This window comes from Octopus bimaculoides, chromosome 4, assembly GCF_046866305.1.
Source record: "Octopus bimaculoides isolate indiv1 chromosome 4, ASM4686630v1, whole genome shotgun sequence".
Taxonomy (NCBI): domain Eukaryota; kingdom Metazoa; phylum Mollusca; class Cephalopoda; order Octopoda; family Octopodidae; genus Octopus; species Octopus bimaculoides.
Window position 1 is genome coordinate 86,532,628 of NC_142931.1, and position 62,877 is coordinate 86,595,504.

The window sequence follows — 62,877 nt, forward strand, 5'->3', positions numbered from 1 at the left end:
TGCGTACACCCCCCCCCCCCACACACACACACGCGTGCTATGTATATCTCCCCATACTCACACTCATGTGTGTGTGTATGTATATACACATGCACGCGCGCAAGCACACATCTCTTAATTCAACTTTATACTCACGCTGAGGGGGTAAAGTTCTCAATGTAATGGCAATAGAATTAAATTGGTAGACTTTTAAGAAGACTACAAGCCGATAACCATAATAGTAATAATAAGGATAAATACATTCCCATATATACTCCCCTATACACATTATGTCCCCTCACATACACCCATACCTATTCATACATACATATATACACACACACACATATACATATATACACACACACACACACTCATACATATACATGTATACACATACACACATATATATATATACATATATATATATATATATATATATACATATATATATATATATATATATATATATATATATATATATATATACACATATATATAGATATACACACCCACATATGCACATACACGTACATACACCCACGTATGCACTCACAAGCAAATAGATATGCAGGTGAATACACACAGGAGGAGTATCTATAGTAATAAAAGACCAACAACAACAAGAACAATACCAACGACAGCACATGTATATACATCTACATGTGCATATACATACACACATAGCTATACGCACAAGGGCCCGGGAACAGGGGGTGCAAGATCAAAATTTGCACCCCCTACATAATCTTACCAGTTGCAGAAAAAAAGTGTCTAAAATCTATCGGTATAAAATGCTTAAGTTCGATCTCGTTTCAAAACAAAGAAAAAAAATAGATATATAAATAAATAAAAGTGATGAAGCTAGCATAAAATTCCCTAGGGAGTTTAGGACCACTAACGTCTGAAGGCAAGTAGCGTCAAAATACAAAAAAGTAAGTGACAATAACAACAGTAGCAGCAACAATAACAACAAAACCAGCATGTATGATTAATTTTGAATATATAGCATTACTTGAATTATTGAAGACAGCTCCCACCCAGTTTCTGTCTGTCAATACTTCTCTCCATCTTTTAGTACCACTCCCAAATTCTTTGTAATTGGTGTTGCTAAAGACTTAAAACATGGTTGAATGGATTCGACCGTTTGACCCCAGTCTAAAAATAAAACCCCTTCAAAATTCTTTCAATACAAAACGACCATTCAATATTCCATACCATTATTTGCTTGACCACTGCCTGGGTAAGTGCCTTTTTTTTTTCAACTCCAACTTTAGTCTTGATTCACCTTTTCATTCAATCTTTACTTTCCTTTTTGTCTTTATTCCTCTCTATCTGCTCTTTTTATCCTTCTCTTGAGTTCCTTAGGAAATAGTTTCCTTTTAGCGTTACTACTAACAAATCGTATCTTAAAGACGTAGTTTAGGCAGAATGCCTTATATATTGACAATTTTCATTTTTTTTTTTATCTTGCCTTACTTCTGTTATATTATTAATCAAAAGTCTTCCTGCCTATATATAAAATAGTATCTGCGTCATATCTGTTTCCGATACTGTCCTGCTTTTTCGTTTTATATAGAAAACGTTGATTTAATTAGTTTGATAAGTGCCTCTGCACGAAACTCTCGAACCTTCAGTCACTATGTAACTTTCTCCGATGAATAAATCTATACTTATTGAGACTGACTCAACATAAGTTCTATTTTTCATGTTTGAACCACTACGCCTTTGATGAGAACCCAATAATGTTCGGAAATCGATTAAAGTTGTTCATCTTTTTTTTTCAATCTACGGAGAAATGGCTAAATTTGCCCTCTTTATAAATATACGATATATATATAAATATAAATAGACCTCGATAATCGGCTCGGGATTCTCCCCAATGACTTTACAAAGGTCACTTATGGCCCCAATTCGCCGTGAAACCATTTGGTAGCTGATATCGTTACGAGGTCTATTTATATTTACCCACTTCTCTACTTGTAGAGTAAGCTCTCCTCCGGTTATATGGTTTTACCTTATATTATCACATATGTATATATATATATGTGTGTGTGTGTGTGTGTGTGTGCGTGTGTGTGTGTGTGTGTGTGTGTGTGTGTGTGTGTGTGTGTGTGTGTGTGTGTGTGTGTGTGTATAGAGAGAGAGAGGTAGGTAGGTAGGTACATATGTAAGCACACAAACACGCACGCATATACATACGAATGTATGTATTTGTGTGTCTGTATGACATCCCACCATCGCCTGATAACTAATGTTGATGCGATTATGCCCCTGTAACTTGGCGGTTCGAAAAAAGAGGCGATAGAATTAATACGAGGCTTCCAAAGAATAATTCCTGGCGTTGATTTCTTCAAATAAAAGACGGTGCTCTAGTATGGCCTATCGTCTTTTGAAGCATATTGGATGGGAGGTCATGTTGCTGGTTTTGCCAATAAAAACACAAGCACTATTTATTTGATGTTCACTATTTGTTTTTCAGGTTTTTGTTCGACCTGAGTTCTTTCGTTACAATTCAGTGGCCTTATACGTGGTTTTTACTTATTTTTTCTTTCTTGTGTCTGCCCTTTTTTAATCATCTGCCATGTTGTATTCAACAGAAATTCAAAATCTTATGGGAAACTTTGTAAATCTTGTAAGGGAACTTGCTGAAGAATGCAGCACAGAAGTAAGCCAGTGGTTTAAGCGTCGGAACAATTTCCTCTCTGATACAATTCAAAATGAAATTTTAGAGGCATATGCTCATAACATTTTAAAAGTAGAAAATTCCAGATTTATTGGCATTATATGTGATGGTACCACTAATTGCTCTGGCATGGAACAAGTATCAATCACTGTCCGGTACGTTTCTGAAGACCTGAATGTCAATGAGGATTTTCTAGGTTTTTATAATCCCCCTGACTGCTCTTCAAAGACACTGACTAAGATTTTTCTAGATGTTTTTTGTCACCTAAACATTTCACTTGGCTCAAAGTTATGCTGTTTTTCATTTGATGGTGCAAGTACCATGAGTGGAAACATTTCAGGTATACAAATGCGATTGAAAAATTTGTTCCTAGGTACATATTTTGTACGCTGTGGAAACCACTCTCTAGACCTTGTCCTCCAAGAAGTTAGTTCTAAGGTTACCTTTGTAGCTGTTGCACTGAACTTTATTCATCAATGCGCCATTCTTGTAAAAGAGTCACCAAAAAGAAAATCACAATGGATAAATCTTTGTGGTAAGAATGTCATCATGTTGCAAGCAGTGTGTCCAACTCGGTGGTGCATTAGAGCAACAGCACTGAAACGAGCAGAAAACAATTATAAGAATATTCAAAATTTTTTGCTTGACCTTCTTAATGACTCGTTGTTAAGAGCAACAACAAAGGCTACTGTTAAAGGGCTGCTAAAACAATCTGGCAAAGCTTCTATTTTGTTCGGCATTAAAATCGCTGGGGATATATTTGGGGTATGTGAGCCAGTGGCACGTAGCTTACAGCGTCCAGGCACGACAGCCGGTGATTGCTTGAAATTGATTGAAAAGTTGAAAAACTCTCTTTCAAAAATGAGAAGTGAGAAGGTTTTTGAAAAATATTTTGATGAAGTATCCTCTTCTGACTTGGTGAAAATGCCCATCATTTCGCGATCTAAAAATACACCACTGCACTTTAGGCACACAACAACTACTGAAGAAGTTGCTCTTTCTGTCACCGATGACTGGCGTCGGCAATTCTTCTCTATAGTGGCTGTCATCAAAAATGAATTGACTCGCCGGTTTCAGCAACAGGGAATACGTGTATGCTCTGAGCAAGAGGAGTTGCTGTTGTCAGCAGTCAATTGTGGAGTATTTAACTTTGAAAATGTACATCTACCTGCTTCTTTTGATTTGCTCTTACTGTCATCTCAATTCAAACTTCTTGCTGGCCTTCGGACGGAAAGGGAAAATTTGCCTAAATCATTTAATCACATAGTTGAAAAATGGAGAGTGTCTGATGCTATTTTTCATTCTAGTGTGTCACAGGTGTTGGCGTTAATGCAGCTTGTCTTGTCTTCACCTGTATCTGTTGCATCAAGCGAAAGAACGTTCAGTGCACTTCGCCATTTGAAGACCTGGCTCCGTACCACAATGACACAGCACCGTCTTACACATTGTGCCATAATGCATGTACATAAAAAAATATACGATGAAAACACGTTGCACATCCTCATGAAACGTTTCATTAACAAAACGTGTGAGCGTAGGAAAACTTTTGGAATATATTGATACAGTTTTTTTTTTATATACGTGTGAATTATGGAGTGATGCAAAAACTCGGCTTACTTCCATTTTAACACTTCTTATAGCTTCATTATTTCTTTCTTGGTAAACTGACATTTAAATGTTCAGAGAAAACTTCAAAAGTAACTATTAGTGACTTCTCTTCAAGATGAACAAAATTTGGCATCGTGCTGTTATCAAGTACCTGTAGAAAAAGGATTTAGTCCTCAAGAACATGTTGATATATCGGAGGATGATGCTCCAGTTTTATCAACAGTGCAAAACTGATTAACTAATTTGAGAAGACTAATGATCTGAACAGTCTGCAACTGCCTCCACTGGACAAAAAAAAAATAAATTGCCAGTGTTATTAGCGTATCACGTGTGAAAGCTGAGAATGTTCTACACAATAAATTTGGCATGATGAAAGTTTCTGCTTGGTGGGTGTTGCTTCTTCTGACACCTGATTAAAAGGGCACCAGGCTGATCACATTTCGATAATATCTGACATTGCTTGAGGCAAATCCAGTTTCCTTAAATGTGTTGGGTTTATCATTTTGAATTAGAGAATAAGAGATAATCTAACAGTGAGACACTCCTCAACACTTACTCTAAAGAAGGTCATCAAGATTGTTTAATCTGCAGGGAAGGTGATGGCCTCAGTATTTTGGATTGCAAAAAGCATCGTGTTTATTGACTACTTTCAAAGGCTCTCACCATCAATGGAGAGTGCTGTACTGTGCCACCTTTCTAAGGCAGTTGCGAAAGGCTATCAAGGCCAAACGCAAGGAAAACTGTCGAGTATGTTTTTCTTTCATCGAAATAAATACTCCAGTGCACAAGTAATTGGTTTCGATGGCTGCTGTGTGTGATTGGCTTTGGACTGCTAAGCCACCCTCCCCACTTTAGTGATTTGACCTCATTTTATTATCTACTAGCAGAAATACCCGGCTTTGCCCGGGTTAAAGAGAATAATGAAATCTAAAAACGCCGTCTAGACTACGCAACCCTCAACTGTTAGTAGCTACGATACCATATTTCTACATTAATAACTCTCCAATCCATGCCAGTATGGAACATAGACATTAAGTGGAATGCCAGTCTCTCATCTAGGAGGGCCTTGAAATCAATGTTACCAACTGGGGACTATGTGTGTCGCAGTGATAATAAAAAGACCCAAAGGAGGTCTGCAACGAAATAATTTTACTCAACACTTTGCAAGTGAATCAGTGGAGGCAAAGATGCGTCTCATTTACTTGACAATTTATGCACCACATTGCAGAAAATTGTACCGTTGAATTACAAATGCTCATCTGTTATGTTCGGGTTAAAATTTCATCAACATCAAAAATATATGAATTTTGATGGGAGTTATGGCCGTTATACATAGAATATAATTTCCAAATTTCATAAAGATTCGTTCAGTACTTTTGACGTAGTTTTGGATAAGAAAACAAATGACTAATGTGTGTGTTTGTGTGCATGTGTTTGTGTGTGATGGGTGTATATATGTATAGATACCTGTATGCATGTATATATATATGTGTACATATTACATGTACATCTATATATATATATACATCTACACATATGTATACATATACATGTATGCATATAGATCTATATCTATAGATATATATTCTATGCATATACGTGTACATATACATGTATATGTATACATATACATCTCTTTCTCTCTCTTTCTCTCTCTCTGAAAGTATCTGTCATTACAGTATCGAAATCTGATTGTTTCAGTTAGTGGAATAACGTGTACATATACATCTATATGTATACATATACATCTCTCTCTCTCTCTCTTTCTCTCTTTCTCTCTCTCTCTCTCTTTCTCTCTTTCTCTCTCTCTCTATCTCTCTCTTTATCTCTTTCTCTCTCTCTCTCTTTCTCTCTTTCTCTCTTTCTCTGAAAGTATTTGTCATTACAGTATCGAAATGTGATTGTTTCAGTTAGTGGAATAGTTTCATTTTTAAAGTGAAAGTATTTGACATGAGTGTTTTTGTTTCACTTTTGACACGTAATACTTAAATAGTGGAGGAGATATTATGTTGCCGTGGGCTCGAACTCTGCAAGAAGTTAAAAAAACTTTTTGACTAAAACACAACTGGAACCCTAAGTAAGGCATGTGTAAAATTTGAATGAAATTGGTTGCGTAGTTCTCGGGTTTTAGGGATTCACACAGACAGACAGACAGACAGACACACATTCTCATTTTTATATATATAGATATCCCCTACATATATTAAAAAAAAATCCTCGGTTTGGAACCAATATCATAGTGATGATGTCTTATCAGCTGTTGAAAACTTGTTTAACTAACAGGATAGCTTCTTTTCTAAGGCAATCGAAGCAATGAATCGCTGAAAGAAGTATGCAGATATCTTTTCTGTTTGATTTTCAATTTTCAATTGTGTCAATTTTATTCCAATTTAAAAATTGTGTATTGTTCACATGAACTAAACCAACAGTATGTTTATCCAACATTTCACGAAACTTTATTAAAACTTCCATCGTTGAATGTTTTAACATTGTAATGTTGTCACCTTGTACAAAATGCCAGCTTCCACATCCTGTTCTCTGATGGAGGGGAAAATGATCAAACTTTAAACCTCTGTTACAGTTTTCTAAAGTTTTTCTGGAATAAGTGAATAGCATCAGATTTAACGGGAAAAATTACACCAATATATCAAATTTGAAAATTTTCGCTCAATTTTAAAATTTCAGAAGGTGAAATCAAGCAGAAAAGATCATAATATTTAAAAATGAACTTCATTTGGTCACATTCTATGACAATATATTGGTCAGCCTGTTAACTTTCCAGTCGATCCTCATAATAATAAAAGTTATTATTATTGAATATTTGTTTGTTTTGATACCCAAATTAGAAAACTTCACCTTGTTTGTAAAAATTTTGGGTACTACAGGAGAAGTGTGGACCTGAGTTCTGAGAATGCGCATGTCACAAATTTGCGCGTGCACGCGCATTAGTTGTAAGTAGTTGATTTTAGCTCACAAGGCAAATGACGAGACGTGCGGATTCGCGCTACTAGTTGATTTTAACACAGAGGTAAACAACGAGACGCACGGACGCGCGCTACTTGCTGTAAAAGGAGCGGGGTTATCCATGTAAAACAAAAAGAAAATTGCAGATAAGTTGAATATAAAAGTGAAAAATAATCATTGAATACTGAAAAAACATTCACCTCCCCTAACTTTAAACTCTAACCCTAAACCCTAACCCTTAATAAAATATGGGAAAAGCTGGAGATGAATGTTTTGAAAACATTCTGAACTATCTTTCAGAATGGTTTACTTTTCAATGAAATATCATTTTGTTATTTTTCATGTTTTTATTCAATTTATCTGCAATTTTCTTCTTGTATCAGATGGATAACCCACCCTCCATTTACAGCAAGTAGCGAGCGTCTCGTTTTTTACCTGAGTGCTAAATTCGACTACTTACGACTAACGCGGGCGCATGCGCAAATTTGTGACATGCACACTCCCAGAACTCGGATCCACACTTCTCCAGTAGTGCCAAATTTTGAAACTGAGTTTGCACCCCCTAAGCAAATTTTGTTCCTGGGCCACTGTATACGCATAGCCACTTATATTAGTTTTGATAAAGGGGCCGTGTCTATAGTGCTACTCATTTTCTAATGTATGTCTTCCTGCCTCTATGTGAATATCAAGCTAGGTTTACCTGCTAATTTCTATACCTATATATACACACACACACACATACATACACACACATATACACACACACACATACACAAATATACATACATATATATATATATATATATATATATATATATATATATATATACATATGCATATTTATGTACCCACATATATGTCCACTTAAATATCAAGTGTTAGCCAGCACAATGCCAGCAAGGTATAATTAGTTATCGCTAGCGAAAAGCGGTGCCCTAGTACTAGGTTTTCTCTTATATTAGTTATATGTATGTAGATAACAGAATTTCATATGCCATAATATAGCATAGGAATAGTGGTTAACTTAAATATATACTATTTAAAACATGTGCGGTATCTTGACCCGAGTTCTACTTAAATTTAGAGAAAGTACATCCAATTCTGTGAAGGCATGAAACGTTTCTTTCCTTCAAACTATTAATAATCGGGATTTTGGTCCTAATTAGGAAAAAGATTTTATTTATGCATAATAAGCATTTCCTACTTTTGTTATTATATGCAGGTGCGGATGCTAATATTTTCCAGTGTAGGTTAAAGTTGATACCCTTATCCTTTAGTTCCCATATGTAGCTACTTAATCCGGTAGAATTCCTTCTGTTCCTGTCCTTAAACGTATAATTGTGATAATTAAACCTTTGTTTCATACTATTTTTAGTCGTACCCACGTATGCCCTGTTTTCATGTTTTGTGTTTACCACACATTGGTATACCACTTCCCTTCTCATGCAGCTATTTCCGAACACGCAGTTTTCCCTTACTCTACAATAGCAAGTTCTACCTAGGTGCCCATAGTTAATGTGATTAGTGTTAGGATTTGTTATGCTACTGCCATTTATTCTGTTTCCGTTTACCCCCAGGGCTCTGTTATTCACATTACTATTGTTGTTAGCAGTGTTAGGATTCCTACCTCCGCTATTTCTAATACTTCTATTGTTACTTGTGATATTCATATCATTATCATTACTGCTCCTATTATCTATGTTGATGTTAATGTTTCCAGTGTGAGTATTAGTATCCACATTGTTATTGTTCTGATTATCCGTCCTATAGCTAACACTATTGTCATATAAGATTGTGTTGCCTATGCCATTTTTCCTACTTGTATAGAAGCTATCTAACTTCTTATTATTAATTGAGGAGATTATTGCAGCCAGGTTGTGCGTTAAGCTATATCCTATTCTTACTGTCCTTTTATTGATTGATTCCCAATATTTATTCTTTCCCCTTACAAAGTGTTTATTGATTATATTAAAGATACTTTTTACTATGTCGTTTTTAATCTGCATGGCGAAAGGAATTATTAGCCATAGGGTGTCCGCCCCAACTTTGTCCTTATAAGGGTTGCCCATGTTATATGTGGATCTACCAATATTATACCTGCTAACATTGAAATTAGTATTACTCTTTCCATTACCGTTTCTGCCGCTGTTATTCCTATTACAATTATTGTTTTTGAAGTTATTATTTCGTCCACTATTATTTACATCCGTGCCATCTTTATTATCTCTATCACTAGCAGTTCTATCAGTAATGATTTTATTCCAACCGTCTCCGTTACCACCATTCCGCACCGGTTGTCTCGGCCCATACATGATATTTTTCTTATTGCCGCTTCTAACCTCACCATTACCCCTACTATTGGGCGTAACAAGTATTTCTATTATTACGACAATCATTATTATTACCTATAATTTTGTCTCTATCCCTGCTATTGGCCGTGCTACATTTTGCAAAGCACCCTCTCTCCGGTGTGGTTGTTTCATCCATATCATTCTGGTTACTATTGCCATTGGGGATGTATTTTATCCTATCCTTATACCCTGCATTTTTTAGTGCTACATTGTATCTTTCCTTATGTTTATTGAATATCTCTTCATTGGAGGAGAGGTTAGAAATTCTTTTGCTTATATTCAGAAGAAGTGCTTTCTTCATTTGTGGGGGGTGGTTACTAGATATATATATATATATATATATATATCTGTAAAAATACGTGAAACCTTTGAAGAAAAAGCCTGAGGTGTGTTGTTCTTGGTATTGTGGCACATGTGTGCACCATATTCTTGCTATCACTTCCAAAATGTATGGCTGGTTCTACACAAGCCTTCATCACTCATATCAAATCACCTGTGTGGGTTTTCTGACAACTTACATTTATTCATTCAATACGGCATTGCTTCAACTTGAAAAAATCCAAAAGTCTTCAGGCAAGAGAGTGAAAGTGGCAGGGACAGGTAAAGGATATTACTGGAAGTCTCTTGCAGGATCTCTACACAGTCGGCAACCATTGGGTGATGGCCGTTCCGGCACAGAATTTTTAACTGTGCTGTCCGTATCCTCCAGTGGTGACAAAGCAAGTCTATTTAGACACAGCACTGCTTTCCCCAACTGGGGGAGGGGCGAGAAAAGGAGCTCAAACATTGCTTACACACCTTAAACTTGTCAGCCTGCTGCAGCTCTTTGGTTATTCAGTAACGTAGTCGAAACACGAAGAAATCTAAGAATATGTAAGGACCGTGTAATGCGAGGTGGCGAGAATGGCTCTTTAGTACATCACACAGTCCTTACAATAAGTGTAAATTGGATAGTGCATGTAAGGGCCGGAGAGAAAAAGAGAGACACAACCGCGTAGGATGTTTAAGAGAAGATTTATTGGTATGTAAACATGCGGATCTGTGTATGCGTCATATATACAGTAATAATAGACAGGCCGCCATGAGAACAAAATGTATGTGTGTGTGTAAGCATAGATGTATGCGCGCGTGAAGAACATATAAGATTAGCAATAAAGCAGACAGTGAAAGAGTCAATAGCTATCGAGGTGAGAAGTTTATAGACACAAGAATGAGAATACAAGTTCGTCGTCAATTGTACACGATAGTTGAAACACTGTACCAAGTTGGTGATAAATTGTATATGAGGACACACAATAATGGAAAGCAGAACTGGGAAGAGGGCGAAATTACCAAATGCGTAGGTAAAATGATGTATTGGGTAAAAATACGAATGTCACAGGGACCAACTGAAAAGAGATTTGTGGAAAGCGAACCAAAGAAGCTGGAGGAACCCATGGAATGGTTGTACGATACGTTCCAAGTACCAACGTCACTGCAGGTGATTGAACCCTGGCGTACAAGTGAAAGAAAAAGAAAACATACAGAGTTCCTGAAAATAGATAAACTTAGATAAACTTACATATGTTTCGACCAAAGATTGGTCCAGGTCATGTCTAACTTAATTGCACCACCTGATAGGATTATTTAAATCTTTTTTAAGTCAAGTTTTGTGGTATCATGGTCCATTCAAGTAGTGAGTTCTTGTTGAGTGAGTTGTATCCAGGTATAGATGGCTTATCTGGTATTCCTTGAAGAAATTTGTCCAGGCTCTGTTTAAAGGTGATGGGATCCTTTTCCTCTTTGATCAGTTTTGGGACAATGTTAAACAGGGCAGGGCCTGTTGAGGAAAAGAAATTGTGTCGCAGTGTACTTATATGTTGTGATCCTGAATTGGGCAGGGGACGTATGGCCCGTGGTCCCAGCCTTGGATGAACCTTGAAGCTAATGTTCAGGTCGTTTGAGCAATGTTGGCGGTATATTCTCCACATCGTGCAAATGTTGTACCGCTCGCGGCGGCGCTGGAGAGAGTAGAGTTTCAAGGTTTTAAGGCGGTCCCAGTAATCTAGATCAGTCATGCCCTTAATTCGTTTAGTGAATGCCCTCTGGGGTGATTCAATTTTCGAGATGTTTTGTTTTGTATGGGGAGACCACAAAGGGCAGCAGCATTCAAGGTGTGGCCGTACAGAGGAGGAGAAAAGTGGAATGATAACACCTTGTTCTCTGGACCGAAAGGTTCTTAAGATCAAGGAGCCCATCCTACGAACTATATCGACCTTACTGTTGATGTGGGCACTCCAACTGAGATTGTTATCAACAATTACTCCTAGGTCTCTGATATTAATAGTTTCTTCCAAAATGCATCAGCTCAAATCTTCCCTCGTTTAGTTGCATTTTGTTTTAATCTGCCCATTGACTCACCGCATATAGATCAGATTGGAGTTGAGTTCGGTCTTCTTCATTGATGAAGCTTAGTGTCATCAGCAAATATTTTCACTTTGCAGTGTTTTACGACGGTGGAAAGGTCGTTTATGTAGATTATAAAGAGGAGCGGGCCCAAGACAGTCCCCTGAGGGACACCACTGGTGACTTTTGCTGGGCTTGAGTGGACTCCATCGACCACAACATGTTGTGTTCTATTCGCCAGGAAATATTCAATCCAGTGTAGAAGTTTTCCACGGATTCGAATATTTGCTAATTTTGAGAGTAAGATATTATGATCAACCCTGTCGAACGCTTTACTGAAGTCAAGACATATGACATCAAAGTTCGAACCTGTTCTCAAGGCTTTAAGTATATCCTCAATGTGGTGTAAGAGCTGTGTTAGACAGTCCCTGTCACAGCGAAATCCATGCTGATTTGCATTTAGGAGTTTGTGGATCTCCAGGAAGCCAGCTATCCTTGATCTTACCACTCTTTCAAACACTTTAATGATGTGGGAGGTGAGTGAGATTGGGCGATAGTTGACTGCGAGGGATCTGTTTCCCTGTTTGAAAACCGGGATGACAAACTGGGATAGGAGCTGTTTGGGTATATAACTTGAGTCTAAAGAATTTCTCCAGAGGTTGGTCAGAGGGACTGCAAGTTGGTGTCTACGTTCCTTCAGGAGACTAGCAGGGTATCTATCAGAGCCTACAGCAGAATAGTATTTGACATCATTTATTGCTGCTATGATGTCTGAGGCAGTGAAGGTTATGTCCGAGATTTTATGTTGGGAATCAACTTCGTTTACTTCACTTACGTCAATATCAGTGCGATCACTAAAGGCAGAACAGTATTGTTTCTGCAGTATTTTTGCCATTTCTTTAGCATCGTGTTGGGGAATGCCGTTATCATCGATCAATAGCCCAATGGGCGAGACAGCAGTTCTATGCTTATTTGCATAAGATTAAAACACTTTGGGGTTCTGTTTGATTTTTTTTTATTACCCCCTGTTCCTCTGCAGTTCTTTGATTTTCAATGGAGGTTTTCATGTCAGTCTGCAGATGAAGTTTTTCCAACTCCAGCCTTTTCATTGTTGTTGAATGTGGATCTTGTATGTGGGAGTATTTTAATTGGTTGATTTTTTTTAGTCTTTTGATGCGCCTGATGAGTATTTTTTTTCTTTTTAGGGTTTTCTTTTTAGGATTTCTGTTTGTGTTAGTGAATTTCGTAGGAACGTGTTTTGAGCATGTATAAGTGACAATGTTCTCAAAGTGCTGCTATGCAGTCTCAATGTGAGTGGAACTGAGAGTGAAGGACCAGTCGATGAAGGACAGATCCTTCCTGGTTGCTCCCCAGTCCGTTTTGAGGAAGTTTATGTTGTCAAATAAGTGCAGTGGAGTGGGATTGGCTGGTTTGGTTTTGATATGCCAGGAATTAAAATTGCAGAGTATCATGTCGTGGTCTGAGAGAAGATTTTTTTCAACTGAAATACTATGAACGGAGGTAGAGTGGTTGGTTAATATTAGATCCAAGATCGTTTTATTCTGCCTTGTTGGTTCGAGCACTAACTAAGTCAGGAAGAATTTATCCATTAGATTAAAGAGTAATTCTGCTGCTGCTTTGTGTGATGTAGAGCATTTGCCTTACTTCAGAGTATTTGTGGGCCAGTTTATATGAGGGAGGTTAAAATCACCCATCACTAGTATGTTTCCGGAGTTGTATTTTTGAAGGAAGGACTTGATTTTGTTGAGGCACTCTTCAAAGCACTTTAGAGGTGCTTGGGGAGGCCTGTAAAGACCAACAATGATGCTAAGAAAAAAAAAAATTAAATTGTTCGAGAAAAAAAAAACTCAAAAAAGGGAGGTGGGATGAATAAAAATATTATTACAAAATAAAATGAATCCTGACACCCGCTAAGAAAAAATTTAAAGGGGAGATGTAGAGAATTAGTAATAATTGTACATCCCTCCCACATGAATAGAATGATGGAGCCACTATAAGTGAAGTGTCGGCCAGTATCAAGAGACTAAGTGTAGACTGTGTTGATAGTTGTGTCTGTGCTGATATAGTAATTCTACTATTGCTTATTTGTACGTTATAACGATCCAACCTTTTGAGGATAATAACACTGTACGACTGGAGGAGTGGTCATACGGTGCCAGATAGAAACATTTGCATCTCATTATGCAAACAAACAGTTGTATAATCAAATACCTGTATTCTTGCGTCGAAACAATTGTAGCGAATAATAAATAAATGTCCACTCGTACTCCTTCTCCTTGATTCCAATTTCTTCAATCTTGCATTCACACACGACGAATGCCCAAACTTAAACTTGGAAGTATATAATAATACTACCGATAATACTGGGTAATTCTGAAGGTGGACGAGCTTTATACTGTACTCTACCACGTTACATACATACGCACACACACATATATAGCGAGAGAGAGAAAGAGGGAGAGAGAGAAAGAGAGAGAGAGAGAGAGAGAGAGAGAGAGAGAGAGAGATCATATATTCGTATCTGTATGAATATACGTGTGTGTGTGTGTGTGTGTGTGTGTGTGTACTGAGAACACTGGAGAAAGTTGAGATTTTTGATAAACAAAATTTTCTTTTCGTCCACACACAAAATAAAATGTCGTGAGAGAATTTTGAATATTATTGTTCTTGGTGTAGTTGTAGCAGCAGATAAAATTTGGTTAGTTGCTCGCCGTGCTACTGACTTCTAATTCTTTCGTCAGCTGATTGTTCATTGCCTTTGCGTTGTCAGCTGTTTTCTGCCATCTTTGTCGGTCATTTCTTATGGCGCTTGTCAATGCTCTGTCTGCTGCATCCCAAAGCTCTCTGTCAAGTAGTGACGGTATGTTGAATTTATACTGATGAATAGGTTCAGAAGGAGGCGCGTCAAAAGAAGAAATCGACACTTGAGCCTATTCCACTCGAAGTCGTGATTGGTCAGATTTTATTGATCACATGGGTAATGTTCTAACGAATCATGACATCGAGGGATTGATGAATATTCCCACTACACACACACACACACACTCTCTCTCTCTCTCTCTCTCTCTCTCTCTCTCTCTCTCTCTCTCTCTCTCTCTCTCTCTCTCTCTCTCTCTCTCTCTCTCTCACTCTCATACACACACACACATTTCTATGTTTATATAACAAGTTTCCACGATTTTCAACCAATTTTCAATTATAAAAACCATTGATAACCTGAGACTATATTAAAAAGGCATTTGCCGAAGATACCACGCAGTGGAATCATACCTAGAAGCTGCTGGTTGTGGAGTACACTTCAGAACCTCACACCCAGCAATCCTCATGCCCATAGCAGCAAGATATGCTGTTGCTACAAAACTTCTGATTCCTCTGAAGGAAGAAAGGATGTGCCCTTTTCTTGTGACTTCTAGTTGTGCCACAAGCCTTAAACCTCATGCTAAACATTTTGACCAATCCTTCGTTCCCATATCTGCAACTTCTGGTACTACCTCCTTTCCCATATCCCCTTTCTGTCCATGTCCCGCCCCTGTCCATGTCTCTTTCTTCCATCAGTTATCAACCTGTAGAACTATTCTTCATTATTCTGGCCTACAAAGACCATAAGCAATCATTTACTTCTCAAGTGACCTCCACACGGTCGCTTCACCCATTAAACTTAACTACTGAAACTTACACAGATCTTGCCCGACCATCTTTAAAAAAGAAAACATTGTATAACGTAGTTCTGAAAATATAATGTCTGAATAAAAGACAGGATGTTCATGGTTTAAATACTTTTAACGAAAGGTCTTCGGGGTGAAGGATGACGTGAAGCTAAACAAGAGAAATTTGTAAACTCGTACAATAATTTATGAATGGTTTCTCACTGCACTGCAAATACTTTTCTATGCCATAGTCTCTGTTATAAATAACTCGCGTCTCTTAGTTGTTGGATCGCTTATGTATCTGTGTCAGGTCATTGTTTCTTAAACATTTTTTTCAGATTGCAACTGGTTAAATCAAGTTGCCCTTAGATCTTTAGATATCAAAGCCCATAATAGATCAGTGACTAATACAGTTTTATTTAAACATCGTAAATGCTTAGCTATGACAAATTGTTCTGCCTATTCTACATATCAATACAAACATTAGATTTGTAACCAACACTATGTACGTGTATAAATACATACATACATACATACATACATACATACACACACGTGTGTGTGTGTGTGTGTGTGTGTGTGTGTGTTGTATGTAGTGATTGACGATTTAATGTCTATTTCTCAGCATATTGGCATAGAATATTTTTCGTTTGCCCTTATTTCTAATTGTTTATAATTTTCACCTTAAAAGGTATTTTAAAATGCTGGCCACTTGATGAAATTTTTTGAAAAAATTTTATCCTATATTAGAAGTATATATATATATATATATACACTAGCAGAGATACCCGGCGTTGCCCGTGTTACATGCAATTGAAGGATGAGACTCTCTTATATTTTCTGTAAGGAACTAGAATACATATGATTCGAATTTCATCAAAATTGCACATGAGGGTTCTTTCCCTCTTTACACACCCTAAAAAAATTTTAATCATGAGACATGTATCCCATACTATTGATCTTTATGCGCATATTCCAAACTTTCAGTCTTCTGGAACCTGTAAAAAGGATTTTGCTCCTGAAAAATGGAGCTCATGGAGCTCTAAAATGTGGGAATGAAGGCCCCTATTGGGGGTGGGGGTGTTAATGTCCACCAGAGAAGTTGAATTGTTGGGAATGTTTTTAACTTGGGTCTTATAGTATGCCTGTATATATGTGAGAGTATAGTTTCACTTTAATAGTTTCAGTATGAAATTGAAAGTATTAAAGTGAAAGTATTTGAAATTACAGTAGCGACATGTTATTGTTTCACTTTTGACATGTAATACTGAAATAGTGGAATAGTTTCAGTGTTAAAGTGAAAGTATCTGACATTACAGTAGAGTGATGTTATTGTTTCACTTTTGACACGTAACACTGAAATAGTAGAGGAGATATGATATTGCTGTGGGCTCGAACTATGCAAGAAGTTAAAAATTGTTTTGGCCTAAGACACTACATGGACCCTAAGTAAGGCATGTGTTAATTTGGTATGAAATTGGTTGTGTAGTTCTCGAGTTTTAGAGATTCACACAGACAAACACATTTTCATCTTTATATATCTGATATTTATGCGCTTGGAGCTGAAAAATGTGGGAGTTAAGGCTCCAATTGGGGGGGGGGTTAATGTCAACCAGAGAAGTTGAATTGTTGGGAATGTTTTTAACTTGGGTCTAATATGTATTGTTTGAATTTCTTTGAAATAGGAAATATATGTATGTTCACTGGGTTTGTAAAAGAGAGTAAAGCTACAGGAAACCAAAAAACGAATGATCACGATAATCAGTCGGCTACCCTAGCGTATTCGTTACTACTCCCCAATGTAGGATTCCTCACCATACAGGTGACAGGCACAGCTGTAAGATGCATTACGGGTCTATAGCAATTGGAAGGGCATGACCCAATTGAAATAACAACGTGTGACGTTTGGAGTGAAGGGAAATGAAAGTGTCGCCTCTGGAGTTTGCAAATGACCACTATACCGATAGGTAACTGGGCAGAAAAAATTAACAATCAATAAATGTCTTAGAACAACCAGTCACTCATCTGGGAAGGCCTTGAAATCAATGTTACCAACTGGGACTATGTGTGACTCAGTGATAATAAAAAGACTAAACGGAGGTCTGCAAGGAAATAATTTTACTCAACACTTTGCAAGTGAATTAGTGGAGGAAAAGATGCGTCTCATTTACTTGACAATTTATGCACCACATTGCAGAAATCACAATGTAAGTATATCTGAAAGGATAGTCTTACACTGTTGTACCGTTGAATTACAAATAATGCTCATCTGTTATGTTCGAGTGACCCTATAGCTACCAATGGTACAACTGTATTCGTCTTTGCTTAGGAAAAATGACTAAATTGTGGGTGTGAAGTCCCCATGAAGGGGTCTTTGTAACTTGTAAGAAGAAATTTTAGAAATATTACTTTATTTGTGTGTAATATGTATGGTTAAAATTTCATCAAGATGAAAAATATATGAATTTTCATGGGGGTTATGGCCGCTATGCATAGAATATAATTTCCAAATTTCATAAAGATTCATTCAGTACTTTTGACGTAGTTATGGATGAAAAAACAAATGACTAATGTGTGTGCTTGTGTGCATGTGTATGTGTGTATGTGTGGGTGCATATATGTATAGATATCTGTATGCATGTATATATATGTATATATGTGTAAATATTACATGTACATCTATATATATATACATCTACACATATGTATACATATACATGTATGCATATAGATCTATATCTATATATATATATCTATACATATACGTGTGCATATACATCTATATGTATACATATACATCTCTCTCTCTCTCTCTCTCTCTCTCTATATATATATATATATATATATATATATATATATATATATATATATATATATATATATAAACATATGTATATATATATATATACATGTATATGGATACATATGTGCAGATATATATATGCATGTATGCCTGTATATATGTGAGAGTACAGTTTCACTATAGTAGATTCAGTATGAAAATGAAACCATTAAAGTGAAAGTATTTGACGTGAGTGATTTTGTTTCACTTTTGACACGTAATACTTAAATAGTGGAGGAGATATTATGTTGCTGTGGGCTCGAACTATGCAAGAAGTTAAAAAAATTTTGACTAAAACACAACCGGGACCCTAAGTAAGGTATGTGTAAAATTTGAATGAAATTGGTTGTGTAGTTCTGGAGTTTTAGGGATTCACACACACACACACACACACACACACACACACACACATACATTCTCAATTTTATATATATATAGATGAATGTATGTATATATGTGTATGTATGCATTAAAGAGAAACTGCGGTAAGACCTCTTCACTTTCTGTACGCAAACACCATAATGTACATTTTATAAACAAAAAACATGAACAAAATAAATATTCCTCCGATGAGATCATAAGACGTAGAAACAACAGATTATTTTGAAAGACTCAACAGGAAGAAATGTTCAACATTCCAGAGAGAGGTATTTGAGGGGGACAGGGGAGTAAAGAATGTCCAACATTCCAGAGAGTGGATGGGGAGGAACGGGAGGAAGGAATGTTCAACATTCCAGAGAGGGGGATTTGGGGCGGAAATGGGAGGAAGGTGTGGAAGGAATGTTCAACATTCCAGAGAGGGGTTTTGAGGGGGAAAGGGAAGGAAAGGGAGGAAGAAATGTTCTACATTCCAGAGAGGGGGATTTGTGGGCGGGAGTGGGAGGAAGGAATGTTCAACATTCCAGAGAGGGGGATTTGAGGGGGGGAAAGGGAGGAAGGAATGTTCCACATTGCAGAGAGGGGGATTTGGGGGCGGGAAGGGGATGAAGGTGTGGAAGGAATGAATGTTCCACATTCCAGAGAGGGCGATTTGGGGGGAAGAGAAGGAAGGGTGGAAGGAATGTTTGACATTCCAGAGAGGGGAATGTGAGGGGGGAAGAGAGGATAGAATGTTCAACATTCCAGAGAGGGGTATTTGTGGGAAGAAGGGGAGGTAGGGGCGGATGGAATATTCAACATTCCACAAAGGGCATTTGAGTGAGGAAGGGGAGGAAGGAATGTTCAACATTCAAGAGAGCGAGATTTGGGGGGAAGGGGAGGAGGGAATGTTCAACATTCCAGAGAGGGGGATTTGACTTTATTGTTGTTGGCACTCCGTCGCTTACGACGTCGAGGGTTCCAGTTGATCCGATCAACGGAACAGCCTGCTCGTGAAATTAACGTGCAAGTGGCTGAGCACTCCACAGACACGTGTACCCTTAACGTAGTTCTCGGGGATATTCAGCGTGACACAGTGTGACAAGGCTGGCCCTTTGAATTACAGGCACAACAGAAACAGGAAGAAAGAGTGAGAGAAAGTTGTGGTGGAAGAGTACAGCAGGGTTCGCCACCATCCCCTGCCGGAGCCTCGGTCTGGGAATCGAAACCGCGATCCTATGACCGCGAGTCCACTGCCCTAACCACTGGGCCATTGCGCCTCCACAATTAACTTTATAGAATTTCAATATTCAACATTTATGTGGGCATTGAATGTCTTAGACAAAAGAGGACAGTAAGGCACTATCCATTAATTACCAATTGTAAGCTGACCAATTTTTGTTTCAAAACCTCCATCATGTAGTGCCCTTCTTCTGTATGATGGATATCCATCATTACCAATTTGCGTTTCTTTAATGAAAATTTTAAGATAACGTTTCGTACACTTCTTGTCTTTCATGCAAGTTGCAGCTGGGTTGGGGTCGCCACATGGGCCGTGAACCATGTTCGATTTTATAATTTCATAAAGTTCTTTATCTTTTGTGGAATTTGGAATTTCTGCTGAGAGTATGGAATCAATCTCATCAATCTGGATTTTCTGCAAAAGCTCGATTAAAATATGTGTGCGAAGTAGGCCTCTTTTCTGCCATTCAGTGGTATACATGTAGCAATGTACTGGTCGAAATATGTAAGACTTAGTTATGAAGTCCATTTATTTTAAAACCTTGAAATGAAAAACTCTTGCAATTAGGTCGTGTCTGTTGATGTATAATTGTTCTGGAAAAAGTTCAGCTTGGATTTCGTTCCATTTACGATTGCTAGTAAAAGTGATGAAAAGATCAGAGCGTCCATAATTACGCACGTAAGTCAATTTCCCTTCCTGATCGGTGATGCTATGGTTGTTTCGTATAGGCTCTTCTTTGGCTTAAACTGTATCATTTATGCTGTTTGGCTGTTCTACTTCTTGATATCTCCTTTCTTTTTTTTTTTTTCTTTTTTTTAGTTCTCTTTTGATCTCTTCTACTTCCAATTCTGCCATCCACTTTTTTCTCCCAATAGTATTAGCCCGCTCCACTAGTCTCTGCTCTATTACTTCAAACATCCCCTTTTTCATCCATAGTGCTGACATACGTTTTCTGTAAGCTCTTATTTGGGTTCACTGTCCAAGTAGCACTGCATCACTACCATGTTCTCTTGGCTTGTCTATTTCCTTCTTGAACCACTACCGAGCGAGCGGCCTTCTCTTAAAAGTCCTGCTTCATTTACTCTGTTATTACTAGAGTTCCTGTGTAAACTTAAGTCTCTTATAAATTGAGATAAGGCAATATTCATGTGTGGTTTTATTTTGATAGCTTCGCTATGCACCCGATTTTGTTTTTTCTTTTCTTATCATTATTGCTAGTATTATTATTATTATTATTATTATTATTATTATTATTATTATTATTATTATTATTATTATTATTATTATTTTATGTTTGACTTTTGTTTTGCATTTGTACAAGTTGGATCCAAGTCTCACCCAGAGACCTCAAGAGACAACAAGTTAGAAGTTCATGTAGGTGTTATGCCTAGGGTACCATATATTTGGATTTGTACAGTTTTTTTCTAGTGAATGTTTAAGAAACCATAAGAAAATTATGTGTTTGCTTTAAAATTTGAGATCACATAGACAGTATTTTACGTAGGATATGGGCAGTTCCCATGAGCATTATCTTTTGAACTTCAGCCATTTTGGGGTTTCCTGGTATCTGAGCTAGGTAGTAATCAGCCCGTTTCGCTGTCATTCCCAGGGCACCTATGACAATAGGTATTGTTTTCGTCTTCAGATTCCACATTTTGCTAATTTCTATTTCAAGATCTTTATATTTGCTCAGTTTTTGGTAGGTCTTGACAGATACGTTTATATCGATTGGGACAGTCATATCAATGAGGAGGCATGATTTTTGTCTGAAGTCTTTCAGTATGATGTCTGGCCTATTTGCGTCTATCTTTCTGTCAGTTTGAATGGTGAAGTTCCAGAGGAGTGCAATGTGATCATTTTCAAGTACTGGGGGTGGTTTGTGTTCCCACCAGTTTTTATCATGGGGCAAGTCCAGGTTTTTGCATATTACCCAGTGAATATATTGTGCAGCTCTATCATGCCTGTTGAGATACTCTGTAGGCGCAAGCAGACTGCACATGAAGACAACATGATCGATGGTCTCATTTTGTTGTTGGCATATACGACATAATGGGGAGCTGCCGTTCTTTAATATGTTGGCCTGGTAGTTCTTTGTAGGTAGGCATTGATCTTGGGCTGCTATGATAAACCCCTCTGTTTCTGATTTCAAGCCAGAGGCCATTAACCATTGGTGGGTAAGGGCTTTGTCAACATCTGCATTATTCGCTCTCTTTGGGTATTTGCCATTGAGAGGTTTTCCATGCCATTTTTCAGTCATAATATCTAAGGCAGCAATTTTTATTATTATTATTATTATTATTATTATTATTATTATTATTATTATTACTACTACTACTACTACTACTACTACTACTACTACTACTACTACTACTACTACTATTATCATCACCGTTACTACCACAAGCGCTCACAGCCCTCAGCCAGTCGGACGCTGCAATAGGGGAAACGTCCACTTTAGCTTTCTATAGAAGATTAGTAGAGAGAAAGTGCGACGACGTTCTTTGAGAGACTTTGGGAGTGAAAGAAGATCAGCTAGCCGCTCTTTTCCGGAGAACTTTCGGCCCGGGACCAATGGATAATTTCCAAAAATTTCTGGCCTGGCAGTGCTACAAAGGAGCTTTGCTTCTTCAAGATAAACTGTACAGGCGCGGAAGTGCTGTCAGTCAAGCATGTCCAAGATGCACGCAGGACGACGAGACGGATCTGCATGCATTCGTCCAGTACCCGAACATTGCTGACCTGTGGGTTTATGTCGAACATCTGCTGTCGCGTTTGGGACGGATCCTGCTGACAACTAAATCCATCGTGAAGATCGCCCCGCCACCTTCCTTCAACCAGGAAGGACAGACTGTCAATCCTTTGATAATTACTTTCTTTTAGTACTTTTAGTAATTGCTATATACCTAATTAACAAGCAGCTTTCTACATTATAGTATAGATTTTGGTACCTAGAATGTCATCAAGCGCTCACAACCCTCTACTAGTAGGGCAATGGGATCGCTGGATGTTCCACTTTAGAAATTTATGGGGGATTAGTTGCGGGGAAGTGCGACGACGTTCTTGGGTAGACTCTGGGTGCCGATGAGAACGAACTGGCTAGTCTGTTCCGGAGGACTTTTCGGTCGGGAACTATCATGACCCTCCAGTTCCTACTTGGTCTTGCACTGCCAGTATAGTGCACTCGGTCTCTTTTTTTAGTATTTTTTTTAGCCAATCTCACCTAATTTTTCCAGCAACTTCTCTTGTGGCTGCATGGAACTGATTGTGTAGTCATTATTATTATTATTATTATTATTATTATTATTATTATTATTATTATTATCATCATCATCATCATCATCATCATCATCATCATCATCATCATCATCATCATCATTATTATTATTATTATTATTATTATTATTGAGTGAGAGAGCAGTGCATGCCATCAAAGTGACACTGGGGTAAAATATACGAAGCCCAGTATACCCACCATGACTACCCGTCTGATAAGGGTACACCAGGCACATGCATCACAACCATATGTGCGCAACATGGTGATCTCATATCAAGATAAACAGCGCATAACTTCGCAGGTGGGGGCCCAGTTAGAATTTTCTTCAGATCGAGTAGCCCATCCCGCTCAAAAGGTCCCTGAATAAGGTTCGTTTAAGGATGTTGAGCAAAACACCCATGTTTCCAAAGGTGAATTATTCAAACCCTAAAGAATTCCTCTCAACACATGGCTTTGATGCTCCCACACTACTGTCCGTGATGGGAGGTGCACATATCGTCAACCACCAAGGGACATGCTCAACTGGTTACGGTCAAATACCTGACAAGCAAATCTGTGGTATTGAGCAGAATATTTGCTGTAGCCCATCTTTTTATACCAAGACAAAACAAGGTATATAACACTTCCAATCAATTAAGATCAGAAGCCATGGGAGCCACTGCCTGGTACTGCATCCGGGCATTTATTATTATTATTATTATTATTATTATTATTATTATTATTATTATTATTATTATTATTTCTCTTTATCAAAGGTTTTGTTGGAACTCCTGGAATCTTGCATGCGTAGCGGGCTTGCTACCTGCAGCCTACGGTACCATTATTATTATTATTGAGTGAGCAGTGCATGTCATCAAAGTGACACTGGACTACAAATATACGAAGTCCACTATAACCATCATGACTACCCGTCTGATAAAGGTACACCAGGCACAGCCATCACAACCACATATGCGCGACCTGATGATTTCCTATCAAGATAAACAGCGCATGACTTTGCAGGTGGGGGCCCAGTTAGAAATAGAATTTTCTTCGAGTCGAGTAGCCCATCACACTCAGAAGGTCCCTAAATATGGATGTTGAACGAAATACCCGTGTTTCCAGAGATGGTTTAAACATCAAAGAATTCCTCTCAACACATGGATATGGTATTCCCCCATTACTTCTGCTCATAATCAAAGATGCACATATCGTCATCCACCAAGGGACATGATCAACTGGTTAAGGTCAAACAACTGACAAGAAAATCTGTGGTACAGAGCAGAATATTTGTTGTAGCCTATCTTTTATACCAAAACAAAACATATATGTGATAACACTTCCAATCAGCTAAGATCAGAAGCCATGAGAGCCAATGCTTGGTATTGCATCAGGGCATATTATTATCAGTGATATTTCCTCATTTATACTTTTGTGGCTAATAAGAAAAATCATCATCATCATCATCATCATCATCGGGAAGTTTCATCAAAGCGCAGATTAGCTACATCTTGGAAATCATTCCGAAAAATGAACAAGATAAATAAATGCCGTGTAGGAATGTCCAAACAATATTTCTTAGATCCCTGTACTTCTATTTATGAAACTTGGCTATCCTTGTTGGCAAACTTCAGACAAATGGTTGTGTATCACTCCGGCCGCATCAGTTACAAGAAGTATGATAGATACATACCTTAAGTGCCATAGTTTTTCTAACTCAGCAGTCAGGTCAGTATAATTTCTTAGCATTTCAGATCTTTTCTGTGCAACAAAATAATCATTTGATATTAAGTGTTGAGAATTAGTTCACTATTACTATTTTTGCTACGTGATATGACGTTAGGATAAAGCTCCATAGTATTTTTCCACGTGCGTGTGTGTGTGTGTGTGTGCATATATATATTTATATTTATACATTTATATCTATAAAAATTAACAGAATGAGATTAAAAAGTCCAAGGCTGTGAGAGTTTTCAGAACATTTATAAAGAGAAGGTCTTACAGCTGTTTCCGGGATATTTTATATATCCCTTCATCAGAGACGGTGCGAGAGAATGTTTAAGTAATAGTTATTATAGAGAAGATATGAAATACAGAATGAAGTGGAGGAAAGAAAACAGGCGCGAGATACGTAAGGATATTGTATCTGCAGTTCCATTATTTAAGCAGAATGGTGTATATATAAATTTCCTGTACCATGTGTGTGAGTTCCGATGGTGTTTATAATTGGTCATTCCAAGCATAGTCTTGTAAACGGTGTTATTCGATCGAGAGTTTATATCTGCATAAATGCAGGCACACGCACAAACAAACACACACACACACACACAAGTTTATTACTCGGCGTGTGTGTGTGTGTTTTCCGCTTAGGTTGTATAGCGCACGTACACTCGCTCGTACAAACATCCAAGAAGGTATAAGCATACGCACACATGTGGCTTGGCGCACATACGCTCATACAGCGAACTAAATAAAGGTTTGGGGTATCAGAGTTCTTTTAATATAATCTTAGTTTCTCTTCGTGTGCTGGCGATGTTACAAAGCTACACACACACATCTTTGATGTCAAAATAATTTAGAATCTGTAAGAGAGCGTGAAGTATTTCTGGTTTGGAATGGTGATTCTTGAAGCAGATAAAGCTATAAATATTAGATTAAAAATCCTTTGAATAGAAAAACTCAAAGGATGTCCGTGGAACTTGAATCCATATCTCCTGTAAACATGACAGACATTCTGTCATTGGACTAAAACAATCCTTCGAATATTTCTTTCCATTTTAGAAACTTTACTCTTATCAGTGTTATTGACATCATAAGAATTTAGAAACGTCAAAAGTGAAATAATTGGTTTAGAATTAAGTTTCTAAAATGAATAGAGAAAATTCGAAGGATTGCTTTGGTAGAATGTTTATCATGTATACAATATATATGGGTTGGAGTCCGACGGGGGCCTTCGACATTTTATACACAAAGGAGTTTTTTAACCCAATATTTATTTACACGTTCCTTTTTATAGCTTTATAGACTTCAAAATTCACGAATCGAAAAGATAGTTATATATATGCGCTGAATCTGTGCTGTTTCTGGTCTCCACAGCTGATGAGAGGACTTCCGTGATTATTTATCGTTTTCCGTTGAGTGTTTTCGTGTTCTATTTCAATTTTCAGTTTTAGATCAGTAGCACACAGTATCCTAAACTTATTTTCCATCTGCTGATGTCCGCCCATCTCGCTATGACCATTCCATTTTTTGTTTTCCTTAATCTCCCCTTTCTCTTCCTCCTTGTCTTTCTCTTTTGTTCTTACTGCCATTTTCTATTCTTTTCTTCTTCTTACTGCCACTTATAATTTTTCCGTCTCTCGAACTTTCTTTCTGTCCAAATTACGTTTATTACCAACTGTTTCACACTTGCACTTCTAATTTTTCCTCTTTTTAAGTTCCTCTACCCACTACAGCGAGCCAATCTCCAAATTCTCCAATCCCATTCAACCATTTCTATTGAATATTTCGTTGCAGTCAGACGCACTTTACTTTTTCTTGCTCCTGTTCGAGACGAAATTTTCTTTCTTCGCACTATTACTTGATGGGTGTTGTTTTTCGTACCTTGTCGAAAGGCTACCACATGTATGTATGTATGTATGTATGTATGTATGTATGTATGTATGTATGTATGTTCTATCTATCTATCTATCTTGCATGAAGCATTTTCTGATATATATATACAAATGTGTTAATTGTTTTATAAAACCAAAATAGTTCAAGATATAAGAAGTAATTCAAGTCGATGGTTTGTACTTTTACCTTGTATTTCAATATTTCGGTGTTAGGACTCACTTCTTCAGAAAATTTTCGGAGAATTCATGTCGTGCGCTCACTGCACCAGGTAAAAGTACTAACCATTGATTTAAATTATTCCTATTAGCTTGCATTGTTTGGCTTTATAAAAAAGATTTAAACACATACACACACAATGTTACTGTAATACTTATGACTGTCAGCAGTTTTCCGTTTCATTTATATGTTGTCCATCACATTTAGTCCTTGTATGCTTCTCACCTCAGTGATATTCAGACGAGTAGTACCGAATCTATGCTGATTCTGGTCTCCATGACTGACGAAAAGATTTTCATATATATTTGTCGTTTTCTATTAGTCGTTTCCATGTTCCACTTCGATATCCACCTTTCTTTCTCTCTGTTTCTCTCTCTCTCTCTCTCTCTCTCTCTCTCTCTCTCTCTCTCTCTCTCTTTCTCTCTCTCTCTCTCTCTCTCTCTCTCTTTCTCTCTCTCTCTCATATATATACATGTACACACACACACTAGCTGAGTATCCCGACCTTGCCGTGCGATTTTCACAACAGAATGCCTTTATTTCAATCTTTTAATTCCATGCAGACCATGTCCTTTGCAATGGACAAGCCTCTTGATCAGCACAGATTTCTGCATTATTTGGGGTCATTTATAATTTGTCGATAAACGAAGTTTTTCTTTTCATGCTTTGACCTAAAGAGTTTTCTTAGCTCGCTGCTAACGCTTTGTAAGGGTCTTTCGATTCTGTTGCCCTAATGAAATTCTCTACACACATGCATTCATACTCACACTGACACACACACACACACACACTGACAACATACACACACACACACACGCTGACACACACACACACACACTGACACACTGGCACACACACTGACACACATACACACTGACACACATGCATACTGACACACACACACACACACACTGACGCGCGCGCGCGAATTACCGAACGAATGGCTCTGTACAAGGCAGCTATCCAACCGCGGAAGACGGGACCGAAACCAGCCGCTATGAGGACAGCCTCCAAGTATCGATGGTCTACCCTATCGAAAGTTTTAGATTGATCCAAATTGATCAGGGCCCCACCCATGCCAGGTTCCTTAACTACCCTGTCTATGATGTAGCGCATCAGATGGAGGTTGTCATGGATGCTCCGGCCCGGCACGGCGCACGTTTGCACCTTGTCGACCAGTTTCTCGATGACAAGTGCCAACCCCTTGGCTAATACCTTGGCCAAAATTTTCGAGTCTGCATTGAGTAGAGTGATGGGCCTAAAGTTATCTATTACGTCCCCCTTGTTTGGATCTTTCTTCAGCAGCGTTATGGCTCCTCAGCTCACAAAACCGGGGACGCTCCCATTTTGCTGCCAGTTGCAGTACACTGCTGCCAAGACGTCTCCAAACAAGTCTGGCATACAACTGTAAAGCTCGTAGGGTAGACCATCCAACCCCGGCGATTTGTCCCTCGAGCATTCTGCCATCGCGTCCCGCACTTCCGCCGCCGTGATGGTACCTTCGCAGAACTCTGCCTCTCTTGTCGGGAGTCGTGGCAGGCTGTGCAGGTAGGCACTGAAGTCCACTCTGCGTTCTCGCACGCCACTCGTCCCGAACAGTCGGGAAAAATGCTGTTGAAAGGCCTCACACGTTTTACTTGGCTCGAGTAATTCGCGCCCCTGTTCATCAACCAGAGACCTAATGGTGGCTTTGTTGCCTCGTTGCGTCTCCGCCACCCGGGCCTCTCACGTTCCTTAGAGCACGCATCTTAGCCCTGACAACACAACCTTCATGTTTGGCGTTGAAGTGTTGGTCGAGGGTCAACCTCGCCGCCAAACCGTCGGATGCGATGCTACTTCTAATCACCCCTTCTAGCTTCTTAACTAGGTCACCCTCTACTGTTTCTATCTATGGCTAGTGCTTTGCTATACCTAATCGCTTCTGCTTTTATTGCTCTCTTGAGGGCAAACCACCATTTGTTGTTGATGATGACTCTCGCCAAAGCCCTCTTTACTAGCGTGCTAATCCGGTCTCTGAAAACCTGTCTCGACAGGAAAGACACGTTTAGTTTCCAGTAACTGGGACCCTGCCTATGTGTCTTATCTAAGTCCAGCGTGCACGTTACAAGTTTGTGATCCGTGTAGCTGACTATGTGGAATTGTGGACACCCTACGCTATCTCTATCTACTGTCCTACACAGTATCCTATTTAAATACGATCTCGACGACCCGATGCGGTTGCTCCATGTCCACGTTGGCGTATTCGCGTGATCGAGTCGGTACCTGTCAGACAGTTGAAAGCATCTGAGCAGGTCTCTAAGGCATTTGCATCCCCCTCTATTCCTATCTCTGCTCACCTAGTCTAGATGCGTTTCCAAGGTAGCATTCCAATCCCCCACCAAAAGTAAAGGACGAGGCGTTCCTAGGAATACTTCTAGACGTCGAAAGAAATCCAGCTGACTTGTTAAAGGCAGTGCGTAGACTGATACGAGTCGAAAAGCGCACCCATTGCAGCCGTAGACATTCAGGACAACCAGACTACCCCCACCCCCGGTCTACGAATATTGTCTTTACTTCTAGATCCAGACTCTTGCGAAAAAGTACTGCCGTACCACTACCGCCCATTCTCGGCAGACAGGGAGAAAAATAAATGTTAAACTGTCCACCAAACATGGACAAGTCTGGCATACAACTGTAAAGCTCGTAGGGTAGACCATCCAACCCCGGCGATTTGTCCCTCGAGCATTCTGCCATCGCGTCCCGCACTTCCGCCGCCGTGATGGTACCTTCGCAGAACTCTGCCTCTCTTGTCGGGAGTCGTGGCAGGCTGTGCAGGTAGGCACTGAAGTCCACTCTGCGTTCTCGCACGCCACTCGTCCCGAACAGTCGGGAAAAATGCTGTTGAAAGGCCTTAGTTTCTGTCTACCAAATTCACTCATAAAGTATTTGTTGGCTCGGGGCTATAGTAGAAGACACTTGCCCAAGCCGCCAGACAGTGGGACTGAACCCGATCTCATTTGGTTGATCGTAGAAAACGCAGAAAGTGAAAAACGGAAAACGAAAATACAAAAACTAAAATGTAGAAAGTAGAAAGTAAAAAAGGAAAAGAGCTATCCTCTTTAGACCTGAAATTATAGGGCTGGAAAGATATTAACAAGTCAGTCAGGAATAGGCGGAATTTTCTAATTCTTCAAAATATATTTATACATATACTCTCTTTACTCTTTTACTTGTTTCAGTCATTTGACTACGGCTATGCTGGAGAACCGCCTTTAGTCGAGAAAATCGACCCCAGGACTTATTCTTTGTAAGCCTAGTACTTATTCTATCGGTCTCTTTTTGACGAACCGCTAAGTTACGGGGACGTAAACACGCCAGCATCGGTTGTCAAGCGATGGTGGGGGGACAAACACAGACACACAAACATATATATATATACATATATACGACGGGTTTCTTTCAGTTTCCGTCTACCAAATCCACCCACTTGCCCAAGGTGTCACGCAGTGGTACTGAACCCGGAACCATGTGGTTCGTAAGCAAGCTACTTACCACACAGCCACTCCTGCGACTATACTTGCAACCACTGAAAATTTCAGACCTAGAGTTCAGTAGAGAGTTGGGGACCTTAGATATGAACAGGATCTGCGTTCTTTTCGCTAAACAATTTCCGAGAAAGCTGCCCCCTATTATAATATAGGAAAGTTGGTTATACATCATTAGATGTATACCTGACTTTCCTATATAAAATTAAGAAATATAACGGAACGCTGAACTCCAGACTATCAACTTAAACAACATTTATTCAGGTGGTAAATATATACATCTTTTGCTCTTGTTGTTACAGCTTCTGATTGTGTGAGCATAGTTGTTGGGACGTTGTTATGTAGGTGTAAGCGAGCTGTCGAGTGATAGCTATACACGTAAAAGGGACTGTCTCCAGAGTTGGGTGTTGGAGACACTTCTTGACACGTCCATGCTCTATTGCTGGCCAGCAAGAAAGAGAATGAATTTAGCGGGAACGCTTGGTTGTTTAATTCTACGCATGCGTGAGACTACGCATGCGCACGGCGTTACTACAATAACAATGCTTTAGCCAATAGTGACTTCAAAGATTCTATCCATTAACATAAGATATGGATTTCTCAATTACTTTTCGTTATGTTTCGTTGTCTTCCAAAGTCCATACGTAGCTAGCCAACTTAGTAGCTTTACTTTTGTCTTAATGTCAGAAGGTAGCTATATGATTGGCATAGTGATTTTTAAGTTCACCATAACATAATCCAATATAGGTCTTCATATCTGTTGTCAAAACATTAAACTAGGATTTTATAAAATAAATTATCTTTCTCGTACTCCTTCTCCTCCTTGTGAGCATGCGCAACATCTTTGGTTACTATGGAAACTGTTCTTCGTAATCAGCTATGCAACACGTGGTGCTTCTTTACTTTGGTTACTATGGAAATAGAAAGTTTCGCCACAGTAATATATAAAATATTCGCTTCTGTTTGGCTAAAATACCCAAATTTTGCAAATTTTAAAGGCTAATAAATTTTTAATTCTGGATTTACAGGGGAAATGAATTTCATTTTCATAATTAGTATACAAAACTTAATCCATATACCAAATTTGAAAACAATTGGAACAAAATTGTTGTTGTTGGCACTCCGTCGCTTACGACGTCGAGGGTTCCAATCGATCCGATCAACAGAACAGCCTGCTCGTGAAATTAACGTGCAAGTGGCTGAGCACTCCACAGACACGTGTACCTTTAACGTAGTTCTCGGGGATATTCAGCGTGACACAGTGTGACAAGGCTGACCCTTTGAATTACAGGCACAACAGAAACAGGAAGTAAGAGTGAGAGAAAGTTGTGGTGAAAGAGTACAGCAGGGTTCGCCACCATCCCCTGCCGGAACCTCGTGGAGCTTTAGGTGTTTTCGCTCAATAAACACTCACAACGCCCGGTCTGGGAATCGAAACCGCGAGTCCGCTGCCCTAATCACTGGGCTATTGCGCCTCCAACAAAATTGTAAACAATGACAAAAACCACAAAGATCCTTATTCTGATCAATACTAGAGGGGTTATGCATTACTTTATCTTCGATGCCACTAGATCTATTATTATTATTCTGATAATTATTAGCGAGATTATATATAATTTATCTTTGATGTCACTATTGGCTAAGGCATTGTTATAATAGGAGTCAGCTTTCTCGAAAATGTCTTTCGAGGAAGAGAGTTTACACACTCTGTTACTAATATTAGCTATCAGGTTTTTAAATATTACAGGGTGGTGGGGGGGGACAAGACTGTTTATGTATATATGCGAGTTTCTCATTAGGCTTATGGAAAGGTTTATACGCGGAGGAGTTGAGATCTAGGGAAACAAAGTTTATAATACCATTTTGACACAGCGATCTCCATTTTGTTCGTTCAAAGGCTGTTCACTCAAAGATGTTGTAAGAGGTTACTCTTCAGCTTGTCCTTATATCTGAGCTATGGTCGACCAACATTCCTGTGTCCACTCTCAAGCTGGCTGTACATGAGGACTTTAGGTATTCTTTCGTTACTCATTCTGACGACATGACCAGCCCAGTCCAATTGTGATTGGATAAGGAAGCTCTCAATTCCACCAATCTTACACTTGCTAAACAAGTCGGCATTCGAAACTGTTTTTTAGTGAATAACCGGAGATTGTCCTCAGACAGTCTTTGTGGAAGATGTCTAGTTGGTTAATGTGTCGCCTATAGGGTATCCACGATTCTGAGCTATACAAGAGAGTAGGAAGAATGGCTGCTTTATAGACCTGTACTTTGGGGTCAAGTTTGATGCCCCTTTCATTCCATAAGCGAAAAGAACGCAGAAAATAATGTTAGGATTTTCAAGCTTCAGTCATGAAATTTTTTTTTTTTGTCAAATGTTATTATTTATAGATATAAGCTATATAATGTCAAAATTAGATCCGGACTTGGGGCGTTGGCCTCAACACCACACTCAGACGATTGCCCAGAGAATTAACTAAAGCTGCTTCATGTTCTCATGTTCAACTACAGTGTCATCAGTAACCTTTTTCCCGATATCTCCTCGCCCTCATTACAACCACTTAGAGACTTCTTTGGTTTATCATAATACATACCTGCTCCTCCTGATTAGGGCAGAAGGGCAAAATAACTAGTTCGATTAGTAATACATGCATACATACTGACCGACAGACAGACATACATACATATGTTGTTAAATAATCATAATAGCATATTTTATTGCTCTTCACTGCTGTCGTATGTCTGCACTTCGACAATAACTAGTCGAGCATATTTGTGTACGTGCGAAAGGTTGTTGGAATGATGGTGGTAGTTACGGGACAGTGGTGGTGGTGGTGTTTCTTGTGAAAAGTTGATAAAGGAGTGGCTGCATTAATAATGTGTCTTGATTGAGAAAAGTTGTGGCGGTGTTGGCATGGGGAGGTGCGTCCCGAGCAGTAAATTTTCTTTTACAGAAGTCGTAATTTAACCCTAGGCCAGTTCCTCTTAAGCAGAACTTATCAAAGACGTTTTAGCTATGACCATACATTGTTTTATTTTTATTTTGGGGGAGGGAATAGTATTTGAGATAAGAGTATCTTTATTTAAGATAGTGAAGGTATGATTTGAGGGAGTTTTAGTTACTACTTTAACAGGTCAAGCGACGTATATAGGCTTCCTGTTTGGCTTGTGAGACTTTGATGTATAGCTGTAGGTGATGATGTTTCAACTCAAGTCGGATCGAATCAAACAGACCCATAATCACAGATAATCTAGCCATGACTGCCCAGTCTTTCATTAATTTTTTTTTTTTTTTTTTTTCCAGATAAAGTGTATTCAAGACATTATTACCAGTCAAGACAACACCGCAGTGGTTCCCAGTATTTCAAGAATAGGATCCGCAGAAGTGACCCTTTTATTAAAATGGATTGTCCCATGGACCTAAGGTCAGTCTACTCAACTAATTTTGAAGTCAAATCAAGGACCTTCCAATATTACTTTTACAGAACCCAAGGGATCCGCCTACCCCAGGTTGGGAACCGCTGTTATAGGACATATACTTAGTGGGAATTTGGTTACTGTTTCTTGAAAGTCGAGCGTCGGTGCTGTTATTACCTTTAGTGCTGTTATTACCTTTAGTAGTGGTGGTGGTGGTGAGACTTTGTAAACATTTTTGTTGTCGCTTTTGTCGGTATCGGCGTTGGTTGTGTAAGAAGAAATAATAGTTGCAGTGGTTGTTTTCAATTGAAGCCAGCCAATCATTTGCTTTAAAATAAATTTACCGGATTTTCCCAATATGTTTTGACATATAAGTACATTCTTTATATTTCTTTTTGTTTTCTTTCTGTTTCTTTATACCCCGTCCTCAGTCCTACATACACCTTTCATTCAATAATACATTTTTCGAACACAAACCTGTACAGGTGAGTACTAATTTTCCTTTCTCTTTTTCTCGAAAATATTTATAAAAATAGAAAGTATTGAATATATACGAGATATCAGTTTTATTAGTATGTGAGAGTGCAGCACACGCCACTAAAATATTGCTAGGGTACAAATATATGAAATCCATTATACCCATCATGACTACCCGACTGATAGGGGTAGACCGGAAATTTCCATCACAACCACATTTGAGCGACATGGTGCCCTTATATCTAGATAAACAGCGCATGACCTTGTAGATGTGGCCCATATTATTATCATTGTTTTTAAGTTCCGCCGAGGTTGACTTTGCCTTTCATCTTTTCGAGGTAGATAAATTAAGTAACAGTGAAACGCTGGGGTCGGTGTAATTGACAAGTCCCCTCCCTACAAAAATTCAGGCCTTATACTTTTAGTAAAAAGGATTATTATTGAGACAAAACTCAGGTTTTGTCTTATCTCTCCTACATAAGACCAAATCTCAGGTTTGGTCTTATGTAGGTAGCGGGTTACTACCTATAAACTTAGGTATCCACACGCTTTCGGAAGTGCTTAGAACCCGCCTGATAATACTTGCTGTCCTTAAGAGGCAAACTTTCTGTAGGAGCTCTACCGGGCATTCTATTTCAATCTTCTTCGGCCACTTGTCTATACCTTGGTTTACTCTTCCCAACACATCAATTCTTCTTCTTCTTCTTCTTCTTCTTCTTCTTCTTATTATTATTATTATTATTATTATTATTATTATTATTATTATTATTATTATTATCATTATTAAGTTTCGATAATATAGGTATTAATAATTTTCCTATGTTGATTAAACCGGACAACGTCACCTTAGCATTTCAACCTTTTGGGATCTATATAATAAAGTACCAGTAAAGTACTGAGGTCAATAGAATCAACTAACGTCCTTCACTCAAAATTACTAGCCTTGTGACAAAATTTGAGATCATTATTATTATCATCATCGTCTTTATACTAAGGATCACACATTGTTGATTTTTAAAATTTTGATAGTCTTGTTTACACGCAAAACCCTCACAGCACACACTCACACATTCTTTTATTTTGTTTTATGCTGTCCATGATGTTTTTCTTAATGTAAACCTCTGTGGTTAATAAAGAAATTATTACTATTATTATTATTATTATTATTATTATTATTATTATTGTTGTTGTTGTTGTTGTGGTTGTTGTTATGTTTGTCTTTTGCTTTTTAATTGTACAAGTTGACTCCAAGTCTCACCCAGAGACCTCAAGAGACAAGTTTGAAGTTCATGCTGGTGTTATGCCTAGGGTGCAATATATTTGGTTCTGTACATAGTGTTGTTCTAGAGAATGTTGAAGAAAACATAAGAAAATTATGTTTGTTTTAAAGTTTGAGATTACATAGACAGTATTTTACGTAGGAAATGGGCATTTCCCATGAGCACTATCTTTTGAATGTCTGCCATTGTGTAGTTTCCTGGTATCTGAGCTAGGTCGGAATCAACCCCTTTTGCTATCATTCCTAGAACACCTATGACAACAGGTGTTGTTTTAGCCTTGAGTTTCCACATTTTGCCAATTTCTATTTCAAGATCTGTGTACTTGCTCAGTTTCTGGTAGGTCTTGACAGATACATTTATGTCGATTGGATCAGTCATATCAGTGAGGAGGCATGATTTTTATCTGAAGTCTTTCAGTATAATGTCTGGCCTATTCGCATCTATCTTCCTGTCAGTTTGAACGGTGAAGTGCCAGAGGAGTGAGATGCGATTATTTTCAAGCGCTGGATGTGGTTTGTGTTCCCACCAGTTTTTATCATGGGGCAGGCCCAGGCTTTTGCAAATTACCCAGTGAATATATTGTGCTGCTCTTTCATGCCTGTTGAGATACTCTGTAGGCGCAAGAAGACTGCACATAGAGGCCACATGATCAATGGTTTCATTTTGTTGTTGAGATACACGACATGTTGGGCTACTGCCGTTCTTTAATATGTTTGCCTGGTAGTTCCTTGTAGGTAGGCATTGATCTTGAGCTTCTGTGATAAACCCTTCTGTTTCTGATTTTAAGCCAGAAGACACTAACTATTGATGAGTAAGGGCTCTGTCAACATCGGCGCTATTTGCCATTGAGAGGTTTTTCTTGTCATTTATCAGTAAGAATATCTAAGGCAGCAGTTTTAGCACGGGTTTTCATACGCTTATCTGTTTCTGTGCTTGTTTCCAGAACGTCTAATTCTGGGATTTGTTGTATTAGGAATTCACCCAGTTATTCCTTTGCCTGTTTTGCTATTGAGTATGATGCTTTCATGCTTTAAGACAAGTTTTAACGTCCAGTCATCAGAGTTTTTCAGGTAGGTGTTTAGGTCAATTGTGGCAATCTTCATTGTTAATTCCAGTTGTAAAAGTTCAAAGCCATCCTCTTTTCTTGGCAGGTAAAGTAGTTCTATATCTGCCTTAGGGCAGTGCATTCTATGCATTGTCAACAATTTTCGTATTTTTCTGTCAAGATTACATATTTCAATAATTGACCAGTTAATGATATTGAAACTCTAAGTCACGACTGGTATGACTAAAGTACTGATCACTTCGATCCTCTTTCTTGCATTCAGCTCTGTCTTGAGTATTGCCCTTACCCTGCAATAACATTCTCTTCTGATCCTTTCCCCTCATCATTGAATGTTTGATTCCGTCTCCTTCAAATACCCCTAGGTATTTGTAGCTCTCGCTGATTCTAACCCCTTTATAACTTTCTGCTGGTTAAGATTTACGTTGGATGTTTCTGTCATTTTTCCTTTGATAAAGGTAGTTTTTGCACATTTATCGAGGCCAAATTGCATTCTTATGTCATCACTGAATTGTTTAACAATCGCTAGTAAGCCATATAGTTGTTGGTCATATTTTGCGAAGAGCTTTAAATCATTCATGTAAATGAGATGACTTATATTTTTATCAAACATTTTATAGCCGTATTGTACATCATCGAGTAATTTCGAGAGAAGTATTAAGGCTAGACAAAAGGGGAGTGGTGATAGAGTCACACTGGAAAATGCCACATGAAATTCTTACATCTCCAGCATTGAGAGATTCGCTATCACTGTTCAAAGTCAGTGTGGTTCTTCATAATCTCATATTTACAGACAAGAAGTTTTGCAGAGTAGGTGCTATTTTAGACATTTCCAGACATTTCTTAATCCAGCTATGTGGTAGACTATCAAAAACTTTTTTATAGTCTATCCAGGTTATCAACAAGTTTTTGTGTCGTTTGTGACAATCTTTCAAGATCATCTTATTGATAAGTAGCTGATCTTTACAACCATAGGACCAAGTTTACATTCTTTTTGTTCATTAAGGAATATGCCACATTTTATTAAAAAAAACTATAGGTATATTCAGTCAAGACAGATGTTAATATTTTATACATTGTTGTTAAGAAGGTTATGAGTTTATAATTTTTTGGTTCATTTGTTTCTTCATATTTTTTTTTAAGTAGGAATGTAACACCATTAACTAGCCAAGAGGAAATCATTCTAGGTTGTTGTAAAACGTTGTAAAGTTTTGTTAGCAGTTCATGGCTCTCTGGGAAAGTATTCAACCAGAAGTTAGGAATTTTATCTTTTCCTGGAGACTTCTGCTTGCTTGACTTCCTGAAGTCAGATCTTACATCTTCAACCTTGATACCCTCCCACTTTTGCTCTTCTAAAGAGTCTAAGTCTGTAGATATTCTATCAATCTAAGGGACCTTTTTATTGTTTTTTTTCTTCTGCTCAAATTTTATTCCCAAATTCCTGCACTTCTTTTGGTGGAACAGACTTTACTGTAACTGGTATTTTCCCTATCTTCCTGTTAAAATATTATTATTATTATTATTATTATTAACCCTAACCCCATCAATTACTTCATTTTTTTCTGTAACCCTAACCCTAAGTAGAAAATTTTTGGAAATTTTTTTCAGAATCATAATCTCCGTATTTTTCCGCATATTTAAAAAAAAAAAAAAAAATTCTGGAAAAAGTTTAAAATGAAGTATTTAGGGGAGGGGGGTAATTTCAAAATGCCGATTTTTGCCAATTTTTTTGCAGATTCGTATTCTCCGTAGCCGAAAACGGGGTTTGTGTAGAAAAAAATTAAATAAAAAAAGGGGGTGTTTTGGGTGGGTGGGGGTACAAAAGGAAGTCTTGCCTAATTCACTAAGAGACCATACCACATCATGTCCCAATCCATATGGTCTGTTTCCATTATATTTTTTACATGTGTAAACACCGAAGTTTACACATTATCCGCTGTCTGATTCACAAAGTTCCCATACCTGGATCCCCCATTTAGTGGGTTTGGCAGGCATGTACTGCCAAAAATGTACTCTGCCCTTATAGCCTACATTGAGACTTTTCCCAGGTAGATACAGTTTTATAACTATTAAGGAGTAAATCAATTACATGACGTACTTTGTACAGGGGATCGTTGTTTGGGTCGTTTTTGCTGGGGGCATTAGCAGAATCAGTTACATGTAAATACTGAGATATTTTTGAATACCTCGTCTTCGATATTATACATAAGATATACGGATCATCATACCTTATATCAGGACTCCAGTAGTTCCACAGTCAAGGAAGTTGTTTAACACCAAATATGATACTGATTTTGAAAAACGCTCTCATTTCCGCAGTATAAGCTGGCTGCCATAGTGGATCGTTTCTTCTGCGATTAGAAATTATACGTTGCGTATATTTGTTTCCTCCGTAACATTTTCAAAAAAACTTTCCTGTAAAAATTAAAATAGATAGTCCAATGGTTGAGCATCAGGAGGTAAATTGTGTTGTGGACCAGTGTTTACTGTGAAATCAAGAATAGTGATTGGTGTTGTAATCTTTGACCATGTCGCCATGTTTACGATATCATTTTCATCACTTTCATTTTTATCACTTTCGGTCTCAAAATCTTTCTCGTCCGACGAATATTCACTAATATCGATATCAGATTCGTCCAAAGACAGAATACTCTTGTTTTCATTTATGTTTCCTGTATCGTCAAGATTAAAACCTTCAAAGTCCAAATCGCTATTTGCTGATGCCATTTCATTAAAAACTAAGATACAGACTTCTCTTCAAACGTTGAAAAAAACCATTGATTTTTTTATTACCCACAAGGCGCGAACACAGACGGGACAATACATAACATGTGGGGACATAAAACAGAAAAAAAAAGAAAAAATCAAATTAACGTATGAGAACATGGGATGATAATGAAAATGAGAAAAATGCAATGAAACTACTCGGCCCCATCTCCGAGCAACTCCGTTTCTGCCTTTTAACACCTCTTATACCCTGAACCTTCTAAAATGTCTACATCATGCTCTTCCAACAATTTTTCATATGTTAAAAGGTCTTTATCTGGTAGTATGTTCCAATGAAGTTCCACTTCCCACCAATCATATCCACTTTCATGCCTTACCAACCTCACCTTTTGTTCCTCTGTGGTTACCACACGTTGGTGCCACCTCTTAACATTGTCATACCTCTCTGTTTCCATTTTTTCACACTCTTCCCATGTCACTACCTCCCTACATAATTCCTCATTTGAATTGTCATACATTATTACAGTACATTTTTTTCTTTTCTGCTTGGCTGGAGGGAGTTTGAGAGGTTTTGTGTGTACTTGTTTTCTTTTTCTTTTGTTTTTGTATCGGAGGGGAATGAATAGGCTTGGTGTCTGCAGGGGGTCTGAGAGGGTGTGGGTGGGGTGTATGTGGGTTGGAGTTTAGAGTTCAAAACACTTGCCTTCTTTCTCTTTCTTCTGGTGACTTTTTCCCGTTGCTACTACTTCCTCCTCCTTTCTGGAACTCTCCAACCTCTCTTCCATTTGCTCCTCTATATTCTTTAGTCGCCTCTCCTCTGCTTTTTTGGTCTGTTAAGGGCAATCCGCTCTAATGTGGCCCTTTAGGCCACATTTAAACCATCTGGGGACTCTCACCGTCATTATCACGTCATCCATAATTATTGACACTGTGATATTTTCCAGAGTCTCGGTTGATCCTTGAACAATCAGGTTCAGTGTTTATCCCTTCCATATCACGCTTTCCTTTTTTGTAGCCTAGAGCAGGGGTTTTCAAACTTTTTGACTTGCGGACCCCTTTATCTTTCAGGCTTTACCTTAGCGACCACCTTATAAACACTTATGAAATTTATACATAAATATTTGCTTAAAATAACATATATTTTTACATTTATTTATTTAACAGTATTTAACAAATAGGTTTATTGTCAATTAAAAGATTTCGATTAAAAAACATATATAAAATCAAATTGCCCATAAAAAGTATTTGCTGTCTACGGACCCCCTGTCTTGTCCTTGCGGACCCCCTGTGGTCCACGGACCACAGTTTGAAAACCCCTGGCCTAGAGAACCACTATGTTGTCCTCGTTTCCAAGAAGGACAGCGACTGCTACTCAGGCCACATCAATCTCAGGTGGAATTCCTTCTACGCTTATTCTTGTTGCTCTTAGTCCTCGGTAAGTGGGCATAAGCACCACTTCCTCACTCTTGATGGATGTCGCTGGTTGTTTCCTTGCTGTTGTCCCTTCCTTGAACCTCACCTCCACTACTCCAAACATCGAACCTCTTGCGAGGTATACAATATCGCTCCATATCGGTCTCAGAGCCTTTTCCACCTGGTCCGTAGTCACAATGTCAATTTTTCCTTTACTTATTGAAAAGGTTCAGTATATCATTGTCCTTTCATTAATGTTATTACATGTCTCTTGGGGGCAGGGACAGCTTCACCTCAAAACCATCTCGACTTAGTAAATCTTTATACCTTCTAAATTTTCCAATATCCATTTCCTTCTCCTGGCATTTTGCCATGTTGGCAAAATTCCTCTTCTCCTTCTTCAGTTGATTGTCTATCTTCCAGTTGATTGTCTATCTTCCAGTTGATTGTCTATCTTCCAGACCACTCCAACAATTCCTCTTCTGATGACGATATGTCTGAGAAGCTATAGTCTTCTACAGACATGTTTTTACTAAGCTGTCTCTCCTCTCACGAGAAGAGAAAGCACAAACAAACCGCTGCAAAGCAGCACATGTTCAAATACTATAGAAAAAACACCAGTGCAAAAAGCAAAGTATAAAATATACAAACATTGAAAAAACCATGTGGTCTAAACAATTTCACAGTATTTATACTTGAATAAAGGCAGGAAAGGCTTCATCTCACATTATCTGAAAGCTACAAGAATTCAGTAACATGATTTGTTTATTTTTTTAGCGACTTCATAGTGCAGTCGGATACGGCTGGATTTGGCCAGTTTGAACAAATAAAGGGGAATTAATTTTGGCAGGTTTTGTCCAGTTTGAACACTAAAGGGCTAGGTAGGTACAGACGATGAACGTCTGCTTTTGGGTGGTGCATATTCTTAGATGTTAGTAGTTGACTTCAGCAGAATTTGAACTCAGAACGTAAAGATGGGTGAAATGCCACTAAGCATTTTGCCTGGTTAACAATTCTGCCAGCTCACTGCCTTAATAATAATAATGATAATTATTATTATTACTATTATTATTATTATTTCAAATTTTTGCCAGAAGGGCAACTTGGGGGAGGTGGGGATGAGTCGATTGCATTGACCCCAGTGTTCAACTCATACTTATTTTATCAACCTTGGTGAAATTTGAACTCGAAACATAAAAACAGGCGATATGCTGCTATGTATTTTGTCCAGTGTACTAACAATTCTGCCAGCTCGCTGCCCTTATAATTATTATTATAATAATAATAATAATAATAATAATAATAATATTTGTATCCAAAGATTATTATTATTCAGTAGTTTTATTTTTATAACGTGCTTTCACTTCACTACCGAGCGCAGCTCTGTGCGCCTTGGGTATGTGCTGTGGTGCTCTTATGTTTACTGTATTGAAAGTGTTTTGCGTAGGATGTGTGCAGTACCCAGTAGTGCAATTTTCTGTATGTTATATATATTTGTAAGTCCTGCTATTTTTGTTATGTATTTGTCTGAATATGATAGGAATTGTTTCTGTTTTTAGATTCCACATTCGAGTTATCTCTATTTCCAGGTCTTTGTATTTTGAAAGTTTTTCCATTTCTTTTTCTTTTAGAGAAACGTTGTCATCTGCTGGTATTGATACATCAATTAGAAAGCATTTTTTTTCTTCATGATCTTTGACAACTATATCTGGTCTATTTGCCTTAATTTCTCTATCTGTGTGTATTGGCATATCCCAGAGTATGGTTGCTTTCTCGTTTTCTGTGACCTTTTCTGGCGTGTGTTTATACCATCTTTTTTCTGTTGTTATTCCATAATGTTGGCATAGCTTCCAGTGTATATAGGTCCCAGCTCTGTCGTGTCTGTGGATATATATTCCTTCTTAGCCAGGACTGGGCAGCCATTATTATTATTATTATTATTATTATTATTATTATTATCATCATCATCATTATGGCGGCCAGCTGGTAGAATCGTTAGCATGTCAGGTAAAATGCATTTTGTCCACCCCTATGCTCTGAGTACAAATTCCAGTAAGGCTCATTTTGCCTTTCATCCTTTCGGGGTCTATAAAATAAGTACCAGCTGGGCACTGAGGTTGATGTAATCAACTCAGCCCCTCCCCACCGAACTTGCTAGCCTCATGCCAAAATTTGAAACTATTCCTTTTTTTTTTTTTTTTTGTTATCGAAACAAAGCTCAGGTAGGATTTATGTGGATAGCGGGTTACTACCTGCAACCTTAGGTCTCCACATGCTGTCGGCAATCTTTCAAGTGCTTAGAACCCTCCTGATAATCCTTGCTGTCCCTAAGAGGCAAACTTCCTGTAGGATCTCTTCCGGGCTTTCTATTTCAATCTCCTTCAGTCATTTATCTATATCTTGGCTTACTGTTCTCAACACACCAATTATTATAGGCACGACCTTTACTGTTCTCATGCTCCAAATTCTTCCTATTTCAAATTTCAAAGGATTGTATTTTCTTTGTTTCCTTTCCTCTTTCTTTACAATTCTGGGATCAAATGGGCATGATGTGTCAATGAATAAGCAACTTTGCTTTTCTTTACATATGATCGTAATATCTGATCTATTGTTTTCTAACTTCTTGTCCGTTTGAAAAGGGAAGTCCCACAAAATCATACATTTCTCTGACTTTAATACTCTTTTGACTCGATAATTGTACTATGTGTTTCTAGCTTCAGTTTAAACTTCAGATTAAACTGTTTGAAAAAATTCCTAACATCGGGTTACAGCAAGTAACCTCAGATGCCAAGAATCTTCCTAAGTGTCCTAGCTGTCCCTAATGATACTGTTTTCTGGAGCAGCACTAAACTAGGTTTTATGCCTATTTCCTCCGTCCATCTGTTCAAATTTTTAGGAATAGTTCCTAATGCACTTATAACTACAGAAATACATTTTACCCACACTTTCCATACCCTCTGTTTCTCAATGATTAGGTCCTAGCACTTTGTCATTTTCTCTGTACCTCTCATATTGATTTTCTCATCATTTGGGATTGTAAAGTCAATTACTTTCCAGTCTCTATTCTCTTTGTATATTTCTAATAAATCAGACTTTCCAGCTTCTATTGCTCTGTTTGTTTGAATGTTAAGATCCCACAACATCTTATATTTCTTACTTTCTAGCGCTTTACTAGGTTAATGTTCATACCATTTATCAGTTTGGTCAAATACTAGCTTTCTACATAACTCCCTGTGGATTATTCTCCCTAAGATCTCATGTATTTTCTTGTATTCTTTTTGTGCGCCAGCATGCATTCACTAACTATATGAGTAATACTTTCCTCCTTTGATTTACATAACCTACATTGGGAATCTGCCTGATTTTTGTCTATCTTGGCTTTTATTCAATTAGTCCTCAATACCTGATTTTGTACTGCTAATAACAAACTATCTGTCTCCCTTTTCAGCCTTCATTTCTGCAACCACACCCATATCTCACTATTCCTATTTCCTGCCACTATCTTTGGAAATCTATCTTTGCAAAACCTTCTCTTGCCAGGCAGATAATCTTGCTTCTTTTTTCTGGTTTTTAATCTCGTTTGACTTTCGCAGCCCTTAATAAAATGTCCTCACTATTACCTGCATAGGGAGCTATATCTTCTCTAGTTAACTTCACACAGCTTTCTATCAATATTAAACCTTTACCACTTTCCTTTCTAGGTAGATACTGTCTTGCTACTCCTACTCTTGGATGAAATCATCTATTTGTATTGAATTCCTTCCTGGGTCTTCTATCTAGATTTGATAATTCAGATTTTATCTAATCTGCAATAACTTGGAAAAATTTAACTAGTGATACTGCCCAAGTATTTACTGCCTTCACTAGATTTGGGCCATTTAGCTTCGATTTCATTAACTTCCTCACCCTTCAGATATACTCTTTCTCAATTTTCACTTTCATTTCTATAGTTAGTACTATCATATTCTAATACTCCTAGATACTTATAACTTTCTCTTGTTTTCAGTGATTGTAATGTTTGGCCATCTGGTAATTTGATGCCTTCACTGATGACTACCTGTCCCTTTTTTATGACTAATATTGTGCACTTATTTAAACCAAGTTCCATACCTTTATTTTTGCTGAAGAGTCTTACAGTTTGTATTAAGGAATCCATCTCATTTTTATTCTTACTAAAAAGCTTCAGATCATCCACGTAGAGCAAACTTCCCCTTTAGTATCTCTAAACTGATACCTTCTTAATACTAAACTGAGGGTGATTAAACATAACACAAATATTAAAGGGGATAACGAGTCTGCCTGGAAAATTCTTCTCTTGATACTAACTCTCCCCAAGCCTGTATCACCTGAGTAGAGATCTATTTTCCATTTCTTCATGCTATTGCTAATTAACTCTCTTATGTTGTCTGCAATAATGAATATTTTCAAACATTCACTTATTCATAAGTGCGGAATCGTGTCATAGGCTTTCGTATTATCTATCCATGCTATTGTTAAATTTTTCTTTCTAGATTTCACTTTTATATGACTGTTTTATCTATGTATAATAGATCATGCATTCCTTTAGCCTTCTTCCTGAAACCTTTCTGTTCTTCTGAAAGTAAATTCTGGCTGTCAAGGTACTCATAAATGCTTTCTAAGAGCATTCCTCTGAACAGCTTCATCACCAATGGTAAGCATGTGTTTGGCCTATAATTACTAGCTATATTGCCTTTGCTTTTGTCTTTCATGAGGAGTGCTGTTCTCCTTCTAGTCATCCAATTAGGTATGACTCCTCCATCCAGGCAATCATGAAGTTGTTCTCTCAGTCTCCCATGTAAGCTACTAAATTTCTTAAACCAGTATCCTTGAACTAAATCTTACTCAGCATTCTTCCTAACACTTTACTCATCAATGTACTAATTAGTCTTAGATCTGGCTGCTTTTCACAAACTACTTCTTCCCTCTCTTTCTTTAACCATATTGCATCTCCATTATGACCAACTGGCCTATCCCAAATATCTCTCCAGAACTTTCTGGCTTCCCCTGCATTAGGTTTCTCTTCTTCAGTAGTTTCTTATACACTATTTGTTCTATTTCTTCTACACAATTTGTTCTGTTGATACTGATCTATTCTTTTTTGATATCTGGAAAGCTTATCTGCTATTATTATGATACAGTGTTTCAGCTCTTCCGTGACTAACTTGTCCTGTTTCCAGGCTTCTATTCTGCTCAGATTTTGTTTTAATGCCTTCACTTTATTTTCTAATCTCCTTCTCCACATCTGCTCCTTCATATTCTTTTCTTGGGGAAACCCTCCTGCATAAATTAATAAGTTAGTGTCACCTATGTTTTTAGTGTCTATCCTACTGATAACAGAATCTACTTTTCTTGTAATATCTAGCAACTTTTAATGCTGGTATTCATTTTCTTTCTACTTTACTCATTGCTGCCTTCATCTCATCTAAATTCTTTAAATCTTCCTCACTTAATTTGCTGGTGTCAATTTTTCCTTCCTGATCGGTAGTGCTATTATTTTTCCTGTAGGCTCTTCTTTCTTTTTTAGTTCTCTTGAGATCTCTTGTACTTCCAATTCTGTCATCCACCTTTTCCTCCTAATTGCATTAGCCTGCTCCACTAGTTACTTCAAACATTCCCTTCTTTACCCAAAGTGCTAACATGCATTTTCTGTAGCCCCTTACTTTAGGTTCACTTTACAAGCAGCACTGCATCACTACTACTACTACTACTACTACTGTTATTATTATTATTTTTACGAAGGCGGTGAAGTGGCAGAAACGATAGTATGCCAGACAAACTGCTTAGTGGTATTTCATCCGGCTTTACATCGTGAGATCAAGTTCAGTCAGCTTTGCCTATCATCCTTCCAAAGTCGAAAAAATAAAGTATCAGTCAAGTACTGGTGTCGATATAATCAACTTGCCCCTTCTCTCAAAATTGCTGGCTTCATGCTAAAATTGGAAAGAATTGTCTCCAACAAGATGGTGGCAAGCTGGCAGAATGGTTAGTGCATCTGACAAAACACTTGGTGGCATTTCTTCCAACTTTATGATCTGAGTTCAAATAGTGATATACTGCTGCTACATTAGAGATGTCAACTTCACCCATCATCCTTTCGGAATCAATGAATTCAACTTGCCCCTTCCTTCAGAATTCTTGGCCTTGTGCCAAAATTTGAAAAAATTATTATTACCAGCAAGACCCATGGAAATTATACATTTTATTCTAAAGTCCTTATTTTTACTTTGATGAATAAGCTTATTGATTTTCATAATATTGTTGCGTTATGTTAGAATTCAAGTATGTATGCACTTTCGTTCTGCAGTCAAAGTTGTTTAAAACATAACACTTCAGTTGAATAAAGATCATGGAAAGCTTAAAAATATTATATAAGATTATATGATGCTGGATGGCAGAATTTGTAAGGTGATAGAGCAAACTTTAAAATACATTACAATGTTCACATAACACAGGATTGGATTTCTCTTTCATTACCACAGGCTGTGAGAAATACAATGGAGGCCATTTAATCAGTGTATAAGTGTATACTCCTCCTGTATGTGCAATAACAGGTTATAAATTATCCTTAGACAGAAAGAAGTGGACAAAGTCTCTGACGGATATCAAACAGCGTATCTGCTATTGACCAGATGGCCGTGATATATACTACTACACTAATGAGACTTGTTGACTTTAATGGTCAAATTAGAAGCTTCAGTCTTACAAATGAGAAAGGAAATTTGTTTTGGATCATGTGTGTGTATGTGTTGTTGTTGTTGGCACTCCGTCGCTTACGACGTCGAGGGTTCCAGTTGATCCGATCAACGGAACAGCCTGCTCGTGAAATTAATGTGCAAGTGGCTGAGCACTCCACAGACACGTGTACCCTTAATGTAGTTCTCGGGGATATTCAGCGTGACACAGTGTGACAAGGCTGACCCTTTGAATTACAGGCACAACAGAAACAGGAAGTAAGAGAGAGAAAGTTGTGGTGAAAGAGTACAGCAGGGTTCGCCACTATCCCCTGCCGGAGCCTCGTGGAGCTTTAGGTGTTTTCGCTCAATAAACACACACAATGCTCGGTCTGGGAATCGAAACCGCGAGTCCGCTGTCCTAACCACTGGGCCATTGTGCCTCCACGTGTGTATGAGTGTATTCATCTGAAAGATCTGCTCATGACGTGGCAAAGTATTCATCCAGTATATGTATCCTTATGATAATTCTGAAGTATATTGGTATAGCACAATGTGATAAGACTGGACTTTTGAATTACAAGAAGCCGTCCAGTAGGCTTTCATACAGTTTCTGTCGACCCAATTTTACTCTTGGTATCTATACTATAAAGGAGAAAGCTGCTTATGAATAAGATATGTAACAGTCACTAAAAGTACTAAACGAAAGCAATTATTAAAGGGTCGACCATCTGGAAATATTTTTATAAATTCATGTTCTAAGAAATTTCCTATAATTTTGATTGCTAAAGTTTCTTGGCTTTTTTAAATAAAATTTCTTGCAAATTTAAATATTCATTGCATTCACTGCAGAGTATTCCATTTTCATTTGCAAAGTCTCACTTTTTCTTTTAAGTTTGAATTTGCTATTTAGAAAACCGTCAGTTTATTCTGCTAATGTATACGTAATGTAAAAACATTATTTATTGAATGAAAATTTTAAAAAATACCCGTGTAATTTTTGAATATGGTATAGCTATGAGAAGAGCCTAGAAAGTTGGGTAATTACTATTAGAAGACAACGAGAAAAAAAACAAAAAATTACCGACAAGTACTCGAACCTTGCACCTTATTCACAGTTTCAAAACACTCTCTACCACTAAGCCAAGCTGATGAAGGAAATGTTCTCTATGTGGCCTGTGTGTTTTCTGTACTTTGTTTATCATTTTGTCTACGTTTTGTTTGCAACGTCCTGTACCCAGATATACATCTATATATACAGGTAGATGTAGGTATCTACATACATGTACGTATATATGCATATACTCATTTATTATTGTATTACATGATCGAACGCACACGTCATCCCTGCAAGTAAGTTTTGAACTTTATATTTTCTGACGCAACTCTATCTATCTTTGTATCTTTTTCCCCCTCTCGTTCTTCCTTTTGTTACTACTATATCTCTCTCTTCCTCCCTGTCTCTCGTTGCTCACCTATTTTATACTTCCTCCCCTTTTTTCTCCCTCTACCACTCTTTCTCCTTACCCCTCGCTGGTCACATGTGTCCAGCCCTACTTCCTTTCTTCCTTGGCTATCGCCAAGCACGCACACGAACATTCTTCGTCCCGCTTCCTTCCAGTTCGTTGCTTCACAGCGTTCAATACACACATATTTTTTCACGTCCGGCCGTATAGCCTTTTTGTTTATTTTCACTGTTTCGTTTTCCTGTCTTGTTTTCTGTCCGCCACTACATTCCTCCATGGTACAAATTTAATTTGTGGTCCGTGGGAAGAGCCATTTTAACGATGCGTCCTGCCCTAACTCTTCGAAATGCCAGTGTGAGAATGGTGGCAGCTGATGAAGGAAATGTTCTGTATGTGGCCTGTGTGTTTTCTGTACTCTGTTTATCATTTGTCTACGTTTTGTTTGCAACGTCCTGTACCCAGATATGCATCTATATATACAGGTAGATGTAGGTATGTACATACATGTACGTATATATGCATATGCTCATTTATTATTGTATACACAAACAAGTTGTAAGAGCGACTTCAACACACACCAATACACACTCGTGCACACACATAGAGACACATACACACAAATGAAAGGCAATGAATGTGTATGTGTGGGGGGTGCTGTTCACTGACAAAACTTCGTGCTGCATCACTTTTGTGACGTTTTGTCAGTGAACAGGGTGTGGTTTAAAAGCGACAAAAATATTTTGACACAAATGAAACTTTAATGTTGCAGTGAAACCAATGTTATTTGTATTCTTGAATGGCTTACAAATATCTTCCACGTTGCAATTGTTTTTGTTTTCGCACACGATCTCAGATCAAATCAGTTGCTATGCAAGTACATCGCCGTAATTTTTTTAAATCACTGTGGACAAATGCCAGCAATGACCTCAGGCTCTCCGATATTTTAATTTCTAAACAGAAACAATCAGAGGTAGGGAGTGGGGTTGCAAAAAATTCATAATTTCTCAAATTTTCTTTTTTTATAGCATATAAATGTATTTATTTATGGGGGGAAATATTGCAAAACATCAATACATGTGAGAGTGATAAAGAAACGAGGAGGGTTGTCTTTGGATGTGTTAGAAACAACAGCTAAATCGCATTTAAATCACTTTCCCTCTGAAAATATTAACGATTAAAAAATTTTTTTTACCAAAAATGCTTTTCCCATGGTTTTGAAATGCAAAAACAAATTGGCCAAAATAGGTCCGGAGTGGGATGATGAGGGAGGGGTGTCTAAAAAAAGAGACTTTTCAAAACCTTTTTCATACAAAGATGCCCCCCAACCCCATCATTTAAAAAAATGGTAAAAAACCCCGAAAAAATCTTCCTCACAAATTTCTTTATAATCGTAATCTATGTTTGAAAGTGATTTGTATAAATGTGCATTAAAAGATACCCATTTTCCTGAAAGTTATGAGGGAAAAAAGTCAGATCATATGAATTTTCCGAAACTCCTCTCTCCACCCCATCAGAAAAATTCTTTCTCATAAATCCCTATATACTCTGAAGCCACAACATTTAAGAGGTATTTGTAGAAAATTTTGTTAAAAAGTATCCATTTCATTCATTGTTTGCAATGTTCTCTCTCCTCTTCTCTCCCCCTCTCTCTCTCTCTCATACACACACACACTCTCACACACACTCAAACACACACACACACACACACACACACACATACTGCAAAGCTTACAGATAGGCTGCTGAATTTAAATCTCTATGTTGCTTTGAGGGGAAGAAAAACTTGACAAACTGCTTCTCACTCTGTTGTTGGACTACTGTGATGTTTGTTTAAAAAAGAGAGATTATAACTGTGATAAAATAATGAAAGCAATATATACTAAGCAAGTGAGCACTATTATACAAAGAAATAATTAAATGTAAAATATAAAAAGTATTAGAATTGGGAATCAAATGTGAAAATATCATCAAAGGGCTAGCAGAAAACCACCCAGTTCTTATTATCATCATCATCATCATCATCATCATCATCATCATCATCATTTAACGTCTGTTTTCCATGCTGGCATGGGTTGGACAGTTTGACTTAGGTCTGGAGAGCCAGTGGCTGCACCAGACTTCAATCTGGTCTGGCCATGTTTCTACAGCTGGATGCCCTTCCTAACACCAACCACTCCGAGAGTGTAGTGGGTGCTTCTTATGTGCCACCGGTACAGGAGCCAGTCAGACAGGCTTGGCATCGATCACGTTCAGATAGTGCTTTTTATGTGCCACCGGCACAGAGGCCAGTCAGTGGGTACTGGCATCAGCCATGTTTAGATGGTACTTTTTACATGCCACCAGCACGGAAGCCAGTCAGTGGGTACTGGCATCAGCCATGCTCGGATGGTGCTTTTTACATGCCACCAGCAGGAGAGCCAGTCAGGCAGACCTGAGATTGACCACATTCGGTCTTCTCAATCACAGCATATTTCCAAAAGTCTTGGTCTCCTATCATTGCCTCTATGAGGCCCAATGTTCAAAAGTCATGCTTCACCACCTCTTCCCATGTTTCCTGGGTCTACCTCTTCCACAGGTTTCTTCCAAAGTTAGGGGGGTGGCACTTCCTCATCCATACGTAACACATGACCATACCAGTACAGTCAATTCTCTTGCACACCATATTTGATGCTTCTTGTACCCAACTTTTCTCTCAGGGCACTACAGACTTGGTCACCTAGGTAGCAGAAGCTATCAACTACTTCTAGTTTCTCCCCTTGTCATGTGATGGAATCTGTTTTCTAAGCATCTGTGGTGTTTATTGCCCCTGTACATCCTCCGCACACGAAAGCTATCTTCCAGGTTAATCTTCCTTTGCTGTTGCTGCACCTCTTATGTGTCCATAGCTTACACTGGGTACATCTTATGGAGTTTCTACCTACACCTTTTCTATAGATTGAAGAGGGCCACCTACCTGAAGGGGTGTGTGATGTGTTCGCCTTCGTACTTACTAGAACCTTGGTCTTTGCGACATTGACTCTAAGGCCCTTCGATTCTAAACCTTGCTTCCACACCTGAAATTTCTTCTCTAATTTTGATAGTGATTCTGCTATGAGGGCAAGGTCATCAGCATAGAGGAGCTCCCAGGGCAGTTTGTCTTGAATTCCTCTGTTATTGCCTGGAGGACTTCTAACCTGACATCATTCAAACATTCAAGCGCGCTAAGATTGTTGTCCCTACTGGGGTAGGGGTAGGTGTCATCATCATCATCATCGTTTAACGTCCGCTTTCCATGCTAGCATGGGTTGGACGATTTTGACTGAGGACTGGTGAAACCGGATGGCAACACCAGGCTCCAATCTAAATTTGGCAGAGTTTCTACAGCTGGATGCCCTTCCTAACGCCAACCACTCAGAGAGTGTAGTAGGTGCTTTTACGTGTCACCTGCACGAAGGCCAGTCAGGCGATACTAGCAATAGCTACGCTCGAAATGGTGTCTTTTATGTGCCACCCGCACAAGCCAGTCCAGGGGCACTGGCAACGATCTCGCTCGAAAATCCTACGGAGGCCAGTCAGGCGGTACTGGCAATGGCCACGCTCAAAATGGTGCATCTTATGTGCCACCCGCACAAGAGCCAGTCCAGGGGCACTGGCAACGACCTTACTTGGCTTGCCGGGTCTTCTCACGCACAGCACATTTCCAAAGGTCTCGGTCAGTAGTCATCACTTCGGTGAGGCCCAATGTACAAAGGTCTTGCCTCACCACCTCAGCCCAGGTCTTCCTGGGCCTACCTCTTCCACGGGTTCCCTCAACTGTTAGGGTGTGGCACTTTTTCACGCAGCTATCCTCATCCATTCTCACCACATGTCCATACCAGCACAATCGTCTCTCTTGCACACCACAACTGATACTTCTAATGTTCAGCTTTTCTCTCAAGATACTTACACTCTGACGGGTATTCACATTGACATTACACATTCAACGGAGCATACTGGCTTCATTCCTTGCGAGCTTACGTATGTCCTCAGCAGTTACAGCCCATGTTTCACTGCCATGTAGCATGGCTGTTCGTACACATGCGTCATACAGTCTGCCTTTTACTCTGAGTGAGAGTCCCTTTGTCGCCAGCAGGGGTAAGAACTCTCTAAACTTTGCCCAGGCTATTCTTATTCTAGCAGCTACACTTTCAGCGCACCCACCCCCACTACTAACTTGGTCGCCCAGATAGCGGAAGCTATCGACTACCTCTAGTTTTTCACCCTGGAATGAGATAGAAGTTGTTTCCTGTTTGTTTACAGTCTTTATTGCACCTGAACATCTGCCACAAACAAAAACTAAATTCCTAGTTAACCTGCCTTTGATGTTGCTGCACCTCTTATGTGTCCATAGCTTGCACCGGGTACATCTTATAGAGTTACTACCTACTCCTTTTCTACATACTGAGCAGGGCCATCTACCTGAAGGGGTTTGTGTTTTATCTACCTTCCTATTTATTAGGATTTTGGTTTTAGCTAGGTTGACTCTAAGGCCCTTCAATTCTAGACCTTGCTTCCACACCTGAAACTTCTCCTCTAGTTCTGATAGTGACTCCACAATTAGGGCAAGGTCATCAGCATAGAGGAGCTCCCAGGGGCAACCTGTTTTGAACTCCTCTGTGATTGCCTGGAGGACTATGATAAATAAGAGGGGGCTGAGGATGGAACCTTGGTGGACCCCTACCTCTACCCGGAATTCATTGCTGTACTCATTTCCAACCCTCACCTTACTGGCAGCATCTCTGTACATGGCTCGCACAGCTCTCACTAACCATTCTTCTATCCCAAGTTTCCTCATTGACCACCAGATAAGGGATCGGGGGACCCTGTCAAAGGCTTTCTCCATGTCAACGAAAGCCAGGTACAGAGGTTTATCCTTGGCTAGGTATTTCTCCTGCAGCTGTCTTACTAGAAATAAGGCATCAGTAGTGCTTTTACCTGGCACGAACCCAAACTGCATCTCATCTAAATTGATTCGCTCCCTAATTAGTTGGGCTATGACCCTCTCTGTAACTTTCATAACCTGATCTAACAGCTTGATGCCTCTGTAATTATTTGTATCTGAAGCGTCACCTTTACCTTTGTAGCAGTTGACTATGATGCTGCTACACCAGTCATTGGGTTGTAAATATAAGCATTATGGTCATTGTAAAAACGTAAATTTAAGTGGTGTTGCAAATATGGATATTCCAATGTTAAATTAAGTAGGGAGTCAGCTAAACTGGTTGCACAGGTACTTCCTGTACACCAAATCTAAGTAAAATCATTGATTTGGTTGGTTGGCAGAAACCTAAAAATGCACTTGTAACTTACTCTAAAATATCTCAAACAGATTCAGTAAATGGCAAAAAGAGGCGTGGGAATGTCAGGGGAATAGGTCGAACAACAGGGAATGTTTTTAATCTGACCAGATGGAAATTCCAGACTGGAATGGATCCAGAAGACATAGAAACCCTTGCTTCGGATTGAGCTGGATGGCAAACAAAAGTGTGGAGTGGAGTGAAAGCATTTGAAGAGGCCAGGATAACACATGCAAGACTCAAAAGAGATTTAAGGAAGAATGTTACGACCGAGAGGGTGAATCACAATGACCTTTTTGTGTACACAGTTTGTGAAAGACCATGCCTTTTACTGGATTCAAATCTCATTTGCGAACCAATAAAATACGAACCTCCATCAACTATTCTGCCTATATGTCTGTGCACACCTTTGAATGCAATGTATGCCAGAAGGTTTGCAAATCTAATGGAGGCCTCAAAAGACATTTTAAGATCCACAAAGATCAGAACTTATCTGCAGCTCTTGGTGGTCCAAATCGGATATGCAATCTATGTGGGTGCCTTTTCAGAACATTGTCTGGTTTAAAAAGTCACATCAGATGCCATGATGGTTCTAAGGTATAGGTACCAGAGGTGGTCAAACTATCCATAAGGAGTAGACAACCATCATATATATATATATATATATATATATACATACATATATGCATACACATGCAAATATGGTGAAATGAACATCAAAATTGTGTTGGTTGCTGATGGTCCAGAATAAAAGTTTACTGAAATGACTAAAGACAAACAACTGCAGTATACATTTTGTGTTGAAGTCTTCTTTCACATACCAGCAGCTGTGTGTGTGTGTGTCTGTGTGTCTGTGTCAGTGCATGTGCATGTGCACTTTGATATAGTAAGATAGTAGATAAGATGTTTTAACTTTTTTTTTTCCCTATCAACCCCAGCTTTCATATATACAGTCCCTAGACACAGCTGCCTGGTTATATGACTGTGCATTGATCTAGTGTAACAGATTACTGCTAGAGGAAAGTTTTCTAATGATAAAATCCAAGTTTCTAAAATTACATTCAGTCCTTAGATACTGTTGATTGTAAAAAATTCACAACTTTATCAGATCAAAAATGGTGTCACAAAAGATAAGATATTAAAAATAATCTAAGTGTATTAAATAAGACATGCTTATCAAGATATCCGATTTTATACACACATATGCACCACACACACACACACACACACACATACACACACACACACACACACACATGATATGTATACATCTTCCCACATGGCTTCAGTCTCAACATGCAGGCCTACATGAAGTGCCTGGAGGAGGTAATGCTGCCCTGGTTCAAGAGAGTGATTACTGGAAGGTCCTGTGTCTGGCAACAGGACTCTGCACCATACCACACAAACAGGAGAACCCAGTCATGGCTGTCAGATGAAAATAACATCATGGTAAGAAAGGCAAAAGAGAGCAGCAGTATTGAACTCAATGCTTCACCAAAAGTCAATCACAAAGAATGGCCATTGAAAAGGTGATAATACTGGCGGGGCCCTAGCATGGTCACAGCCTTTTGGCTGACACGCATATATATATATATATATATATATATATATATATATATATATATATATATACATACATATATATATATATATATATATATATATATATATATATATATATAATTTATAGAAAAACCACTATTAAATAATTCAATAAAGAAGAATTTAATTCATACCCTCCAGAAAATAAATATATCATAAAAACCTTACTAAAAAAAATCAATAAAATACAAAAAGAATAACTAATAAATGGTATAAAATGACTTAATTATTGTAGTAGGCTTTCCATTTAATCCTATTAATAAAATCTTTAAAATTATTAATAAGTTTCAAAATATATTCCTTTCTAGATGGTATAGGAATATCCTTCAAAGATGAATTCCAAAACAGCAGTTCAATCTTTCCTGTAAGTTCTATAACTAACAAAATTAAGAAATTTTACAGAACTAAGATTGAATACAACTTTCCTACTAATGTCTAATCATTTTTTACTTTATTTTTTTTTTTTTTCAGACCATTGATTGCCAGTCTAGCTTCTTTCTGAATTTCACCTGTGTCAAGTAAACATCACTTTCCAGCAATGAAAGCCAAAAATATGAATTTCATCTCATCCAATCATTAATTTGTTCTACCACTGCCAGCACCAAACTGACAAATTCCCTGTTTTATGTTGATCAGTGGTTCTCAACCATTTTTCCCCTGTGGACCCTTTTGATTCCTATGAGGGTGGATCCTCATCACCATTCAGTATTTAAAAAAAAATCTTATTATATTTTCATAATTAAATATTATTAAGAATTGTATAAAAGAATGAACACATTTTGTGTACAGTAGAAGTATAACCAATTCATTGTACATAAATTCTAACAACAAAATCTTATATAAACCCCCAAGGTCTATGTGGACCCCAGTTAAGAACCACTGATGTAGATGGATGTGGGAGTATTGATATATCTTGTTCAGTAAAACAGTACACTGACATCAAATGAAATCATAACCTTCATACTAAAGGATCAATGAAGAAGATCTCTATAAATGTGCATGCTTCTCACAATTTTGTACATCAGCCAATCCAGTGCTTGATATGTACCAGAATAAGATGTATGAACAAGCTGCTAAATAGCTAGTGCATTAAACTCAGTTTCTGTAGCACTAAAACTCTAACAATCATATTAAACTATTACAGGACAACTTTTCTGCTATCAAATAATAAGGGGAATGGCATTGTTTTGTTCAGGTAACACAACGAAACATTGATAGTGTAATTATATGACAAATTATGAGATCAGATCCCAGGATTTTATTCACTTGATCATTATTAACTGAAATATATCAGATTGTTCCATAACAAACCATGGGTGGTGACTGTCAACCAGGGACTGCAGTAATTTCTCTAGCAGTTGTTGGTACAGCTCTGACTTTAATTGTTATTTTTGTCATTGTTAAATGCTTATATCGCTATTTTAAGAAGCATTCTAGACATTCAGAAAATGCTGATTTAACTATATATGATATACGAAAATTATCAGAGCAAAGAGACAGTGTCTATAAATGTGCATGTTTTACACACTTTCCTTTTGTACATCAGCCAAGTGCCAGGAACCTCTGTCACCATCAACAACAACAACCACAAACACAGATAACAGAAAATTCAACATCAGAATGTTCTTCTCTCCAAAACAAGAATACTAAACTAGCATACATAAATCCTGATTTTGAAGAAGTGATCCAAGGAAAATGTATTCCTTCAAATACTTCAAACTCAATTAGTTGTGCTGACAGCTGTATATTTACTGAGAATGATTCTGCATCACATTCCTATGTTCAAAAAGAAAGTAATATCCAAAACTCTAGTATGTATGATCCAAATTTTTTGCTTTCAGCCTACAATGCTGGGTACCCTATTGGAAACTGTCTGAAGGAAATATATCAAATAACAGAGCGCAGTATTACAAAACAAATTTGTAATAAACTGGTGGTTTGTGTAAGTCACCTGGTTACTGACGTTGGTGACACTCTCATACTTGATAACATGGGTATATCTCTTTATATACCACCTGGAGCCATTGAAAGTGGGAAGAAACAGGTTATCTCTCTTGTGCTTAACTGGGACCTCTCAGATAATCCTCTGATGACTGGTGATGAATCTCTTGTAAGTCCTCTTGTCTATTGTGGACCCCATGGTTTGAAACTGAAGCAAAGTTGTCAACTTACATTCAAACATTGTGCTTTTAATGTAAACGAACTAAAAATCTTGAAAAGTGAGACTGAACTTACAGGTCATAAAGATTGGCAACAGATAAAGGACAAAGACCATTCTGGGAATAACAATGAACAGTGTCAAAACTCTTTTAATATCACACCAAATGAGTGTCAAGTCAATATAAGTAGTTTCACATTATTTACAGCCATCATGACTATTCTGGAAGATTGTGATGATGACAGTCTTCCACAAAGCTGTAAATGGTTGCAATTGGCTGCTTTTTCATGTCCACTAAAGTCAAACAGTTCACATTACCAAATCAGAATTTATTTTTTAAACAAGACGCCATGTGCTCTACAATGGGCCATTCAAAATGAAGCTAAATTTGGGGGTGTATTATGTTGTCCAGAAAAAGTGTTTTTGTTTGATGGTAAGAAGGGAGTTGGACATGGAAAAGATGTGATTATTAATACAATATATACTTCTGAAGGATGGGAAATGATAGAAGATACAGATGACGAGTCAAACAGAATTCCGTTCCTCTATATTTGGCATGGGAAATGTCCATATGCATCACTTTGTTTTCATCGTCAACTTTCTACATCAAAACCAACAAAAGACCTTAGTTTACAGTTCCATATCTTCCAAGAGACTTTGGAAAGTGCAGGTGAAAAATTAATTGTCCAAAACCAGGCCAAGCCAAATATTTATGATGATAGTGAGCAGCAGTGTCAGAAACATAAATCACCCCAAATCAAAATCCAAGTTTCAGTTGATGGATTTAAGGAAAGCCAAGATATTTTTGATGTTGCAAACCATTTGAAATGCAAGAAAATTCCACAGGAACTAAGATTGAAGCTTAAATTACTACTAGATCCTTCTTGTTTATTTGATAAAAACTGGAAAGCTTTGGCATCGTACTTGAAACTTGATTCATCAATTCGTTACATGGAAGCAAAAGACAGTCCAACTGATCAACTTCTGGACATCTTAGAACAGAAAATGTACAGCTTGGAAGCAATACACCATATTTTAACAGACATTGGGAGAATTGATGCTGCTACTGAAATAGAAGAATTTCTTGAACAGTCAGTGGAGGAATTACCACAGAATTAATCTTAAAGAACACAGCTGTTGACATATTAATTTGTAATAGAAAAACAATGCCAAATTTATGTAGAAAAGAGTATCATTGATGGAAGGAGGTCTAGTATGTAACTAGTATGCATTTTATCAGCTCCTGAGAATGACAGAATTATTCCTGGCAAAATTTGAACTTCAATCCAATGCCAAATTACCACACACCTGCTATTGAAATATTATCCACCAAATGTTGGTATCATATCATTTCTCCATTCTAAAATAGATATCATTGCTGTCAGAACAGCAATGCTGGTCTTTACAATATGATCAATATGGCTAACATCGTTCTGTGACAATAAAATGTTAATATTGATCAAGTAACAATAAACTGTTAACTTTGTTCCTTGACAACAAACTTTTAACATTGACTGATTATCCATAAACTTTTAACATTGTTCACCAAGAATAAATTGTTATCATAGCTCAGTGATAATAAACTAATTACATTGCTTTGTATGAACTGTTAACTTGATCAAATCGTGATATTTTAGTGTTCATAATAATAAAAAAAAATTATGTAAAACACTCTTACATTATCACCACCATCACTAACTGCATTACTACATCCACAATGACCATCTCTATCATTCTACTACCACTATCACAGCAATCACCACTATCATCGGCATCACAACCTTCATAACTACTACAAATATGACCACCCTACTATCACTGTTATCAACACCACCAAAACACAATTGGTAAGCAAAAACAGATCTTATCCCATGTGTCACTATACTGCTGTTGAAATAAACTGCCTTTATTTAAATTAATTTTGGAAATAATGAAGAACTTAGTAAAAATAATTTGTCATCATAGTATATGCTGAGTTGAGACTTTGAGAGAACTAGGCTAGTCATATGGTCATATAGCACCCAAGCTAAGGTTGTAGCACCTCAGTTGAATTTGATAGATCCAAAATATAATTTGAGATACTGGTACCTGAGGTTATATTAATCATTATCTCAGATGAGTATACATCTGATATGAGTTAATAAGATCTGAGATGAAATAAAAACAAAAATAAGATGAAGTATTATCAACTACTGTATAGTTTTAATATCAACTGAAAGAGTGTCATTTATAAAGCCATATAACCATCCCACAGGTTATAATATCTGAGCTGAGACTATAACTTTAATATGGTTATATTATGTCAGCTAAGGATAAACAATAATTGTGCTAGACTTAGGACATCTAAGCTAGACTTTTAGGAAGCTCATAACAACAGTTCCTCTATCCCAGATTCGTTTTAGTTTCTATTTCTTATTTTGATATGAGTAGCATCATATAACATGTGTAACTGTATGACAAGAGAAAGATTTGTTGAGTAAGCATATGTGCATTGACACATATGACTGTCTAGAGAAAGATTTAGATACCAGTAGTATAGATGACAACTGGAAATTTCTACAAAATAACATGCTTAAGGCTATAGATCAGATGTTCAGATGTACAGCTGGGGAAAATTCCAAGTCAAACCAAAGGTGACATAGTTGTGGAATGATAGGGCTAATATGATGGTAAAGCACAAGAGACAGGCTTGGAAAACCTAAAGAGCATTGATCCTACAACATGCAGATCAGAGGCATGAAGTGTTCAGGATTGCAAGACAGTGTTAGAGAGAACTGAGATGTAACTGTTGAGTAGTGTATTCAGAATGATAAAGGCATGCTTACCATTGCTATCAAGGATGAAAACATGTTATGAAAGAATTATTATGAGAGGCAGTTGAATGTAACTATTTCATGTTGGCCCTACAGAGGATCTGACAATTGAAGTTGAAGCATAAAAGTAAATAAAGCAATTAAAGACATGAAGGGAGGGAAAGCTGTTGACCCATTAGGGATAATCAGAGGTACTCAAAATAACTAGTGAGATAGCAAACATGATTACCATGCATATAGTTATTGGAAAGATGTCATACCCAATGACCGGTGTAGCAGTATCACTATAAACTGTTACAGAGACAAAGAAGATGCCTTGCAAAAAATAACAGAACAATTGATTCATAACAGAGTCAACCTAGATGAGATGCAGTTTAGCTTCATACCCAACAGAGTACCACAGGTGCAATCTTCCTGGTGAGACAACTACCAGAGAAATACTTGGTTAAAGTAAGCCATTATTTCTAGCATTTGTTGACTTGGAAAAAGTATTTGACAAGGTACCGTGTTCAGTAATTTGATGTTTACTAAGGAAATTAAGTGTAGGTAAATGGCATGTGATGGCTGTACAAGCTATATACAAAGACGCAGTAAATAAAGTGAGTCAGTAATGATTTCACTGACAAATTTATCTTGAGGGTAAATTATGGTTCAGTCCTCAGTCCTCTTACTCTCTTATTTCTCATAGCTTTACAGGCCATCACAGGGAAGTTTCAGATTGGCTGTCCATGGGGACTCATCTATGCTGATGAACTCCTTCTCATAGTGGAATAAGAGAGAAAATTCCAGGCATGGAAGCTAAACCTAGACTTGAGAAGCCTCAGGGTAATCTTAACAATGACTAAGGCTTTAGTAGGCGGGCAAAAAAAACAGGATCCCAGTATCATCAGAGAAATAGTCTTTCTTGTTTATGCAGAAAAGCTGTAGATAGAAATTCCATATGTTGTACCTTTTGGAAGCTACAGACTCATATGGGTGTAGTAGAATCACAGACAGACTAACAAAGTAAGCTTCACATGTAACAGATGCACTGAAGCAATACATTCTACGAACGCACTGGAAATAGATTCTCTGAAATGTTCAGATGGCTTACTAGAAGTAGTTCTGTTACAAAGGAAACATAACTAGCAAAGGGAGTATCTGAAAGTAGCATAGCCAGAGTAAGAACAAGTTAGTTTACTAACTATTATCACAACAGGCAATAAACGTCTTTTTCCTCAGAATGATGGACAAATATTATGATGCTTGTGTTAAAAGCACAATACTGCATTAGAGTGAGACATGAGCCTTGATTGTAGAAGATTTTCAAAGACTAGAAAGAAGTGAAGCTAGCATGGTCTGATGGACGTGCAATGTTAGTGCTTGTGAAAGTACAAATGAGCTAAGGGAAATGATGCGTACAAGAGGAACTGGGTGTAATATGCAAGACAGGAGGTTGTGGCAGTATGGGCATGTGTTGTGTAAAGTGCTGTGCATTCCAAGTTTGAGGAACCTGTGGAAAAGGGAAACCAAGGAAAACTGGGTTGAAGTAGTGAATGCTGATGTAAAGGTGCTACATCTCATGTTGGAGAGGACAAAAGACCATACTCACGAGCAAATAGAGGTACTACAGAAAACTCATCCTCCTATGATAAAACACTCTCTTACACAAGGGTAGCAATGAAGATACTGTAACATACATCATCATCATCATGATTTAATGTCCATGCTTCATGCTGGCATGGGTTGGACAATATATATATATTTTTTTATTTTTATATATT

At 38.0% G+C, this 62,877-nt stretch overlaps 1 protein-coding gene across 4 annotated transcripts; it reads left to right on the forward strand.

Annotated features, from left to right (window-relative positions):
- The first annotated feature begins 33,005 nt into the window (after positions 1-33,005).
- Positions 33,006-59,919, forward strand: LOC106875525 (UNC5C-like protein). 4 transcript variants are annotated; one of them, XM_014923722.3, is made up of 3 exons: positions 33,006-33,020; positions 33,996-34,116; positions 56,615-59,558. In XM_014923722.3, the coding sequence occupies exon 3, from the start codon at positions 57,456-57,458 to the stop codon at positions 59,418-59,420; it is 1,965 nt and encodes a 654-aa protein (XP_014779208.1). In that variant the 5' UTR covers positions 33,006-33,020; positions 33,996-34,116; positions 56,615-57,455; the 3' UTR covers positions 59,421-59,558. The 4 variants fall into 4 exon arrangements, with proteins under 4 accessions (XP_014779208.1, XP_052823148.1, XP_052823147.1 ...); XM_052967187.2 differs by lacking the exon at positions 33,006-33,020 and adding an exon at positions 56,452-56,507 and having other exon boundaries at positions 56,615-59,919; XM_052967188.2 differs by lacking the exon at positions 33,006-33,020 and having other exon boundaries at positions 33,642-34,116; positions 56,615-59,919.
- The last annotated feature ends 2,958 nt before the right edge of the window (positions 59,920-62,877 follow it).

Coding starts and splice junctions, on each gene's coding strand:
- LOC106875525 (XM_014923722.3), top strand. CDS start 57,456: ATGGGTGGTGACTGTCAACCAGGGACTGCAGTAATTTCTCTAGCAGTT.